The sequence below is a fragment of the Fringilla coelebs genome (genome assembly GCF_963513975.1).
Source record: "Fringilla coelebs genome assembly, chromosome: 24".
NCBI lineage: Eukaryota > Metazoa > Chordata > Aves > Passeriformes > Fringillidae > Fringilla > Fringilla coelebs.
In genome coordinates, this window is record NC_140050.1 from 8017783 (window position 1) to 8078701 (window position 60919).

Genomic DNA, 60919 nt, shown 5'->3' on the forward strand with positions numbered 1-60919 from the left:
AAAAAACACAGGAAAATTAAGAAAGCCAAACCAATGCACAGTTCAACAATATTAAAAAGAAATTCAATCATCCTCCAACACAGAATAAGGAGAGCAATTTACCTCAGGTCTGATTTAGATCATCAGTTTGGTCATTTATATCATAAATTCGTATTCAGTCATCCCAGTCTGTGGGCTTCTTTGATCATTAGTTTTCCTCAGCGGTAAACAATCTAAATAATCTTGTGGGTTGCCAGATGCATTTTTTTTAATCAATTTTCATTTCATAAGTCTGATCTGGAATTTTAATCAAAAAATATAATTGGAGTATATAGCTGTGCATATCTGTCAGCCAGGGTTTTAGAGATAGCAAGGGAAAGTTTTTAAGAACCTTAAACTCAAGTCTTAGGAACTGGCTTAGAGCAGAATGGTATCACTAGAAAGTATAAGAAAACTAATCCAGAAAAACAAAAAACTAGGCAAAATAAAAATTATCCATGGCATAAGTTCAATAGCTATATAATTGTATTACAAATATATAATGATGTTAGATACCTTATGCCAAATTTCACTGTTACACGCTGAGCAAAAGTTTCACCAAGTCCCTGGAAATGACACACGAGTACAAAGGGCAGGTAATAACCTACAATATGTTGTTTCAGTGAGGGGTCTTAACGCAAATTCTGCGGAACAACGGGATTAATTCCCAATTCTCTCCAATAATTAGCACATCGCGGGTTTGTAAACATTCTCATTTATTGACCCCGATGCATGTTGGGGCTTGTAGTCGGGGCACCGGCTGCCGGTGGCTGTAAACCTGCTCGTGAATAGCTGGCGGCGCCGAATCACTGCGCGGAGCCAATGAGGGGGCGGGATATTGGGGAGTCGCGGGCTCCACGAGCCGGCCGCGCACCGCCCGCCCTGGCCCGGCCCAGAGAAGTCTCGGCCGCCTCGCGCTCGGCGGACGCTATTCCGCCCCGTGCCGTCCGTCCTGCGCCGTTCGGCTCTTGTCCCGTCCCGGATGGCCGCGATCTCTCGGGCACCCGCGGGCCGAGGGCAGGTGAGGCACGGGCGCCTTGTCTCAGTCTGTACCTAGGCAGCCTCGGCGCGGGCCAGTGTTTGCGTCTTGTGTGGGGAGGGATCTCTACAAGCCCCTTCCTATTACTCCCTACAGGAGGGTGCAGCCAGGTAGTGACCAGCTCCGCTCCTGGGAACCAGCGACAGGACCAGGGGCCACAGTCCCACAGACAGGACCACAGTCTTAAGCTGTGACAGGGGTGTTTTAGGTTGGACATCAGAAAGGATTTCTTCACAAAAAGGGTCGTTGGACATGAAAGGGCTGCTCGTGGAGTCACCATCCCTGGAGATGTTTAAGGAAAGTCTGGAAGTGGCACTCAGTGCTTTGGTCTGGTTAACAACTTGGGGATCAGGATCAGTCACAAGATGGACTCGATGTTGTCAGGTCTTTCCTAAGGTCAGTTACTCTGTGATTCTTGGCAGGGCCACAGCCATGTATCCTTCAAGACCAGCGCCCGTGGTGACCTAACGTTGGTGGACGCAGAGCTGGAGAACGCTGGAAGAACTCCGTCCCACCACGGCAGGTTCCTGAAGGTGTGCGATGGAAACGCTGGTGGGATGCAGCGGTGCCCGAGGCCAGGAAGCACCGTGCGGGCATGGAGCAGCCGTGCAGCCCTGAGCACTTCGGGCAGCGCTGCCCATACGCGGCTAAGCTCAGTCCTGAATAAAGTGGCACAACTAGAAAGCAAAATCATGGGTCAAAAAAAGCACCTGGAATTGCAGAACACTGACTCGAGCCTGAAGCCTTTGGCTGAGGAGTGCACCTCATCTGCCTCTGGGCATGAAGGTAGTGCCAGGGGCAGGAGGTACTGGAAGAATTATGGTACCACCAGTGGGAATGGGACCCGCAGGGATGCCTGTTCTGGGGAAGAGGAAAGCATGCAAAGCCCTAAAAGGAGTGTTATGGTTAAACAACAGCTTGATCTGGATAGTGATGAAGAGGAAATGAGAGAATTGATGGAGAGCTCTTTGGGGTTTTCCAGTGGAAGTGGGAATCAGAAGGTTCTGGTAAGTGATGCTCAGTAAGATAGAAAGGTAAATACAGACTTTGCTGGATTATATATTTTTATTAATGCTTTCATAATTGTTTTAATTGGTTGATTGCTTTTTATTTAGATAAAACTAGCAAGTAAATTTTAAATTTGCATTTGTGTCTTGCTCATGATAGGATTCAGGTTCACACCTTAACATTTTAAAATTACTCTATTTTACGCACAATGATTTGTTCTCCCTTTAGCAATCTACACGTAACAATGAAGTAACACATAAATCTCTTTTTTGTGTTCTTCAAAAGAGTAAGACTCCAGTTCCATCAGGAAAGGGTCCTCCACCTCGTAAAGAAGTTTCATCAGCAGAGTTATCTAAAGCATCTTCTCACAACAAAGACTCAGAGAAAAGTGTGTTTAGTAGAGTTAATTCACCAGCACCTTCACTCACCAGCAGAAACCTGTCAGGACATACCACAAGATCTCAACTGCTGTCATCTTTCATGAAAGACAGCACTGTAAAGCGTGCTCTGCCTAAAGCAGGCTACACCAAGCAAATCCAAGAATCCCTTGATAGTGACAGAAGTGAAATAAAGTCTTTAGATGAATTATTTTCTGAAGGAGCTGATGCAGAAGATCCATCCAGCTGCAGTTTAAAATGTAAGTTTTCTAAAATAATTTCTCAGTAGACTCAGTATCAATTGTACTGATAACCTCCTGATAAATTCTCTTAATAAACATGGTCAAATAGTCACTTTGAAAGGATTCACTGGTGAAATTTTACACAAACCGAGGCCTGATCAAAATAATTGTCTTGATCTGTTTATTTTTTCTAGTGTAATAGGTTTGTATTTTTCTTAGCTTTTGACTTAATGGGTTCATATTAATGATGCTGTCTTGGGTGACATTATGATGTTAAAACAATTAGAACATTTAAAGTAGTTCTCCTGTATCAGTGGCAATGTACCAATGGTTCAGAGTAAGAACAGCTGGAAATGAGGGGCAGCAAAAATCTCTTGAACTCAGGAATGTCAACTGATCAAAGGAAGAAATTTGAGGAGTTTCTGTGAAGTTAAAGAATTAGTGACTGATTGCTATTACTTTTTAGTACTGAACTAGGAAGGTAGTACTGATTTTTCCTCCCCACTTTACTCACTTACAGGAAAGGTGTACTGTAATTTTCATGCAAATTCTCATGCATAGGTGTCATTTGTTTCCAGACTTTGGACTGAATATCATGAGCCTTGATGATTTGGCACCAGATACTACCAGTAAGGCAACAGAATTAAAGCAGAAAGTAAGTAGAAATTCCCCACTAGCACATATTCCCAGTCTGCCTTTGGTGGAGTGTGGAGGTTCTAAAATAAATACTTTTACAGGGAAAAGACATTCAGTTTACTCAAGAATCAAACAAATATGTAAAAAAAGATACATTGCTGGTGGAAGAGGACCAGGCCGCTCTAAAAACGACCAGTGCAATAACCGTGAGTGATTCTTCTGAAGAGGAAGTTGAAAAATATGTCTCTGAAGCTGAAATCTCTGAACATTTAAGTGGAGTTTCCTCAGATTTCCCTCCACACAAACACGATTATCTTAATCAGAATGAGAGTACTCTTAATTCAGAATATTCTGAAGACTTTGAAAGGTCTCTGTCTGCAACAGACAGGGAATCTGTAGAGGGACATTCTGAGAGCTGCAGGTGTTCTGGAGCACACTCATCTTCAGGGTCATCCCCGTTAGTCACCCCAGGGCAGCACAGCCGGGGACACCAAGTGACCGTCACAGAAACTGCAGTGCAGACAGCAGAGCCTCCCTTCACCTACTGCTGGGCAAAGGGTGAGTTCAGCACTTACTGCCCTACTCAGGCAAGTTTTACACTTTCATATATGCCAGCCCAGTTAGCCTTGAGGGACTTCTTTGTGGATGTGACAGCCTGGTCAGAGAGCGAGAAAGCTAGATGAGTTTTCCCAGAATTGGCCTGGGAGACTTTAGGGAGCTGGAGATAAAGAATGATAACCAGTTATTAAAAACAACCTACAGGTGTTGTTTTTCCTATTGTCTGTTTTCTTGTTATTCTCAAAGATTGTTTATGAAAGGGCATATTCTTAATTAGCCAATCAGAACTAAATGACCAATCAAGTCCACCTGTATTGGAACAGTGAATAAAGATGAGCAGTCTGAAATAAATGAGCACTATATACCACTGAAGCTTTTGATGACTTTATATAATTTCTTACTAAACAGTAACACTTCTTCACTTCAGTGACAGCTTCCCCTCACTAGTGCTAAATAAAAAAATTTCTAAAGCCCAACACTTTATTCTGCTGTCTACAGAAAAGACTGGGATTGAATATCATAATTTTGTTTAAAAATACTCCCCATAGGACCTGAGGCTGGACGAGCAAGTGTTAGTGACAGAGCTCACAATAGCACAAGTAATACTCTCAAATGAAATTCAATATTCTGGTACCTTTACTATTTAAATAATAGCATTATTAGTGCTGGTATTAGTAGTGTTACTAAAGTGGTTGCTCATTCATAAAATTCTTTTGCATTGTAGTTCTCTCTTGGGAAAGCATTATTAGCCCCACGACAGGATCAGATATGAAAGCATTGAGTACAAAAGTCTTTTTTTTTCACTCTGTCTAGGATTAGAAAAGGCGCCTTCTGCAATGGTGTTATGAGCCTAAGAGTAAAGAAAACTGTGGAAATTGTATAACTATGTAAACATTTTTGGCTGATAGAATTCTCCTGTTGGGCTGTACTGTGGTTTTAGGGCAGCTGCTGTCCCAAGAAACTGTGGAAGAACCAAGCAGTAGCACTAAACCTTTCCCCTCTCCCCACCCAGTAATTCTGATGCTATCCTATGCACAGCAAACCCCGCTGCAGTGCTCGGCCCACCTGTTGGAACCACCTACCTCGATCCAGTGCCAATTGCCAGTCACGTGATCAGCATGGATGCAGTAGAAGGTACCAAAACCACATTTATTCTTCTTTTTCACTGTTTTCTGCACCTGAGCCCGGCTTGGTTTGCTCAGCCCTTGCTGCCAGCTGTGCCTCACCGCAGTGCACCCTGTCCCTTTCTCACAGCCCTGACTGCGTACAGCCCCTCTGTTCTTGTCTTACACGCCATGTGCAAGCAGCACCTGATGCTGACCCAGCAGTTTGTTGAGAACGTTCATCACCTTCACACAGCCCTCGTAGAGTCATTAGAGCATGAGAAGTTCCACTATCATACCCTGGAAGAGGCTAAAGAGGTATTTATAACAAACCAGAGACCGAGTGTGTATTCCTTTCCAAACGCTTGCGGTATTTACAGCAAACCTAGTTTCTCTGCATACAAGTAATTAATAATTATTATTAATAATTAATAATAGTAATAATTTAAAAGGAAAAAAAATAGACTGACGTCCTGCTGGAGGCCATAGTTTTTAAAGATTAAGGTTTCTGCTGTAGCATTTAGCTGTCCTCAAATGAGCAGGGATCATTCAGATGCTGCAACAGAAGGGTCACTTTCTGTTGCTAGTACAGAAACATGCAGGTATCTTTTAATGAAGATTAGTTGCTTTCTAGCATTTAATAAATAATAATATACATAATGAAGACATTAGCTGATTAACTTTTTTTTTTTTGCAGTACATCAAGAATCACAAATCCCCACCTCTAACAGTTGAGCAAGTGCTTGAAGAAATTCGGAAAGAGCCCAGGAGAAATTAACTGCTTGGACAGTTATTGAACTTCAGTGACATTTATATTCACAGCTTTAAGGCTGAAACAAGAAACCCTTCCAAGTTGCACAGATTAAAGGTTATAAACTGTATTGGAAGAATTCATACAAACTGCTACCTTAGTATAAATTAGTTAGTACAAGTTGCTAATTATTATATATAATTTACTTTTCTATACCTGAATGTTTTACTTGTGTACACAATACAGGGATACACACAGGAACCTTCAGCTAGAGTATGTCAGCAAAAGAGACATCAAGATAACACTGCTGTCTAATGGGACTGTGATAAGTCATCACAGGGCATACATTTATCCAGGGCATTGTGAGATCTGTGATCTCATCTATGATGGTGGTAGAAGTGAAAGTCTATACTATGGAAGATTTTGTACAGGACTGGCTTGCAAGTAAGGGACATAGCAGGGAGGATTAGCTGACAGAGAGCACGTATACAGGCCTGACAGTCATCAGTCAGTGTCCAATGGTAAAGCTGGGTCATCATGACCTTGCTGCAACATGAAGAGGTAGGAGGATAGTACCTTGCCTGAGTAGTGAGATCAGTTTCAATAGTTTACAATAAAAACCTAGAAGATTGTAGAAGTAGGTGTAACTGGATGATAAGTAAACTAACCAATCCTGAGCTCACCTTTTGCAATATGTATGAAGCTTATTAAGAAATGTATTTAACCTGCTGTATTCGCCTAATAAATCGAGACAAAGATGATCAAATGATGTCCGGTCTCCCTTCGTCCCGACACTATACTACAGCCCCTGAGAAATACAACCACAGCAGAAAATTACCATATCCTGACTTCAGTGCCATTATGCAAATGGCATTTCTGTATAATCAGCCTTGTCAGATTACAACAAACCCAAACACACGCTTGGGTGTGTTTATTAAGATAAATTCAAAACAAGGAAGCCTTACAGTCAAGCTTCAGGAAATCTCAGCTGCATTTTTATTTTAAAAAAAATTGTTTATTGGAAGGCAAAACGACAACATTCACAAGTTGGTAACATACAGGTGTTGTATGCTGATTCACAGACAGGTACAGTTCCACAACTACAGTAGATCTAGAACAAACTGATATTCCACCATATTAACTGAATGGTTTTAAGAGGGTTTTTGCTCTACAAACAAACAACTGGAAAAGGGAACTGCCACACAGACCTGGGGAGTGGAAATGCAGTGTAAGGGCCTAACAGCTCTAGCTGGTGGTCTCTGGAAACAATTACAAAAGGTTTGTTTCTTTTTTCATTTAGATTACAGCAAGTTTCCAAGAACATCTCATTCATAGAAATGTGTAGAGCAGAGAAAATTGATTCTCTTCTATTGAACTAATTAGCTTTTATTAAAGGGTATATACAAAAATATAAAAAGCTCAAAGACTGTGTTCCATTACAAAGCATCACCCATCCCTCAGAGTGCTGGGAAAGCTACCAGAGAACTGACCCTTGAGTCCTGCCCCGAGTGGCGGCTGCAGCAGCTGCTGGGCGGGGCCTGGAGGTGAGTGGAAGGTTCTGAAAGCTTGCACAGTGCTCAGAGGTCACCTGCACTGAGACTAGCTGCTTCATTCCCCATTTAGACATTAGGATACACTGCTCGTCATCAGTCTGACTTGATCCCAAGGCAGCACCCCTCCACTTCAAATAGAATTAACCTTTTGAGAGAAATAAACATACATTATTGAACATACAACCACATCACATAATGTCTGTTTTCCACAGGAATGAATGAGGCACAGTCCTGCACCAGGAACAGCTTGAGTGGGGTTTAAATCTAGTATAAAATAGGGAACTAATTAGAAAGTTTTGCAAGATAAATGGAAATTTTTAAACTTGCTGGATTAATCAGAGTACACATCCACTTACCTGTTGTTTTCCTGTATCACTTACATTAGAAAAAATTAAGAGCTACTGCTATTTTGATTTGGGTTTACAAAAATCACTTTCAAGTCCATAGAGGTTTCTAAATGGCTGAGAAACTTTCACTTACATTCATCCCTGGCCTTCATGCGCGCGATAAATGAGTAACTTTTATTTCTTCTGTAGTTTTCATAAGGGTCGTCCAATGCAACTCCCACTCCTTTGTACTGATCCCATTTGTCTCGGATATCACCTCCTTTAATTGGATCTTGAATGCCTTGCTCCTTGGCTCCCAATCCACCAGATCCACTCCATCCTGCAGCAAGAACACAACATTGCAATCTTTTCACTGTTTTTTTAATGACTACAATTGTGAAGACAAACACGGTTGTTTTGGAAACAACCAAAGACGGCATCAGTTTGATAAAGCAGGATGGGAACAGACAACCTGAAACAACACATGAACTGTCCCATTTATTTCACAAGCATTAATATGCAGAGATTCTAGGAGCTGACAGCAGCAGTATCCCTAAAAACTGTTAGAAGGATAAGAAGAAAGGCAGTGCAAGTCCAATCTGTCCAGTCAACCCTGCTGACCTGCACTGCAGGGAGATGAAATACTTCGGGTAGGGTCAGTTCTATCTGATGCCAAACTCACATCCCTGTCTTCTCTATCTTTCTCAGAAAGGCAACTATCATTGCTCCATATACTTACATCTCCGATATTATTGTGCTGACCTTGGAATGCCAAGAGATAATTCCTTATGAACATGCATTAATTAATTACATCTAAGACTTTGGTGTCTAATTTTGTTTCCTTACTTGTCTAAGATTCTAGAACAGCATCTTACCCATTTTCACAAGCATTTGATGGCCCTTATTTTCTTCTCCAAGTCTTGATTCTGGTATAGAAGGCCCAGAACTGGACCCCAAACCAGCAGAAGAACTAAGAAAATACAAACAACAAATTTAGAACTAGTGATACTATTCTGACACAAAACATGGTCAGTTCTATTCTGTTTCTATTCTGTTAAGCATTAACAACCAACAGAATTCTATCCACTCTACTAAGCTATTATTTACTACAGCCATCAGATTATGCAGTTATTGAGGTGCCAGAAACACATCACCTGCTTCTCAGCACAAGGGAAATCAAAGACTGTGCTCTTCCCAATGGAGCATAAAGAGAATTACTCCTGCTCCCAAGGAAGACATACACAGACTTCACAGTTTTGCAGTTTTCACTTCTGCATGCAGTTTTGGTAAAATAAAAAGCCACCACAATACAGTAATATTCTCTCTACAAGCCCACATAGCAGATAAATTTTTTCTAGATCTGCTCTCCATCATTTTTTCTGCTCTTTGATGAAATGCTCATTATCCTCTGGTAAGGAGGCAGTGCCCCTGCAGGTGCTCTGTTCAAACAGCCCAGGTAAAAGGAGACAGGACCAAAGCAGAGCTTACGGAGGAGTGGGGCTGCGAGAACGGGACCGGCGCCGCCTCCCCGGGGAGTATGATTTGGACCGAGACCGTGACCGAGACCGTGATCGGCTGTGTGAGGAGCGGGATCTGCTCCTGCTTCTGAAAAGGAGAGCAAACAAGTTACCAGAGCAACCCCAGTGGATCCTTTGGTCAGCCTCCAGGGTTGGGGTTTTCCCAGCCCCAGTTCCCAAGGTTCAGCCCCTGTGCCCTACCTGGACTGTGAGCGAGAATAGGATCGCGATCGAGAGCAAGAGCGAGAGCGTGATCTTGAGTAGGAGCCAGATGATTTGGAAGATCGTGAGTGAGACCGAGAAGATGAACGACCTCGGCTTTTGGACCGACTGCGAGATCGAGAGGGCCCACTGCACAAATGACCAGAGAAACTCCAGTAAGATTCCATGGAGAAGCCCAGAAACACAAATCTACTCCTGATCAAATTCAAATTACACACAAGCACTACTTCTGCAGTGAAAGCGAAAGCTTGTGTGAAAAACTCTTTCACAGAATCACAAAGCAATTTGGGTTGGAAGAGATCTTAAAGCTCATCCAGTTCCAACCCCTGCCATTGGGCAGGGACACCCTCCTCAAGACCAGGTTGCTGCAAGCCCTGTTTAACCTGGCCTTGGGCACTTCCAGGGATGGAACACCCACAGCTCGTCAGGGCAACCTGCGCCGTGTCCATTTTCTGCAGATTAGACAGAAATTCCAGCACATTGAAACTCACTATTCCATCAGCATGTTGCTGAACAGTCTTTCCCTCTGCATTTAGCCCAAGCACCTTCCAGATGAACAGCACAGAGCAGAAGGTGGCACACAGGAACTCTCACCTATTTCTCTTCTCTTGACCTTTCCTCCGCCTTGCTCTCATTTTAGCTCTGAAGAATTCGTACAGTCCGTTCTGCTCCCATCCTTCACTGCAACAAATCAACCACACAGAACCTACAGGTGTAAATTCCACTTCAGTTGTGACCATAAGGATTTTCACAGGATTTTGTACAGAAAAAAGGGTCTGGAAAAAACTGTATCACAAATCTCAGTATAAGATCAAACAGCAAGTGCAGCTGCAATATAACAAAGAGCATTAGGAGAACCAAGACACAGGCAAAAGAGAGGGAGGCACTTTGTGATTTGAGGGACCTTCTTAGAGCGTTTTCCTTACCATTTTATTGGCTACACCTACTCTTACCTGTTTCTAGGCCTGTCATGAGATGGTGGACTATAAAATGCCTCAACTGCAGCCAGAAGTCTCTCACTGGGGGGCATTGGAGGTGGAAGACGTATATCTTTAGGATCTAAAGGTTTATACTCGTGATCTTCAAGCTGCCGGAAACAAAACAAATTACATTTGTGTCATGTGTCAGGGTGGCCACCTGAAGAGTTAAATACAGATTTAGATGTGTAGAGATCTCAAATTTCAATACTGGATAAAAAATAATCTGGAAATAAGGATTCTGCAGACAAACCAATGCTTCCTCGTGATATCACTATTGTGAGTTCTCTTAGAAAAGCCTGCACTGCACAGGTTGAAGTATTAAGTGGGTCACCAGGTAGATGAAATGCAGATCTCATCCACCTTTGTGCTAATGTGTCTAGATGGAAGCCTGGCACAAAGTGGTGTATGAGAATAACACAAAGAGATGAAAGAGGATGATACAGGTGTGTTTCCTGTATCATTCTTGTATACATAACATTGATACTGTAAAACATCTTCAAGAGAATTCTGATTATGAAGAACTAGTACAGTGGCCCCATCAGATCTCTGGCCATCTGGAAATCACTGGGGATTTCCATTTCCTACAAAAAGGGGTCAGACTTTCAAGTATAAATTACTCGTTCACACTGTGAGTTCAACCAGCTTCCTCTAGCACACAACACATGAAAATCCTCACCATTTCCACTATCTGGTCCCCCAAACTACTCCTGCTCTTATACCCTAGGCAACTGGTTGTGGGATGAAAGGATTTGAAATCATACACATTGATATGGAACTGTCTCCAATAACAACAACAAGTTTTGGATCTTTTAATCCCACCAGTCTTGGTTTGAATCAGTCCCATAGCAAGCACTTACTTTGACAAGTGGAGCCATCAGGCCAGCAGGAAGATCGAAGTACGGAACATTTGGCACCAGGCTGGGATCATCATGGTTCATGTGAGGGGGCCCTTGGCGCCGCATGTGAGGGGGCTGCCCGTTAAATCCATGTGGGGGAGGCCCAAAATCAGGGTGCTGTGGCCCTCCCCAGGGAGGATGCTCGCTGATACCAGGATGAGGTAATCTGTGACCAGGATGATGATGAGGAGGTCCAATTTCTGCAGAGTGGGAGGGTTAAAATGTTTTATTTCACTATCAAAGAAAGAAGGCAATCAGAGATGTACTTCAATTACTGCATTTATCCTAAAACCCAATCTCAGCAGATCCAGCAAAGCACCAGAACTGAAGGACCAGAGGCTGGCTACAGGTTGACACTCAAGAACACCCTGCAGTGCATTTACCTCCCTGGCCACAGCAATCACTCTCTAGACAACAGGATAGTTCAGCCCCAAGCCACTGCTTCCTTTGGGACATACTGTGGCCAAATCCATTGGTTTTCAACCATTTTTGGACTTGGAAAATTGAGAAACTTTTAGGATTAACGTAGCAACTCCTACACAGAAACATAATCTATTTTCTAAATGACTTGTCACACAGAACCAGTGCTATCTTTGGCCTTCACACTGACAACGATCATTCCAAGTAACAGTAACTCCTGCAGGTGAAATGGAAACTACCTCTGGCCAGGCAAGCTGCACCAGGTTACACTCCCACACATTCTCGTGTTCCAACAAGAGAACAAACCCAATGAGGAGGAAGAACTGGAGGTAAGGATTGTTTCCACATACTACCAAGCCTCACACAACATTAAATGCAGAAAACTAGAGAGCCTGGCAGTCAAAATAAAAAGTAAGAACAAATGAGTGTATGCACAGGAACAAATCCTTTCAGCCTTCCTCTTAACTTCCTCCATCTACACAGGTCACAGCTCTCATCAGCCCTCACCTATGGCCTGATGTGTAGGTGATTAAATTTACAAGAGAATGCTGCCTCTCACCTTTGAACTTACTACTTTTCAAGCAAAGTAGTCGTAAAAGAGGTGCCTGAAGAGATGCTGACTTGAATCTGGACTACAATTTCTTATTCCTTAGAGAAGACTCAAAAAGGAAGGAAGCATCCAACTCTGTATGTGTTTCCTACTGAGTTCTTATCAGTAGCTTCCCAAACTCCTAAACTAAGCACTTCTTAGGAAAATCACAACAGTCCACCAAGGATAAACTATCATCCCAAATTTTGTAATGGCAATCAGCATTACAACATAAGAAAACCTGGCCTGGTACACACTTTACCTTGAGGAAAATCCCCCTGGGGGTAATCAAAACGATGAGGATAAGGAGGCCTTTCAAAGGGATGGCGAGGTGGAAAATCATCCTGCATGAAGCGAGGTGGAAAGCGGTTGAAATTATGCGGATGCGGGGGCTGGTTGAATTGGGGATGTTGCTGATGTGGAGGAAATGGGCCTCTGAAGTGAGGTGGCCGCTGCATTCGAAATGGAGGTTCCCTCTGACCCCCACCCCATGGAGGCTGTTCATGCTGGTTGTTCCATGGTGCTTCAAACTGGTTGTTCCATGAAGGATCAGGCTGGTTGTTCCAAGGTGTCTCTCGCTGGTTGTTCCAGCCTTGATCTCTCTGTTCATTCCACATTCCTTCATGGTTATTATTCCAGGGAGGACAGTGAGGTGGTCCCTGGAGGTGAAGTACAGAAGCCTGGTCATGAGGTTACAAGAATGAAGAACACAACAATATACCTTCTTAAGGAAATACAACCCATGCACAGATGAAAGAACATTTCAAATATGAGTCTGAATGACTGCAACTTCAGAAAAAAGATGGGCAAAGAGCAGACTGTTACTGAACCAAACAGCTCCTGTTCATAGGAATAGCATGATGGTCAACAAACCGAAACAGGATTAACATTTTGCCTTTAACTGCACTCAGAATGACAAAGCTTGGCATTGAAGTCTGGATTTATAACTTTCACAGCTTCTAACTTTCTAGCTTTTCACTGCACTTCCACAACCAAGGTGGTCATTCCCAACCTCCACAACCAAGACAGTCATTCTAAACCTCCACATCGGTTTTTAGAACTGTTTCTTACCTGTTGCTGACCCCACGGCGCAACAGGGTGAGGTTGGTCAAACCAGGGTGGTTTATTTGGGGGAATCTGATCATGAGATCCAGGCCCACGTGGTCCACCTGAGGCAGGATCCTGCACTCCAGACCCAGCTGTGTCATACTCTGTAGAACCAGCCAGAGGCAGCTGAGATTTACCATCATCTGGAACAATTCAGAGACTATCGTCAGCATCACAGTCACTTGCAGTTAATAAAGTATCAGCACACCAGGCTCCAGATCAATTCCTTCTGCAGAAATCTAATTACTGGGAGACAGGATTTCTGATCGATTTGACACTCATCTCTTTGGTTCTTTTTATACTCAAGCATCTGCTGCACCTGCTGCAAGGTTTTGAACAGATTCAAGCTTTTGCCTGAACCAAAAACCAAACCAGCAGTGCATTGTGCCTCATTATTAAAAAAGGAGCAGAAAACCAAAAAAAGTCCTAACATTGTCACCCAGTGATTTTTGCACAGGTCTCGGGTCAGCTCAGTACCTGCTTGTGTGACTGGAACGGATGGTGGAGCTGAGGCTGGGGCTGCTGTGGGGGCTTGAGGTGGGGGTGTTGATTTCACCTCGTTCTCTAGTGGGGGTATTTGGATCTGCTGCTGCTGCTGCTGCGTTAAACTATTCACAAACTCCTCGTGTTGAGTTTTCAGGTTCTGAATCTGCTGTTGGAAAGCCACTTGCACAGGCTGGACAACCGTTGCATATTCAGTAATCAAATTTGCCTGATAAAAGAAATTAAGAACAACAAGTGAACACTGAACCTATAATATCTACCTTATCCACTTGTTCCGAAGTCCCTGCATTGCCCTACATCCTCTCTCCCAAAAAACGCCTGAGGATGCAGGATAATGGTGGCAGAACCACCCAGTGTCATTACAAAGCTTTGTGGAGATTTCCAAATATTCTCTGCAGCCTGAAACCCACCATCTTTAGTACTGCCTTTCCAATACAGCTCAAATCGACAGCATTCATTATTAATAATAAAAAGGAAAAGTTCCTGCTGCCACTACAATTTTTATATTCAATGTATCCAATTTAAAGCCATGTTTTGCTTGTTTCCTTTTAACCAAACACTCCCTGCTATACAAGACACTGTCAAATATGTACAGGACTGTATCAGTCTGTATCCTGTATGCAGGGCCATTATAAGCAGCTGGATTATTGAATGTTTGAAATAACAAGGTTATATTTTACATTATTTTTTGTAATCCCTGGTAAGCAACTTCAAGGGAGTGGAGGGGAGACAAAAATTAACATTATAGTTGGAAAAGGAAAATAATTTTCAAATTGTTTGCATAAATAAGAAAATTGACATTTTTGTGGCTAACCTGGTACTGGCCAAGTCCAAGAGCTGGGCTTTGTAACTGCTGAATAATGGACTCATCAAAGTACCCATTTTTCTCCCATAGCTGAAGAAGCTGCATGAATAAGAGTAAAAGGATTTTAGAAATTATGAACAATCTAAGAAAAACTGAGCCACAGCATTTTTGTGTCTTTAGCTTTTCATAGGACCTAGAATTTTTCTGCTTATTTTTGAATGACTAAAGATCCAGATGCATTCATCACTGTGATAACTCTTAAATAAAGCCTAAGGACTTTGAAGTACTATTTTAAATGTGTACTAGAGCACCTCCTACAGTAGACTTTATGAAGACAATCAGACTAGAAAAATCTCAGTCACCTTCTTGCACCTGCCTATTTGCAAATTTACCAACCTAATTTGTGAATAGCACCAACCTAACAAAGCAGAAGTCACAGTTAAACCAAAACCAGATACTTACTCTGGCAATTTTCTGTTGCTTATCCTCCTCCACTGCTAGAAAACTGGTACAATAAATAGGAACAACCACCTTCTGTAAAGCAGCCAGAAGATCTCGTGCTTGCTTCCTCTGGCTTCAAGAAAGGAATGGGAAGAGTTATCTTTTTCACTATAATACTAAGTGCATTGGAATATACAATTCATCTCAACTTCTGCTATACTAAAAGTAGTGGAATCATGAAATAGAGAGTTCTCTCCCTAACAACTTTATTGTAAAATCTTGTCCGGAGGAAAAATACACAAAGTAGGTAAAATGGTTTTACCTAAATTTGATTACTAAAGCACTAGATCAAATCTATGGACATCTAAGGACAGCTGCTAAAAACAATTAATACGTTAAAAGTGACTAGTCAAACCAACACTGTATCTAGGAGAGAAACTTCATCAAATTAATCAAAACAGCAAACTGAAACCCAGAACTGAATTCTTACCAGTGATGCAAAACATCATTTATTAAGTAGATGAGGTGCAGGCGCAGCTCAAAGTGAGCTCCTTCCGCAGTTATCCGGTTCCGCAGGTGCCCAGCCATCAACTCACAGTGCGCAGGAGACTTGGCATTACTAAACATCCAGTTCTTGCCAGCCTTAGAAAAGCAAATTTTAAAGTATTTTAAGTCAGTCTAATGTGTTCCCACAATATAGGCTTCCTATAGTTCTGAAATAACTGCAGGAAGGGGAGTTTTCAGGTAACAGCTTTTGTCTTACCTGCCACACAACATAGATATAAAGCTATTGTTAATGTAGAGAGAATCTCAAAATTCAAATGAACCCACAGTGCCACCAAATCCCTGTGCAGATTCAGATCACTTACAGAGATTGCATCTTTTGTGCAAGTGTCAATTATTGGCTGCAACAAGTTGTCAAATTCATTCATATCTAACTGGGTTTCCTCCAAAACTTTTTGCATTTGTTGCTCGATTGCAAGGGCTACTGCTGATGTGACTTGTTCCTGATTAAAAAAAAAAAAACAAAAAAAAAGAAGGAGAAAAAAAAAAAAGAGAAAGAATTACACTATAGCCAAAATTCTTTTAAAGAATGAAGCTGCTGTATCCTTATCCCCCTGGGCTGAAGTGGCAATCTCAAGGACCAAAATCTTTTACAAGCACTGTGATTTCATGAAAATGTTTCAATTCTTTGGTTCTGAAAAGACTCTTCATATTTTTCTGGAGAAGTAGAAGTTTACTTCTACTTCTAAAATCTATCATGTAATAAAAAATAATTGCAAGAAGCTCTCAAACATAAGGAACATAACCAAGGCACAAGGAGCTCTTCAGTTTGATTTTCAGTAGCTCTAACAGTTGAACATCTCCTAGACAAATCAGCTAGTTGATAGCACACAGTTCCCCTCCAATCTAAGTTGGAATACTACAAACTGGAACATCTTGCAGTTCCCAGCAATCTGCAGCATCAAACCAAGGTTAAAGCAGTCACAATTTATTCCACTCTAAAACTAACGAGATTTTTCAAAGAGCAAATAGAAGGTTTTAATCACAGATCACTCATCCCATAATAATATAACCCATATGCAATTATAACCCAACCTACACATCAGATACATCCATTCTAGGGGAATGATGGCATTTGCCACACAACAAAAGGAAAGCAACATCCCTTCTCCTCACCTCCAGCTCTGCTCAGCAGCAAACCATCCTTTTCCCCTTCACTCCCAACTCCTACAGCCACTGACAGGCCAGGATACACCAGATGAGTGCTCATCTCAAACCAACCTGTCTCATAGCGAGGAGATGCTGCTCCTGCTGCTGCAGGTTCCACTGACTCTGCTGGATGAGCTCCTCCACAGATGGGGTGCCCTGAGGGGTTGGGATGGGTGCAGCCGGTGGGAGCGATGGCTGTGGCAGGGGCTGGAGCTGTGCGGAAGCCTCGATATCTTGGCTTTGCTTGCACAACACTATCAGACAGAGTAAACTTTGAAAGTAAACCTCCCAGAGAAACCTGCTACCACCAGCCCACGGGTGAAAATGGCACCAGTTCCAAACAGACCCTCACTCTGAGGGGGTGAGAGGGGTCTCCAGAGCTGCTTGGACAACGCTCTGACACTTGGTGGGATTCTTGGGGTGTCCTGTGCAGGGACAGGAGTTGGACTCGATGATCCTGACGGGTCCCTTCCAATTCAGCATATTCTATGATTCTACGGTTAACGCAAAATCACAGGTGGATGGTGCCAAAGAGGAGAGTCAGCAACTCCCTGTGCACTTCCAGAGGGACAACGCCAGGACAAGCCGAGTGAGTTCCGGCTCTCCAGGTGCCGAGCTCCGTCTCACCACGCTGCCCGTCCCTGCGACTCCCCCTGCCCGCCTCCAAACCCACAACCGGGGCCGTGAGGAGCCGTGGGCAGCGCTGAGCGAACTACCGGGAACCCCGAGCGCGGAAAGAGGCTGCAAACCGGTCCCGGCGGAGCAGGACGAGACCAGAAGAGACAAAAATGTCTCCGCCGGCCGACCCCGAGACCCCGCAGCCGGCGAGGGGGAGCCCCGAGCCGGCCCTGCCCGAGCCGCAGGCCCCACTCACGCTGCTGCTGCTCCAGGGCCAGCTTGTACTTGTAGTAGCCGTAGAAGTCGCCCCCGAAGAGGAAGGAGAATTTGGGGTTCTCCTTCTGCTTCTCCATCGTCATTTTCTCGAACTCGGGCCCGTTCCGCGCCACAAACTGCGCCAGCTTGTCGATGACATTCCGCAGCTCCTGGTCTGTAGGGAAGCAGCGCCGTCATCCCCCGCTCCCCTCCCATTCCCGCGGTCGCCCCCCGTTCCCCCCGAAGCCCCCGATCGCCCCTCACCTTCGGGCGGCAGCGGCATCTCCATGGCCGCGGGTCCCCGGCCCACTGGGCCGCGCCTCACTGCCCGCCGAACAGCCGCGACACCCGCGCGGCCGCGCTTTACGGCCCCGTAGCTGTGGAGACGGTGCGCGGCGGCGATGACGCGGGGTCGTCTGTCGCGGTCGGAGCGGCGTTATGGGAGGGAATGACAACAGTTAAATAACAAGGAAGCCGCTAAATTTTGGGGTTTGTCCCGTTTTTAGTCCTTTGAGGTAGGCATTAAAGGTACTTGAGATGGTATTTTATGTTCAGGCTTAAGTGTTTTGGTTTTTTTTTTAATTTATGTAAGAGGCTTGCAAGTAGTGAGTACTGTAGTATTCTACTAATGAGTTATAAAATAGCTAATTATTTTTCTCTACAAGGTCTTTCAAGGTTAAACTATCTAATTAAGAAATGCCACTTAAATTGTTTTCATTTTTAACTCAATAACTAATCACTCAAACTCCTCAGTTTTCTGTCTAATTACTAAATACTACTGAAACTCATGAAGGATTAGTTTCTGCCTTAAAGCATGTGTGTCAAGGCACAAGGCATCTTTTCACATTGCACTTGTGAAATGAAATATAATCTCATTTTCAGAATGAATAATGCAAAACAGTCTCCCATCAATTTTAGTAGCTCACCTGAGAGCCCTGAGACTATATTCTGTATATAGTGTCCCAGGTTTATTTCACTGATTTTAATTGCACTTGGAACCCTTTTGAGAGATCAAAACTTAATGTTCCAATGGAACACAAAAAGAAAAAAATTAACTGTACTAAATGTTGAGGTGTTGTAGAACTCTGGTTCTGTCATCTTTTAAAATAATCAATAATACAAGCAAGCACTGGACCTGAGTCAGGTCAGTTACTTTAACAGTAACATTCTGCTTGTGCTGTTACTCAGAAGTTGAACACTGCATTTAACCCGAGGCCGTAGAAAAAGCTTCCAAAATTGATTGATAGCACTGAGATTACAGGTGTTTAGTATGGAAGATTTTGTACAGGACTGGCTTGCAAGTAAGGGACATAGCAGGGAGGATTAGCTGACAGAGAGCATGTATACAGGCCTGACAGTCATCAGTCAGTGTCCAATGGTAAAGCTGGGTCATCGTGACCTTGCTGCAACATGAAGAGGTGGGAGGATAGTACCTTGCCAGAATAGTGAGATCAGTTTCAACAGTTTACAATAAAAACCTAGAAGATTGTAGAAGTAGGTGTAACTGGATGATAAGTAAACTAACCAATCCTGAGCTCAGCTTTTGCAATATGTATGAAGCTTATTAAGAAATGTATTTAACCTGGTGTATTTGCTTAATAAATCGAGACAAAGATGATCAAATGATGTCCGGTCTCCCTTCGTCCCGACAGTTTAGTTTAATTAGAAGTGTGTAACATCACAGGGTAGACAACTTAGAGATCAGAGTTTTAGAATACAGTTATATATAGAGAGAGAGAGAGCAAAATAAAAAAGAGACTGAGGGACAGGCGGTGCCTTGAGGGGCAAAGTGGGGGGTGCCTGAGGGTGACAGGTGAACCAGCCTTCACACCACCCCTAAGCTCACCCTAAAAACCACCCCTAGATGGGTGGAGAGTGCACCGTGGAGGTCAGGGGGCCAAGGGACAATGTCGAGGGGCTTGGGGTGACACACAGACATTGCGGGCTGAGGGGCAAAGAGGGGGGGGTTTGACAGTTGGAGAGCTCACACTTAGGGTTAGGGGTGCAAAGGACACAGGGTACCAGGTAGGGTTAGGGTACAGGTGCAGCAGCCCTCACCCCAGCCCTAAGCTCACCCTGAACAGCACCCCTAGGACCCCAGTTTGCCCCAGAGCAGCACAAGGCAGCGACCCTAATGCTGGGACAGCCCCAGAACACCCCCGGCAGCTGCAGGCTGTTGCCCCAATTAAAAGGTAGGGATGATGTTTGGACACTGGAGAGTTACAGGTAGGGGGTGAGCAGTTTTTTAAAGGTTTTTTTTCAGGGCTTTTAAAAGATATTTTAGGGTTTTTTTTGTGGGAGGAGTTTTTTAGGAATTCTCTGGGAATGCTTAAGATACATTTAGGGCTTTTTCAGGGCTTTAAAAAGTATTTTTTAGGGCATTTTAAGGGCTGTCTTATTACTAATTAGAATTGTTAGGGTTTTTTTTCTGGGTATTCCTGGGCATTTTTGGACTATTGAAACATTTTTAGGGCTTTTGGAGGACTGTTGAGGTTATGTGGAGGACTTTTTTAGGACTAGGGTATTTCTAGGGTTTTTGAGGGAATTTCTTAGGGATTTTTTTTGGGTCTTATCAGGGCATTTTAAAGATTTTAGGGGTATTCTTAGAGCTCTTTTAGGACTATTTAGGGATTTTTTTAAAGGTGTCATGTGTTACCTAGTGTGTCTTTGGAAGCCCTTGGATCAGATATCTCTGCCTTTTCCTCTCGAGGCCCTCACCACAAGCATCAGCCATCATCTCTAGCTTCTCAAATGCTCGCACTTCTCGGCACAATGCCGATATCATCTGTTCTTTTACCGTTGGGCTTGGCCGTGTCCGAGTCACATCTCAGCAGCATCGAGTCAGGTGTTTTTTGAGGCCTTGTTTCCACGCCTATCACCATCCATCCTTTCCAGCTGTGAGTTGTAACATTCAGGGTCTTATAAGATGGTACGATATGGAAAGCATTTTAAAGGTAGCATTGTCTCACAGGCATCTTGATCATCGTGACCAACACATCTTATACAGGTCCCTCTTGTCCAGTCTTTCCTTCTGCTCCTTAGACTAGCCTGCTCCATCCACTGTCACTTTAGCATCGGTCATCCCTTTTGCATCCTCTTGGTCCTTGCCATTGTTAATCTTGCCAGGAACTCTTCTCTCATCCTTATGTTACACTGTTTGTAACATAATGTGTTGTGTTTAATGTTCCCTTGTTTGTCACGTCCTGTCCTGTGTCACGGGTGTCTGCACATGTTTGCCTTTTTTGGAGGCTCCCGGGAACCACGTTCCCGAGGAGCGGTGGGAATGCGTGCCGGTGGTTAGCAGAGCGGCTGAGGTGTGAGCGAGGGTGGGTTTGTGTGTAAGCTGAAGGAAGTGTCTTTTTCTGTATGTGTGTGTGTTGTAGGGTTGTAACCTTGTTTGACTTTTGCCTTTCAGGTTTTTCAACTCATTTTAAAATTAAGAATAAAAAATCCCCAGCCTTTTTTTTTTTTTTTTCCCCCTGGCTGGGTTTTTTTTTCCTCGGTCCTGGCCGGTCTGCGAGGCGACGTTCATTGCAAAAGTTTGGGCGCGGACCGTCCAGGGACCGGGGTTTTCGTCAGGCAGGAGGACTTTTTGGAGGCTCCAGGGAACCACGTTCCCGAGGTCCAATGATTACTGGTGTCTAATTTAGCAGTTGTAATGAGAGCAACAGTGAGTTTGTGTGTAATCTGAGGGGACTGTTAAAGGCTGAGCGTTGTTTTCTGTGTGCCTTTGTTGTTCTGGGTTTTCTGTAACAATACATCATCATGTAATGAAAATATAAAAAAGGCTATTACATTGTGTAAATATGGGTTCTGTGTGGTATTGTTCTGTATTCTTCTGTATTTGCATTAGCTGCTGCATTTCCCTGTATTGCTGTCTACGTAAATTAGACCTTTTCCAGTGTGTGTATGGATTATATCTGTACTTGCATTTGTAGACACCATTTCCATGTGTTTTGCTGAAGTGTAAATAACAACATTTATTTAATTAAGTTCAATCAACCCTAATAAAGATAACCCCAACCCTCCCCCTACCCTGACCCTGGACCTCGTCTATCTTTGGTGTGTTTGTGTCACTTTCTTGCCCCGTTCCCCCCTTTTGCTCCTCCCTCTAGTCTTCTATTTCTAACTTAATTACCATCTGTGTCTAACCCTTTGTTCCTGTTCCCCACTCATTCTAACTCTGTGTCTCTGCTTGTGTCTTTCCTTCTTTCTGTTTGTCGCTGTCACTATTTGTCTCTGACTGTATTTATCTCTATCTTGTCTATACCTTGGACCTTTTTTCTTTTTCTCTGTAAAGGTAAGTCCTCTTTCTTCTTCTCCTATATGTGTTCCCCTCTTTTTGGATTGTCTGTTCTCTTCTTAATCTGTCTTTCACTCTAACCCTAATTACTTTATTTTCCCTCTAGCTCCTGTCTTTCTTCAGTCTCTCACTCTTTATTTCTTTTCCCCCTAGCTCCTCTCCCTTTTCAGTTTCACTCTCCTTTTCTTTTCTCTCTAACCTTTATCTTCCTTCAGTTCTTAAACTCACCTTTTCTTTTCACACCCCTCTCCTCCTTCAGTTTCTTTTCTGTCTCTGTCTTTTCTCTCTCTCTGTCCTGTCTCCTTTTTTTCTGTCTTCTATCCCTTCTCTCTCTGCCTTTCCCCCTCTCTCTGTCTTCTCTGTCTTCCCTCTTTTTGTTCTCTCTCTTCCTTCTCTGTCTTCTCTCTCTCCTGACTCTGTCTCTTTCCCCCTCACTCTCAGTCTCCTTTCCCCTCACTCTCTCTTTTCCCCTCCCAGTCTGTCTCTTCTCTTTTCACTCTCTGTCTCTTTTCTCTTTTCTCTTCACTCTTTGTCTCTTTTCTCTTTTCTCTTCACTCTCTGTCTCTTTTTCTCTTCACTCTGTCTCTTTTTCTCTTCACTCTCTCTTTTTCTCTTCACTCTCTGTCTCTCTTCTTTGTCTGTCTTTTCTGTCTTCTCTCTCTGTCCTCCCTCTCTTCTCTTTGTCTTCTTCTCACCCCTTTCCTTTCTCTATATTCTCTCTATCTCTCTATTTCTAACTTTCCTTTCTAGCTTTAGAATAAAAAAAGCAGCAGTTGGAATTTTCAGGCTCCGGGGGAGTAAAAAGAAAAAAAACAACAAAAAACCAGCACCCCATTTACTCCCCGAGAGCCTGAAAATTTTGACTGTATAGTTTTTCTTCTTTTTATATATAGTATAGAGGGTCCCCCTACCCAGCCCCTCCCACCCACACCCCATCCCACCTGGTGCTCATCAAGCACCATCACCAGCCCCCACCCCACCCCCTAACCCAGCTCCCCACACCCCTCCACCACCCCACCCTATCCCCTAACCTAGCTCCCCCTACCCGGTGCCCATCAGCTGCCACCACCAGCGCCCCCTGCTGTCCCACACACCACATTGCATGCACAGTACCCCGTGCACCGGACTCAAAGCGCCCCCTGCTGTCCTGCGTGCCGCATTGCACTCACAGAGCCACTCAATGACGTCAGAATAACGACACGTCCCAGGAAAGACCCCCAACACGAAGTCGTCCAGCCAGCTGCCAGACTGAAACACCGACAAAAAAACCCACGCCCTAAAAACAACATCCTGTGCCGCTGTTGGGTGCGGTTGCACTGGAATAGCACCACGTCAAACCGGAAGGCGCAGGAAGCAAGAAAAAAGCACCAGAAACAGAGGGAAAAAAACCCGACCCGGGCGCCGCCATTTTAAACCGGAAGCACGTGGTTTTTTGCCGGAACCGCCATTTTAAAACCGGAAGCACGTGTTTTTGCCGGGCGCCGCCATTTTTGAACCGAAAGCACGTGTTTTTTGGCGGGCGCCGCCATTTTAAACCGGAAGCACGTGTTTTTTGGCGGGCGCCGCCATTTTAAACCGGAAGCACGTGTTTTTTGGCGGGCGCCGCCATTTTAAACCGGAAGCACGTGTTTTTTTGGCGGGCGCCGCCATTTTAAACCGGAAGCACGTGTTTTTTTGGCGGGCGCCGCCATTTTAAACCGGAAGCACGTGTTTTTTGGCGGGCGCCGCCATTTTGGAACCGGAAGCACGTGTTTTTTTCGCGGGCGACGCCATTTTAAAACGGAAGCACGTGTTTTTTCGCGGGCGCCGCCATTTTGGAACCGGAAGCACGTGTTTTTTCGCGGGCGCCGCCATTTTAAACCGGAAGCACGTGTTTTTTGGCGGGCGCCGCCATTTTAAACCGGAAGCACGTGTTTTTTCGCGGGCGACGCCATTTTAAACCGGAAGCACGTGTTTTTTCGCGGGCGCCGCCATTTTTGAACCGGAAGCACGTGCATTTTGGCGGGCGCCGCCATTTTAAACCGGAAGCACGTGTTTTTTGGCGGGCGCCGCCATTTTAAACCGGAAGCACGTGTTTTTTTGCCGGCGCCGCCATTTTGGAACCAGAAGCACGTGTATTTTGGCGGGTGCCGCCATTTTAAACCGGAAGCACGTGTTTTTTCGCGGCCGCCGCCATTTTAAACCGGAAGCACGTGTTTTGTCGCGGGCGCCGCCATTTTTGAACCAGAAGCACGTGTTTTTTGATAGGTGCCGCCATTTTAAACCGGAAGCACATGTTTTTTAGCGGGCGCCGCCATTTTAAACCGGAAGCACGTGTTTTCTGGTGGGCGCCGCCATGTTAAACCGGAAGCACGTGTTTTTTGCGGGCGCTGCCATTTTAAATCGGAAGCACGTGGTTTTTTGCCGGCGCCGCCATTTTGAACCGGAAGCACGTGTTTATTGGCGGGCGCCGCCATTATAAACCGGAAGCACGTGTTTTTTCACGGGTGCCGCCATTTTGGAACCGGAAGCACGTGTTTTTATATGGGCGCCGCCATTTTGAACCGGAAGCACGTGTGTTTTTTTATGGGCGCCGCCATTTTGAACCGGAAGCACATGTTTTTTATGGGCGCCGCCATTTTGAACCGGAAGCATGTGTTTTTAGGGTTATTGTTAGGGTTAGGGTTATGGGGTAGGGTTCTGAAAACTAAAAAGCCCAGAGCTCCAGGAACACTGCAGCTGCAAAAGGCATCCCAAGGGCATCGCAAAACTGCCACAACATGGCCTCTTCAATGCCTTTAATTGTGGCACCTGCCTTAACCCTAGGCTGATTTGCTGCCCGGCCTAGGGTTAGGGTTAGGGTTCTGAAAACTAAAAAGCCCAGAGCTCCAGGAACACTGCAGCTGCAAAAGGCATCCCAAGGGCATCGCAAAACTGCCACAACATGGCCTCTGCGATGCCTTTAATTGTGGCACCTGCCTTAACCCTAGGCTGATTTGCTGCCTGGCCTAGGGTTAGGGGGTAGGGTTCTGAAAACTAAAAAGCCCAGAGCTCCAGGAACACTGCAGCTGCAAAAGGCATCCCAAGGGCATCGCAAAACTGCCACAACATGGCCTCTGCGATGCCTTTAATTGTGGCACCTGCCTTAACCCTAGGCTGATTTGCTGCCCGGCCTAGGGTTCGGGTTAGGTTTAGGGGGTAGGGTTCTGAAAACTAAAAAGCCCAGAGCTCCAGGAACACTGCAGCTGCAAAAGGCATCCCAAGGGCATCGCAAAACTGCCACAACATGGCCTCTGCGATGCCTTTAATTGTGGCACCTGCCTTAACCCTAGGCTGATTTGCTGCCCGGCCTAGGGTTAGGGTGGAGGGTGACACTGAGGGGCTGAGAGGGGGCATGAGGGGCAAAGGAGAGGGATTAAGGGTGACACACAGGAACTGAGGGGGGGCTGAGGGGCATGGCGGGGGCTTGAGGGTGACAGACAGGAGCTGAGGGGTGGCTTGAGGGGCAGAGGGAGGGCTAAAGGTGACACACAGGAGCTGAGGGGACATTTGAGGGGCAAAGTGGGGGCTCGAGGGTGACACACAGGGGCTGAGGGGCAGCTGAGAGGGGGCTTGAGGGGTAAAGGAGAGGGGCTAAGGGTGACACACAGGAGCTGAGAGGGGGATTGAGGGGCAAAGGGGGGGCTTGAGGGACAAAGGGGGGGCTCGAGGGTGACACACAGGAGCTGAGGGGCAAAAGGGGGGCTTGAGGGGCAAAGGAGAGGGATTCAGGGTGACACACAGGAGCTGAGAGGGGGCTTGAGGGGCAAAGGGGGGGCTCGAGGGTGACACACAGGAGCTGAGGGGCAAAAGGGGGGCTTGAGGGGCAAAGGAGAGGGATTCAGGGTGACACACAAGAGCTGAGAGGGGGCTTGAGGGGCAAAGGGGGGGCTTGGGGGTGACAGAGGCTGAGGGCTGGGGGGCAAAGGAGAGGGAATAAGGGTGACACAGAGGGGCTGAGAGGGGGCTTGAGGGGCAAATGGGGAGTGGCTAAGGGTGACATACCGGAGTCGAGGGGCAGCTAAGAGGGGGCTTGAGGGTGACAGACAGGAGCTGAGAGGGGGCTTGAGGGGCATGGGGCAGCTGGACGGTGACACCGAGGGGCTGAGAGGGGGCTGAAAGGCAAAGGAGAGGGAATAAGGGTGACACACAAGAGCTGAGAGGGGGCTGAGGGGCAAAGGGGGGGCTTGAGGGTGACACACAGGAGCTGAGGGGGGGCTGAGGGGCAAACGGGGGGCTTGAGAGTGGCAGAGGCTGGGAGCTGAGGGAGGAGCAGGGAGAAGGGACAGTGAGTGACACACAGAGATGCTGAGGGTGGCAGGGGCAGCTGGAGGGTGACACCAAGGGGCTGAGAGGGGGCTTGAGGGGTATGGGGGGGCTTGAGGGTGACACACAGGAGCTGAGAGCAGCTGAGAGGGGGCTGAGGGGCAAAGGAGAGGGGCTAAGGGTGACATACAGGAGCTGAGAGGGGGCTGAGGGGCAAAGGGGCAAAGGAGAGGGATTCAGGATGACTCACAGAAGCCAAGAGGGGCCCTGAAGGCCAGCATTTTAAGCATTTAAATGTGCATTTCAGGGCATTTCATTCTGTACCTTAGGACCAGATAACTCAGAGAAGGGTGAGCCTGGCATCTCCTTCACCCTTATACTGCCAAGGAGGCTTTTATTTATTTATTATTTTTGTTCACAATATGGATAAACCTAATTAGCAGTCCCATGGAGGCTTACACTATTTCACATCATTAACATTCTTCTCCTTCTCAGTAGTCATCAAGGCTATCTAGGCGACACCTGTAGGAATAATTATGTAAGTTAGCAGCAAATTACTTGATTCACCTAGCTGTGCTTCCTAAGCACAAAGTTTCATTTCTTACCGGTTTCCTGAAGTTTTATTTCTTACCAGTTTTCTTCCCCAAGTAGTTGTGGCAAAAAAGAAAGTGCTGTTATTTCTCTGAAGAGGTTTTTTTTTTTCTCTATCAAGCCCTTTATCCCCTGGAATCCAAGTCAGAGGAGCCAAACCAGCTGCAGCTGCTCTGAGGGCTTTTATACCCGGTGGGATTTGCCCCCTCCCTTTTCCTGGGTGTGGTGGGAATGAGGGGTGGGCACAATCAGGGGTATATTAACCCCAGCCTTGGCTAGGGGCTTCATTCTGTCTCTGGGCTGTGCTGGGGTAAGTGCTCTCCTTTTGTTTCTGAGATGAGGCTTTTTCTGCTTGTTTTCTGTAGGTGCTTTTGGGCATCTAAAGTCATAGAGGCTTTGAAGATCCTGGAAGAAAGCAGCATTGAACACAGGGAGTATTTAAGTTCATTGTTTTGGGTTGTGTGTTCAGGGGTGGTAAAGTGCTTTTGCAATTCCTGGTTTTGTTCTTATTTTGTTGTTTTTTATTTATTTTTTTCAGGAGGAGTGCAGCTTCCAGAAACTCCAGGCTGGGTCAAGTACAGCACGTTTTTCAGCAGATTTGTCGTGTCCCACAAGGCATCTGCCCAGTGCCAAAGATGGTGTTTGAGATTGAGGCCTCAGGTGAGTTGAGGATTGTGACGAGGAGAGGGAGGGTGAGCAGGTGTCTGGTTAGGAGTTATTGGGGGGGGTTGAAGGCAGCAGGGTGAGAAAGGGTGTCTGTTTGAGGGGCCCCCAAAGTGTTTTTACATGTGTAGTGGAGATATTCCCAGGTCTTAGAGCACACAAACTCCTCCACTGCACTCAGATGAATGCCATCTAATTTTCCTTTCTCTAACCCAGGTGCCACTCAGGATAACAGGCACAGCCTTGGAATCAGGATGCAGCTGGAGACTCAAGACCCAGGCGCACTCAGGTGAGGGTAAGTAGCTGACTTGCTGGGATCTGGCCCACATAACCCTGAACTCATACATTGTTCTTGGTTTTCTTTATTGTAGCTGAGCGAGAGGCTAAGAGGCCATCACGGGGCCCTCTGAGGCAGGCTCATTTCAGGTCCAATTCACATCACCAGTCATCCAAAAGATAAGTTGGGGGCCACGGCCTGGAGGTGGGAGGATGGGAGAGTAGTGGGTTGGAAATTCCTGGGACAGATTTAAAAATTAGTAGAGGGTGAAGAGATGTCCTCTAAGAGGCCCCTTAGGACAGCTAAAGGGAGAGGCTCTACTTTTCATTGCAGCTGTAGGGTATGCGGTGCAGAACAGCTCCAGTCTGTGTTGTGTTGTCTGGTGTCCTGTGTTACCTCGTGTGTTTTTGGGGTACCTTGGATCAGATATCTCTGCCTTTTCCTCTTGAGGCCCTCACCATGAGTATCAGCCATCATCTCTGGCTTCTCAAATGCTCGCACTTCTCGGCACAACGCCAATATAATTTGTTCTTTTACCTGTGGGCTCGGCCACATCCGAGTCACATCTCAGCAGCATCGAGTCAGGTGTGTTTTGAGGCTTTGTTTCCAGGCCTATCACTATCCATCCTTTCCAGCTGTGAGCTGTACATTCAGGGCCTTATAAGATGGTATGATATGGAGAGCATTTTAAATGTAGCATTGTCTCACAGGCATCTTGGTCATCGTGACCAATAGTTCTTAGGTCACTCTGTTCCAGTCTTTTCTTCTGCTCCTTAGTGGAGCTTCCTCCATCCACTGTCATCTTAGCATTGGTCATGTCCTTTTGCATCCTCTTGGTCCTTGCCATTATTAATCCTGCCAGGAACTCTTCCCTTATCCTTGTATCCCTCTGTTTGTAGCATAATGTGTTGTGTTTACTGTCTCCATGTTTGTCATGTCCTGTGTCACGGGTGTCTGCACATATTTGTGCCGGAGCTGCTCTGCCCTGCTGCATAGCTTGGTGGAATAGGAGTCCCAGAGACTTGATATTTGTAGTGTGGGGTTTAGTTGGACTCTAGATGGGATTTGTAGATAGACACAAGATGTTTGCAGCTGTGAAGTTATCCTGCAGCACTTTGACTTCTGTCCTCACTTTCTTTCAGATGCAGAAGGATAAAATCTAGGGCAGCGTGCCCCATCCTGGGTGAGGAGGTTCCCCCGAGCAGGTCAGTCAGTGTTTGTCTCTGCAGGGGGAGTGTAAATGGTGACTGTGTTACAGCACTGTTCTTTTTCTCTCTTTTTAGGAGGCAAATCTGGATATCAGCAGTCAAGGTGAGCAGTGGAGAGAAGCAGTTGTTATTGCTCAGGTCTCTGTTTCTGGTGCAGCTCTAAGCATCCATTCTCATTTGTGCCCTTTAGGCAATCCACTCTGCCAGGCCCCCAGCACCGATCGGGTTTGCTGCTCCTGTGAGCCCTGTGGATGTGTTACAGGACTTGGTGATGAAGCCTCAGCCTTTTCAATTTACAGGTGCCACCCAGGTAGCCTTTGGCAATTTCCTTAGAGTTGTAGTGAGTCGGGGAGGTAGGGAGAAGGGGTGAGGCTCAACTCAGGTTTCAGCAGTGCCGCATCACCTTGTCTCCCCTTAACCCAGGTGCACCCTGCCACAATGGTGTCGGCCTCTGAGCAAGCCTGAAGCCTGGGGCCCGAGGAGCTGGGCATTCTCAGGAGAATGGTGAGTAGCAGAATTGTGTTTTGGCCGCTGTGCTGCTGAGGTTGTGCATTGATGTTTGGCTTCCTTTCTCTTGGCAGACTCAGAGACAACAGAGTGCTGTCAGCAGCAGCTTCCTTGACGGCGTGCACCTGAGAGGGATTAGCATCTCCAGATGCCTGAGAGATAAGTCAAGGGCTAGAGGGGATGAAAAGGCACCTCTGGGATGGGGCTGGCTGCAAGGGGTTTTGAGTCAGCTGTGGAGATGAGGATACCCAATAAGTGTCCTCGTAGGCCACATAAAGGGAAAGTGTCAGTTTTGATCAGACTGCCAAGGTGCCCAGGGCAGAGCAGTCCCGCTGTGTGTCGTGTCACTTGTCTATCATGCATTCTGTGTTGTTTGGGTATGTCATGTCTTTTACCTTAGGCCTTTGAGGGGCCTATCAGAAACCATTCCTAGCATCTATGATCTGTGTTCTTTATCCTGGCACCAATGCTGTAGGACTGTTGATTCAGGAGCTCAGACAGGCATCAGAATCTCTTCTCTCTTCAGAAGCATCCAGTCCCATGTCTTCTGAGGTTCTTGTTCTGAGCTGTATGGGAGCTGCGCTCTGCAAGGATCCATTATGGCAGGTTAGGACTTGTTAGAATGTGAGGTCAGGTAGAGGTTTCTGGCTGTAGGATTCTCAGGCATCCATCTTTGCAGTTCTTGGAATAAATCATTCAGTTAGCATCTTCTTCCTCCAGGGTTCTCTGAGCCTCATCAGCCCACCATCAGTCTCATCTCAGTTATCTCATTTTGCATTCTCTCAGTCCTTGCAGTCATTTTCATTGCCTCGTGCTTTCTGACCCTGTTGTGTGCCCATTGTTTGTCATGTCACGTCCTGTCCTGTGTCACGGGTGTCTGCACAGGTTTGTGCTGGAGCTGCTCTGCCCTGCTGCATAGTGTGGTGGTATAGGAGATGTGCCTGGGACTTGAAATTGGTAATGTGGGGTGTAGTGGGACTCTAGATAGGATTTGTAGATGGACACAAGATGTCTGGGGCTCTTCAGTTATCCTGCAACACTTTGACTATTGTGCTCCCTTTTTTTTCAGATTCATCTGGATTAAATCTGTGCCAGAGTGCCCCATCCCAGGTGAAGGGGTTGCCCCTGAGCAGGTCAGTCCACGTTTGTCTCTGCAGCAGAAGTGTAAATGGTGACTGTGTTACAGCACTGTTCTTTGTCTTTCTTTTTAGGAAGTAACTCTGGATACCAGCGGTCAAGGTGAGTAGTGTATAGAAGCAGTTGTTGTTGCTCAGGTCTCACTTTCTGGTGCAGCTCTAAGCATCCATTCTCATTTGTGCCCTTTAGGCAATCCACTCTGCCAGGCCCCCGTCACTAACTGGCTGATGGATTGTGTTTGCTGTTCCTGTGAGCCCTCTGGATGCATTAGAGGACTCTGTGACGAAGCCTCTGCATTTTTTATTCGAAGGTGTCACCAAGGTAGACTTTGGCAACTGCTGAGGAGTTGTGGTGAGTTGGGGAGGTAGGGAGGAGGAGCAGCGAGGCTCCCCTCAGGTGTCAGCAGTGCCACATCACCTTGTCTCTCCTTAACCCAGGTGCACCCTGCCACAATGGTGTTGGCCTCCGAACAAGCCTGGGGCCTGAGGAGCCGGGCATTCTCAGGAGAATGGTGAGTAGCAGAATTGTGTTTTGGCCGCTGTGCTGCTGAGGTTGTGCATTGATGTTTGGTTTCCTTTCTCTTGGCAGACTGAGAGACAACAGCCTGGTGACAGCAGGAGCTTCCCAGATGGCCAGGTGGCCTTTTTGTGCACCTGACACAGACTGGCATGCCCAGATGTCTGAGAGATAAGTAGAGGGCTAAGACCCGCAGAGGGGATGATCATGAGTTACCAGGAGGGGTTTTTGATTTGGCTTTGGAGATGGGGGCATCCATGAAGTGGCCCCTTAGACCACATAAAAGGAAATTCTCACATTTGATGACAGAGCTGAGGTGCGCAGGGCAGAGCAGTCTCAGTGTGTGTCATGTCACTTGTGTATCGTGCATTCTGTGTTGTTTGGGTATGTCATGTCTTTTACCTTAGGCCTTTGAGAGGCTTATCAGAAACCATTCTTGGCATCTGTGATTTGTGTTCTTTATCCTGGCATCAATGCCATAGAACTCTTGACTCGGGAGCTCAGACAGGCATCAGAATCTCTTCTCTCTTTGGAAGCATCCAGTCCCATGTCTTCTCAGGTCTTGTTCTGAGCTGTATGGACAGCTGTGCCCCACAAGGATACACAATGTCAGATTAGGACTTGTTAGAATGTGAGATGAAGTAGAGGCTTCTGGCTGTAGGATTCTCAGGCATCCATCTTTGCAGTTCTTGGAATAAATCATTCAGTTAGCATCTTCTTCCTCCAGGGTTCTCTGAGCCTCATCAGCCCACCATCAGTCTCATCTCAGTTATCTCATTTTGCATTCTCTCAGTCCTTGCAGTCATTTTCATTGCCTCGTGCTTTCTGACCCTGTTGTGTGCCCATTGTTTGTCATGTCACGTCCTGTCCTGTGTCACGGGTGTCTGCACAGGTTTGTGCTGGAGCTGCTCTGCCCTGCTGCATAGTGTGGTGGTATAGGAGATGTCCCTGGGACTTGAAATTGGTAATGTGGGGTGTAGTGGGACTCTAGATAGGATTTGTAGATGGACACAAGGTGTCTGGGGCTCTTCAGTTATCCTGCAACACTTTGACTATTGTGCTCCCTTTTTTTTCAGATTCATCTGGATTAAATCTGTGCCAGAGTGCCCCATCCCAGGTGAAGGGGTTGCCCCTGAGCAGGTCAGTCCATGTTTGTCTCTGCAGCAGAAGTGTAAATGGTGACTGTGTTACAGCACTGTTCTTTGTCTTTCTTTTTAGGAAGTAACTCTGGATACCAGCAGTAAAGGTGAGCTGGGCAAGGTGAGTAGTGTATAGAAGTAGTTGTTGTTGCTCAGGTCTCACTTTCTGGTACAACTCTAAGCATCCATTCTCATTTGTGCCCTTTAGTCAGTCCCGTCAGATTGTGCCAGGCCTTGTCACCAATCGGCTGATGGACCAGGTTTGCTGCTCCTGTGAGCCCTCTGGATGTGTTATGGAACTTGGTGATGAAGGCTCTGCCATTTCTGTTCAAAGGTGTCACCCAGGCAGACTTTGGCAATGGCCGAGGAGTTGTGGTGAGTCGGGGAGTTCGGGAGGAGGTGCGAGGCTCCCCTCAGGTGTCAGCAGTGCCACGTCACCTTGTCTCCTCTTAACCCAGGTGCATCCTGTGACAATGGCGTCACCCTCCGAGGAAGCCTGAAGTCTGCGGCCCGAGGAGCCGGGCATTCTTAGGAGACTGGCAAGTAGCAGAACTGTGTTTTGGTCGCTGTGCTGCTGAGGTTGTGCATTGATGTTTGGTTTCCTTTCTCTTGGCAGACTGAGAGACAACAGCCTGGTGTCAGCAAGGATTTCCCAGATGGCCAGGTGGCCTTTTTGTGCACCTGACACAGACTGGCATGCCCAGATGTCTGAGAGATAAGTAGAGGGCTAAGACCCACAGAGGGGATGAAAGTGGGGTGCTGGGGTAGGACCCACCGGGAGGGGTTTTTGATTTGGCTTTGGAGATGGGGGCATCCATGAAGTGGCTCCTTAGGCCACATGAAAGGAAAGTCTCACTTTTGATGACAGAGCTGAGGTACACAGGGCAGAGCAGTCCCAATGTGTGTCATGTCACCTGTCTGTCGTGCTGTGTTGTTTGGGTATCCCATGTCTTTTACCTTAGGTCTTTGAGGGGCTTATCAGAATCCCTGGCATCATTCTTAGCATCTGTGATCCCTGCCTTCCTTGGTCTGGTATCAATGCTGTAGAACTCTTGACTCGTGAGCGCAGGCTGGCATCAGAATCTGTTCTCTCTTTAGAAGCATCCAGTCCCATGTCTTCTCAGGTCTTGTTCTGAGCTGTATGGACAGCTGTGTCCCACAAAGATCCACAATGTCAGATTAGGACTTGTTAGAATGTGAGATCAAGTAGAGGCTTCTGGCTGTAGGATTCTCAGGCATCCATCTTTGATTTATTCCAAGAACTGCATTCAGTTAGCATCTTCTTCCTCTAGGATTCTCTGAGCCTCATCAGCTCTACATCTCTCCTCGCTCGGTCATCTCAGTTTGCTTTCTCTCAGTCCTTCTGGTCATTTTCCTTGCCCAGAGATTTCTGTTCCTGTTGTGTCCCCGTTGTTTGTCACGTCTTGTCCTGTGTCACTGGTGTCTGCACAGGTTTGTGCTGGAGCTGCTCTGCCCTGCTGCTTAGCCTGGTGCAAAAGGAGAAGTCCTGGGGACTTGAAATTTGTCATGTGGGGTGCAGTTGGACTGTATATGGGATTTGTAGATGGACACAAGATGTCTGGAGCTTTTAAGTTATCCTGCAGTTCTTTGACTGTTGTCCTAACTTTATTTTCAGATTCATCTGGATTAAATCTGTGCCAGAGTGCCCCATCCTGGGTGAGCGGCATCCCCCGAGCAGGTCAGTCACCATTTGTCTCTGCAGGGGGAGTGTAAGTGGTGACTGTTGCAGCACGGTTCTTTGTCTTTCTTTTTAGGAAGTCACGGCAGAGAGCAGCAGTGAAGTTGAGGTAGGCAAGGTGAGCATTGAATAGTGTGCTGAAGCAGTTGTAATTGCTCAAGTCTCATTTTCTGGTGCAAGTCTAAGCATCTATTCTTGTTTGTGTCCTTTAGGCAATCCACTTGGAGTCTGCCAAGCCCCGTCACCAACTGGCCGATGCACGGGGTTTGCTGCTCCTGTGAGCCCTCTGGATGCATTAGAGGACTTGGTGATGAAGCCTCAGCCTTTTCTATTTGCAGGTGTCACCAAGGTAAATTTCGGCAACTGCTGAGGAGACGTGGTGAGTCGGGGAGGTAGGGAGGAGGAGGAGGAGCGAGGCTCCCCTCAGGTGTCAGCACTGCCACGTCACCTTGTCTCTCCTTAACCCAGGTGCACCCTGCCACAATGGTGTTGGCCTCCGAGCAAGCCTGAAGCCTGGGGCCTGAGGAGCCGGGCATTCTCAGGAGAATGGTGAGTAGCAGAATTGTGTTTTGGCCGCTGTGCTGCTGAAGTTGTGCATTGATGTTTGGTTTCCTTTCTCTTGGCAGACTGAGAGACAACAGCCTGGTGACAGAAGGAGCTTCCCAGATGGCCAGGTGGCCTTTTTGTGCACCTGACACAGACTGGCATGCCCAGATGTCTGAGAGATAAGTAGAGGGCTAAGACCCGCAGAGGGGATGATCATGAGTTACCAGGAGGGGTTTTTGATTTGGCTTTGGAGATGGGGGCATCCATGAAGTGGCCCCTTAGACCACATAAAAGGAAATTCTCACATTTGATGACAGAGCTGAGGTGCGCAGGGCAGAGCAGTCTCAGTGTGTGTCGTGTCACTTGTCTGTCGTGCATTCTGTGTTGTTTGGGTATGTCGTGTCTTTTACCTTAGCCCTTTGAGAGGCTTATCAGAAACCATTCTTGGCATCTGTGATCTGTGCTCTTTATGTTCTTTTTCCTGGCACCAATGCCATAGAACTCTTGACTCGGGAGCTCTGACAGGCATCAGAATCTCTTCTCTCTTTGGAAGCATCCAGTCCCATGTCTTCTCAGGTCTTGTTCTGAGCTGTATGGACAGCTGTGCCTCACAAGGATCCCAATGTCAGATTAGGACTTGTTAGAATGTGAGATGAAGTAGAGGCTTCTGACTGTAGGATTCTCAGGCATCCATCTTTGATTTATTCCAAGAACTGCATTCAGTTAGCATCTTCTTCCTCCAGGGTTCTCTGAGCCTCATCAGCTCACCTTCGGTCTCATCTCAGTTATCTCATTTTGCCTTCTCTCAGTCCTTGCATTTTCATTGCCTCGTGCTTTCTGACCCTGTTGTGTGCCCATTGTTTGTCATGTCACGTCCTGTCCTGTGTCACGGGTGTCTGCACAGGTTTGTGCTGGAGCTGCTCTGCCCTGCTGCATAGTGTGGTGGTATAGGAGATGTCCCTGGGACTTGAAATTGGTAATGTGGGGTGTAGTGGGACTCTAGATAGGATTTGTAGATGGACACAAGATGTCTGGGGCTCTTAAATTATCCTGCAGCACTTTGACTTCTTTCCTCACTTTCTTTCAGGTGAGGAAGCATAAAATCTAGGGCTGAGTGCCCCATCCTGGGTGAGGGGCATCCCCTGAGCAGGTCAGTCAGTGTTTGTCTCTGCAGGAGGAGTGGAAATGCTGACTCTGTCACAGCACTGTTCTTGGTCTTTCTTTTTAGGAAGTCAAGGCAGATATCAGCAGTCAAGGTGAGGTAGGCACAGTGAGCATTGAATAGTGTGTTGAAGCAGTGGTTATTGCTCAAGTCTCACTTTCTGAAGCAACTCTAAACATCTATTCCTGTTTGTGTGCTTTAGGCAATCCGCTTAGCAAATGTCAGGCCATGTCACCAACTGCCCGATGGACCAGGTTTGCCGCTCCTCTGACCCATGCGGATGTATCAGAGAACTTGGTGCTGAGGCCTCAGCTTGGACTTAGCAACCTCGGTGGACTGTTCCTTAAGAGACAAACCTCAGCGTATTCCCACGGGGATTAAAAGTCCTGTTACAGCAAGTGGACAATTAGTGGTGGCTTTATAGATTGGATGCTCGTCTGCCAGCATGGTGGGATTTAATATTCTTGTTGGACTTATTGATGCTGATTATACAAGAAAAATACAAATAATGGCACAAACGTTGTTCCCTTTGTTAATTCGGGCTGGATAGCGAATTACTCCCTTGCCTCAGTTAACCAGAGGAACTTTATCACTAGACAAGCAGCAACGGGGTGAGAGTAGTTTTGGCTCCACAAGAACAATGGCTTTGTTAACAGTGGACTTAAAGCATTGTCCTAAAAAACATATTGACGTTCAGTATCAAGGTCACACCAACACCCTGATTGCGCTCTTGGACGCCGGCACAGACGTCAGCATCATAGGGACACAGAAATGGCCACCTTAGTAGCCCACCCATGAAGGAAATGCTACAGTGACAGGAGTAGCAAGACTCACGCTTGCACGGACATCCCCTCTGCTGAAAATTCTTATAGAGGAAAGACTGTCACCTGTGTGGTTTCTGTAATACCACTCCCTGAGGGTGTCCACGCCTTGCTAAGCTGTGACCTGTGAGCACAATTAAGACATCTTTATAAAGACTGCCATTGCATGGACTTTCTTAATAGAAAACAGAAGACTGGGTGTGGGTTGAGCAATTGCCTTTAAAAAGAGGAACAAAACTATTTTAGCTTTGTACTGATAAATGATGCTTGTAGTTTCTAGTGATTTCTAGTATTTTGGTGGCTACTTAAAATATTTGCAAATAGAGGTTTATATAATTTGTACTAACATCTGGTATTTTATAGGTGACTATAGAAAACATCTTTAGTAATTTTCGTATGACATAAAAAAAAGAGAGAAAGTTAAAAGACTATTTTGCAGATGAATACTATAAAGCCTATATATGATATCTGTGTCTGCATATGAGGCAACAGTGGCAGATAGCTCAATAACAAGTGGAATTGCAACAAATGACTTTTTTACAAATGTACCTTTCCATCAAGAGTTTAAAAACAAACAAAAAGCACTAAAGCAAAAATCACTGTCAGTCTGAAGCTTCTGCACACACATTTTTGCTTTACACCAAGTAGTTTGCTAAGTGAAGCCTACCATTAAATGTACTAATTTCATTTAGAAATATTTCTTTCTCTATGATACAAACACCATAATGCAACTGTCTAGTGCAGTTATATTACAAAGAAGGTGTCAATCTCATCAAATGACCCTATTCAATTGCCAGCAGGTTACTTTTTAATATATGGAGACCGTGCCTAGCCTAGTATCCCATCTATGCTGCCAGGGGGCCCATGTACAATTGGACAGCTGTCTCTGCTTACACCAAACACTTCCATGATATTGAATATGAGCCGCTGCCATTATACAGTAAAAGAATGGCCCATGCATTTACTGCTGACTGTAAAGATGATGTAAAGTTTTGGTCCCCAGAGGCCATTATTACAGCATCCTTTCTAGCTCCAGGGGTGTCAGCTGCAGGTGCCCATGACACCCTAAATAAGTTGGGATGCTGGCTCGCGAAAGAAACCAATGCTACTTCTATGGCGCTTTCTAGCCTTTTGCTTGATGTTAATTCTATTCGCCATGCAACGCTTCAAAATAGAGCTGCAATTGATTTTCTTTTGCTTGCACAAAGCCATAGTTCTGAAGAATTTGAAGGTATGTGTTGTATGAACCTTTCTGACCATTCTCAGTCTATCCACGCCCAGCTCTCTGAGTTGCGGAGGCTGACTGAGAACTTGCAGGTAGAATCAGGCCTTGGTCTTGATAGTTGGCTTAAATCCTTAGGCCTGGGGTCCTGGCTACGTGCTATTGCTAAAGCTGGTATTATAGTAAGCATTATAGCTTTGTTAGTAGTGTTAATTTTGCCTTGTTTTTGTATATGCTTGCAAAATATTGTTGATATCTGCTGCATTTAATCAAACCTTGCTAGTCCAAAAAGAAAACGGGGGAAATGTAGAAGGATTTTGTGCAGGACTGGCTTGCGAGCAAGGGACATAGCAGGGAGGATTAGCTGACAGAGAGCACGTATACAGGCCTGACAGTCATCAGTCGGTGTCCAATGGTAAAGCTGGGTCATAGTGACCTTACTGCAACATGAAGAGGTAGGAGGATAATACCTTGCCAGAATAGTGAGATCAGTTTCAATAGTTTACAATAAAAACCTAGAAGATTGTAGAAGTAGATGTAACTGGATGATAAGTAAGCTAACCAATCCTGAGCTCAGCTTTTGCAATATGTATGAAGCTTATTAAGAAATGTATTTAACCTGCTGCATTCGTCTAATAAAGATGATCAAATGATGTCTGGTCTCCCTTCGTCCCAACACCCACTCATCGCCCCCTGCCGTCCTTCAAACTGCATTGCATTCACAGCGCCCCCTGCCATCCTTCAAAGAGCATTGCACTCACAGCGCCCCCTGCCCTCCTTCAAACCGCATTGCACTCGCAGCGCCCCCTGCTGTCCTTCAAACCGCATTGCACTCACAGCGCCCCTGCTTTCCTTCAAACCGCATTGCACTCACAGCGCCCCCTGCTGTGTTGCGTGGGGCGCTGCAGGCGCTCACTAATGATGTAACCGATGCGTCGTGCCTCAGAAAAGACCCCACGACATAGTCGTCCTGCCAGCTGCCCTACTGAAACGCCGATATAAAAACTGCTCCCTAAAAAAAAACTTCCCACGACACCGCTGGTCACTGACGAAGCAGAGTAGCAGCACGTCTACCCGGGATGCGCAGAAAGCACAAAAAAGCACCAGAAACTGAGGAAAAACATCTGTCCCGAAAACCGCCATTTTGTCCGGCATCAGGCAACTCCATGGGCACCGCCATCTTGCCGCGGACCACGTGACTCCCTGGGTGTCGCCATCTTGCCGCATACCACGTGACCAGAGGACACAGCCATATAGTCCTGTGTCACATGACCTACTGGGCGCCGCCAAATTGGATGACAGGTAAGTTTATTCTTCAGTGTTTATCTGCAGGCTTAGGGTATTTTTCAGCATTTATCTGCAGCGATAGGGTTAGGGGTTAGGGTTTAGGGTAAGGGATAAGGTTAAAGGGTTAGGGAGAGGGGTTAGGGTTAGGGGTTAGGGTTAGGGTTCAGCAAACTAAAAGGCCCAGAGCTGCGGGCACACTGCAGCTGCAAAGGGCATCCCAGGGGCATGGCAAAACTGCCACAAGCTGGCCTCCTCGAGGGCTTTCTCCTTGGCACCTGCCCTAACCCTAGGCTGATTGGCTGCCCTGCCTAGGGTTACGCCTAGGGTTAGGGTTAGGGTTACGCCTGGGGTCCGGCTTCCGCAAACTAAAAGGCCCAGAGCTGCGGGCACACTGCAGCTGCAAAGGGCATCCCAGGGGCATGGCAAAACTGCCACAAGCTGGCCTCCTCGAGGGCTTTCTCCTTGGCACCTGCCCTAACCCTAGGCTGATTGGCTGCCCTGCCTAGGGTTAGGGTTAGGGTTCCGCAAACTAAAAGGTCCCAAGCTGCGGGCACACTGCAGCTGCAAAGGGCATCCCAGGGGCATCGCAAAACTGCCACAAGCTGGCCTCCTCGAGGGCTTTCTCCTTGGCACCTGCCCTAACCCTAGGCTGATTGGCTGCCCTGCCTAGGGTTAGCGTTAGGGTTAGGCCTAGGGTTAGGGTTCCGCAAACTAAAAGGCCCAGAGCTGCGGGCACACTGCAGCTGCAAAGGGCATCCCAGGGGCATCGCAAAACTGCCACAAGCTGGCCTCCTCGAGGGCTTTCTCCTTGGCACCTGCCCTAACCCTAGGCTGATTGGCTGCCCTGCCTAGGGTTAGGGTTAGGGTTAGGCCTAGGGTTAGGGTTCCGCAAACTAAAAGGCCCAGAGCTGCGGGCACACTGCAGCTGCAAAGGGCATCCCAGGGGCATCGCAAAACTGCCACAAGCTGGCCTCCTCGAGGGCTTTCTCCTTGGCACCTGCCCTAACCCTAGGCTGATTGGCTGCCCTGCCTAGGGTTAGGGTTAGGCCTAGGGTTAGGGTTCCGCAAACTAAAAGGCCCAGAGCTGCGGGCACACTGCAGCTGCAAAGGGCATCCCAGGGGCATGGCAAAACTGCCACAACCTGGCCTCCTTGAGGGCTTTCTCCTTGGCACCTGCCCTAACCCTAGGCTGATTGGCTGCCCTGCCTAGGGTTAGGGTTAGGGTTACGCCTAGGGTTAGGGTTCCGCAAACTAAAAGGCCCAGAGCTGCGGGCACACTGCAGCTGCAAAGGGCATCCCAGGGGCATGGCAAAACTGCCACAAGCTGGCCTCCTCGAGGGCTTTCTCCTTGGCACCTGCCCTAACCCTAGGCTGATTGGCTGCCCTGCCTAGGGTTAGGGTTAGGGTTAGGCCTAGGGTTAGGGTTCCGCAAACTAAAAGGCCCAGAGCTGCGGGCACACTGCAGCTGCAAAGGGCATCCCAGGGGCATCGCAAAACTGCCACAAGCTGGCCTCCTCGAGGGCTTTCTCCTTGGCACCTGCCCTAACCCTAGGCTGATTGGCTGCCCTGCCTAGGGTTAGGGTTAGGGTTAGGGTTAGGCCTAGGGTTAGGGTTCCGCAAACTAAAAGGCCCAGAGCTGCGGGCACACTGCAGCTGCAAAGGGCATCCCAGGGGCATCGCAAAACTGCCACAAGCTGGCCTCCTCGAGGGCTTTCTCCTTGGCACCTGCCCTAACCCTAGGCTGATTGGCTGCCCTGCCTAGGGTTAGGGTTAGGGTTAGGGTTAGGCCTAGGGTTAGGGTTCCGCAAACTAAAAGGCCCAGAGCTGCGGGCACACTGCAGCTGCAAAGGGCATCCCAGGGGCATCGCAAAACTGCCACAAGCTGGCCTCCTCGAGGGCTTTCTCCTTGGCACCTGCCCTAACCCTAGGCTGATTGGCTGCCCTGCCTAGGGTTAGGGTTAGGGTTACGCCTAGGGTTAGGGTTCCGCAAACTAAAAGGCCCAGAGCTGCGGGCACACTGCAGCTGCAAAGGGCATCCCAGGGGCATGGCAAAACTGCCACAACCTGGCCTCCTCGAGGGCTTTCTCCTTGGCACCTGCCCTAACCCTAGGCTGATTGGCTGCCCTGCCTAGGGTTAGGGTTAGGGTTACGCCTAGGGTTAGGGTACCGCAAACTAAAAGGCCCAGAGCTGCGGGCACACTGCAGCTGCAAATGGCATCCCAGGGGCATCGCAAAACTGCCACAACCTGGCCTCCTCGAGGGCTTTCTCCTTGGCACCTGCCCTAACCCTAGGCTGATTGGCTGCCCTGCCTAGGGTTAGGGTTAGGGTTAGGGTTACGCCTAGGGTTAGGGTTCCGCAAACTAAAAGGCCCAGAGCTGCGGGCACACTGCAGCTGCAAAGGGCATCCCAGGGGCATCGCAAAACTGCCACAAGCTGGCCTCCTCGAGGGCTTTCTCCTTGGCACCTGCCCTAACCCTAGGCTGATTGGCTGCCCTGCCTAGGGTTAGGGTTAGGGTTAGGCCTAGGGTTAGGGTTCCGCAAACTAAAAGGCCCAGAGCTGCGGGCACACTGCAGCTGCAAAGGGCATCCCAGGGGCATCGCAAAACTGCCACAAGCTGGCCTCCTCGAGGGCTTTCTCCTTGGCACCTGCCCTAACCCTAGGCTGATTGGCTGCCCTGCCTAGGGTTAGGGTTAGGGTTAGGGTTACGCCTAGGGTTAGGGTTCTGCAAACTAAAAGGCCCAGAGCTGCGGGCACACTGCAGCTGCAAAGGGCATCCCAGGGGCATGGCAAAACTGCCACAACCTGGCCTCCTCGAGGGCTTTCTCCTTGGCACCTGCCCTAACCCTAGGCTGATTGGCTGCCCTGCCTAGGGTTAGGGTTAGGCCTAGGGTTAGGGTTCCGCAAACTAAAAGGCCCAGAGCTGCGGGCACACTGCAGCTGCAAAGGGCATCCCAGGGGCATCGCAAAACTGCCACAACCTGGCCTCCTCGAGGGCTTTCTCCTTGGCACCTGCCCTAACCCTAGGCTGATTGGCTGCCCTGCCTAGGGTTAGGGTTAGGCCTAGGGTTAGGGTTCCGCAAACTAAAAGGCCCAGAGCTGCGGGCACACTGCAGCTGCAAAGGGCATCCCAGGGGCATCGCAAAACTGCCACAACCTGGCCTCCTCGAGGGCTTTCTCCTTGGCACCTGCCCTAACCCTAGGCTGATTGGCTGCCCTGCCTAGGGTTAGGGTTAGGGTTAGGCCTAGGGTTAGGGTTCCGCAAACTAAAAGGCCCAGAGCTGCGGGCACACTGCAGCTGCAAAGGGCATCCCAGGGGCATCGCAAAACTGCCACAAGCTGGCCTCCTCGAGGGCTTTCTCCTTGGCACCTGCCCTAACCCTAGGCTGATTGGCTGCCCTGCCCTGCCTAGGGTTAGGGTTAGGCCTAGGGTTAGGGTTCCGCAAACTAAAAGGCCCAGAGCTGCGGGCACACTGCAGCTACAAAGGGCATCCCAGGGGCATGGCAAAACTGCCACAAGCTGGCCTCCTCGAGGGCTTTCTCCTTGGCACCTGCCCTAACCCTAGGCTGATTGGCTGCCCTGCCTAGGGTTAGGGTTAGGGTTAGGCCTAGGGTTAGGGTTCCGCAAACTAAAAGGCCCAGAGCTGCGGGCACACTGCAGCTGCAAAGGGCATCCCAGGGGCATCGCAAAACTGCCACAAGCTGGCCTCCTCGAGGGCTTTCTCCTTGGCACCTGCCCTAACCCTAGGCTGATTGGCTGCCCTGCCTAGGGTTAGGGTTAGGGTTAGGGTTAGGCCTAGGGTTAGGGTTCCGCAAACTAAAAGGCCCAGAGCTGCGGGCACACTGCAGCTGCAAAGGGCATCCCAGGGGCATCGCAAAACTGCCACAACCTGGCCTCCTCGAGGGCTTTCTCCTTGGCACCTGCCCTAACCCTAGGCTGATTGGCTGCCCTGCCTAGGGTTAGGGTTAGGCCTAGGGTTAGGGTTCCGCAAACTAAAAGGCCCAGAACTGCGGGCACACTGCAGCTGCAAAGGGCATCCCAGGGGCATCGCAAAACTGCCACAAGCTGGCCTCCTCGAGGGCTTTCTCCTTGGGACCTGCCCTAACCCTAGGCTGATTGGCTGCCCTGCCTAGGGTTAGGGTTAGGGTTAGGCCTAGGGTTAGGGTTCCGCAAACGAAAAGGCCCAGAGCTGCGGGCACATTGCAGCTGCAAAGGGCATCCCAGGGGCATCGCAAAACTGCCACAGCTGGCCTCCTCGAGGGCTTTCTCCTTGGCACCTGCCCTAACCCTAGGCTGATTGGCTGCCCTGCCTAGGGTTAGGGTTAGGCCTAGGGTTAGGGTTCCGCAAACTAAAAGGCCCAGAGCTGCGGGCACACTGCAGCTGCAAAGGGCATCCCAGGGGCATGGCAAAACTGCCACAACCTGGCCTCCTCGAGGGCTTTCTCCTTGGCACCTGCCCTAACCCTAGCCTGATTGGCTGCCCTGCCTAGGGTTAGGGTTAGGGTTAGGCCTAGGGTTAGGGTTCCGCAAACTAAAAGGCCCAGAGCTGCGGGCACACTGCAGCTCCAAAGGGCATCCCAGGGGCATGGCAAAACTGCCACAAGCTGGCCTCCTCGAGGGCTTTCTCCTTGGCACCTGCCCTAACCCTAGGCTGATTGGCTGCCCTGCCTAGGGTTAGGGTTAGGGTTACGCCTAGGGTTAGGGTTCCGCAAACTAAAAGGCCCAGAGCTGCGGGCACACTGCAGCTGCAAAGGGCATCCCAGGGGCATGGCAAAACTGCCACAAGCTGGCCTCCTCGAGGGCTTTCTCCTTGGCACCTGCCCTAACCCTAGGCTGATTGGCTGCCCTGCCTAGGGTTAGGGTTAGGGTTAGGCCTAGCGTTAGGGTTCCGCAAACTAAAAGGCCCAGAGCTGCGGGCACACTGCAGCTGCAAAGGGCATCCCAGGGGCATCGCAAAACTGCCACAAGCTGGCCTCCTCGAGGGCTTTCTCCTTGGCACCTGCCCTAACCCTAGGCTGATTGGCTGCCCTGCCTAGGGTTAGGGTTAGGGTTAGGCCTAGGGTTAGGGTTCCGCAAACTAAAAGGCCCAGAGCTGCGGGCACACTGCAGCTGCAAAGGGCATCCCAGGGGCATCGCAAAACTGCCACAACCTGGCCTCCTCGAGGGCTTTCTCCTTGGCACCTGCCCTAACCCTAGGCTGATTGGCTGCCCTGCCTAGGGTTAGGGTTAGGGTTAGGGTTAGGCCTAGGGTTAGGGTTCCGCAAACTAAAAGGCCCAGAGCTGCGGGCACACTGCAGCTGCAAAGGGCATCCCAGGGGCATCGCAAAACTGCCACAACCTGGCCTCCTCGAGGGCTTTCTCCTTGGCACCTGCCCTAACCCTAGGCTGATTGGCTGCCCTGCCTAGGGTTAGGGTTAGGCCTAGGGTTAGGGTTCCGCAAACTAAAAGGCCCAGAGCTGCGGGCACACTGCAGCTGCAAAGGGCATCCCAGGGGCATCGCAAAACTGCCACAAGCTGGCCTCCTCGAGGGCTTTCTCCTTGGCACCTGCCCTAACCCTAGGCTGATTGGCTGCCCTGCCTAGGGTTAGGGTTAGGGTTAGGCCTAGGGTTAGGGTTCCGCAAACGAAAAGGCCCAGAGCTGCGGGCACATTGCAGCTGCAAAGGGCATCCCAGGGGCATCGCAAAACTGCCACAAGCTGGCCTCCTCGAGGGCTTTCTCCTTGGCACCTGCCCTAACCCTAGGCTGATTGGCTGCCCTGCCTAGGGTTAGGGTTAGGGTTAGGCCTAGGGTTAGGGTTCCGCAAACTAAAAGGCCCAGAGCTGCGGGCACACTGCAGCTGCAAAGGGCATCCCAGGGGCATGGCAAAACTGCCACAAGCTGGCCTCCTCGAGGGCTTTCTCCTTGGCACCTGCCCTAACCCTAGGCTGATTGGCTGCCCTGCCTAGGGTTAGGGTTAGGGTTAGGCCTAGGGTTAGGGTTCCGCAAACTAAAAGGCCCAGAGCTGCGGGCACACTGCAGCTGCAAAGGGCATCCCAGGGGCATCGCAAAACTGCCACAAGCTGGCCTCCTCGAGGGCTTTCTCCTTGGCACCTGCCCTAACCCTAGGCTGATTGGCTGCCCTGCCTAGGGTTAGGGTTAGGGTTAGGGTTAGGCCTAGGGTTAGGGTTCCGCAAACTAAAAGGCCCAGAGCTGCGGGCACACTGCAGCTGCAAAGGGCATCCCAGGGGCATCGCAAAACTGCCACAAGCTGGCCTCCTCGAGGGCTTTCTCCTTGGCACCTGCCCTAACCCTAGGCTGATTGGCTGCCCTGCCTAGGGTTAGGGTTAGGGTTAGGGTTAGGCCTAGGGTTAGGGTTCCGCAAACTAAAAGGCCCAGAGCTGCGGGCACACTGCAGCTGCAAAGGGCATCCCAGGGGCATCGCAAAACTGCCACAAGCTGGCCTCCTCGAGGGCTTTCTCCTTGGCACCTGCCCTAACCCTAGGCTGATTGGCTGCCCTGCCTAGGGTTAGGGTTAGGGTTACGCCTAGGGTTAGGGTTCCGCAAGCTAAAAGGCCCAGAGCTGCGGGCACACTGCAGCTGCAAAGGGCATCCCAGGGGCATGGCAAAACTGCCACAACCTGGCCTCCTCGAGGGCTTTCTCCTTGGCACCTGCCCTAACCCTAGGCTGATTGGCTGCCCTGCCTAGGGTTAGGGTTAGGGTTACGCCTAGGGTTAGGGTACCGCAAACTAAAAGGCCCAGAGCTGCGGGCACACTGCAGCTGCAAATGGCATCCCAGGGGCATCGCAAAACTGCCACAACCTGGCCTCCTCGAGGGCTTTCTCCTTGGCACCTGCCCTAACCCTAGGCTGATTGGCTGCCCTGCCTAGGGTTAGGGTTAGGGTTAGGGTTACGCCTAGGGTTAGGGTTCCGCAAACTAAAAGGCCCAGAGCTGCGGGCACACTGCAGCTGCAAAGGGCATCCCAGGGGCATCGCAAAACTGCCACAAGCTGGCCTCCTCGAGGGCTTTCTCCTTGGCACCTGCCCTAACCCTAGGCTGATTGGCTGCCCTGCCTAGGGTTAGGGTTAGGGTTAGGCCTAGGGTTAGGGTTCCGCAAACTAAAAGGCCCAGAGCTGCGGGCACACTGCAGCTGCAAAGGGCATCCCAGGGGCATCGCAAAACTGCCACAAGCTGGCCTCCTCGAGGGCTTTCTCCTTGGCACCTGCCCTAACCCTAGGCTGATTGGCTGCCCTGCCTAGGGTTAGGGTTAGGGTTAGGGTTACGCCTAGGGTTAGGGTTCTGCAAACTAAAAGGCCCAGAGCTGCGGGCACACTGCAGCTGCAAAGGGCATCCCAGGGGCATGGCAAAACTGCCACAACCTGGCCTCCTCGAGGGCTTTCTCCTTGGCACCTGCCCTAACCCTAGGCTGATTGGCTGCCCTGCCTAGGGTTAGGGTTAGGCCTAGGGTTAGGGTTCCGCAAACTAAAAGGCCCAGAGCTGCGGGCACACTGCAGCTGCAAAGGGCATCCCAGGGGCATCGCAAAACTGCCACAACCTGGCCTCCTCGAGGGCTTTCTCCTTGGCACCTGCCCTAACCCTAGGCTGATTGGCTGCCCTGCCTAGGGTTAGGGTTAGGCCTAGGGTTAGGGTTCCGCAAACTAAAAGGCCCAGAGCTGCGGGCACACTGCAGCTGCAAAGGGCATCCCAGGGGCATCGCAAAACTGCCACAACCTGGCCTCCTCGAGGGCTTTCTCCTTGGCACCTGCCCTAACCCTAGGCTGATTGGCTGCCCTGCCTAGGGTTAGGGTTAGGGTTAGGCCTAGGGTTAGGGTTCCGCAAACTAAAAGGCCCAGAGCTGCGGGCACACTGCAGCTGCAAAGGGCATCCCAGGGGCATCGCAAAACTGCCACAAGCTGGCCTCCTCGAGGGCTTTCTCCTTGGCACCTGCCCTAACCCTAGGCTGATTGGCTGCCCTGCCCTGCCTAGGGTTAGGGTTAGGCCTAGGGTTAGGGTTCCGCAAACTAAAAGGCCCAGAGCTGCGGGCACACTGCAGCTACAAAGGGCATCCCAGGGGCATGGCAAAACTGCCACAAGCTGGCCTCCTCGAGGGCTTTCTCCTTGGCACCTGCCCTAACCCTAGGCTGATTGGCTGCCCTGCCTAGGGTTAGGGTTAGGGTTAGGCCTAGGGTTAGGGTTCCGCAAACTAAAAGGCCCAGAGCTGCGGGCACACTGCAGCTGCAAAGGGCATCCCAGGGGCATCGCAAAACTGCCACAAGCTGGCCTCCTCGAGGGCTTTCTCCTTGGCACCTGCCCTAACCCTAGGCTGATTGGCTGCCCTGCCTAGGGTTAGGGTTAGGGTTAGGGTTAGGCCTAGGGTTAGGGTTCCGCAAACTAAAAGGCCCAGAGCTGCGGGCACACTGCAGCTGCAAAGGGCATCCCAGGGGCATCGCAAAACTGCCACAACCTGGCCTCCTCGAGGGCTTTCTCCTTGGCACCTGCCCTAACCCTAGGCTGATTGGCTGCCCTGCCTAGGGTTAGGGTTAGGCCTAGGGTTAGGGTTCCGCAAACTAAAAGGCCCAGAACTGCGGGCACACTGCAGCTGCAAAGGGCATCCCAGGGGCATCGCAAAACTGCCACAAGCTGGCCTCCTCGAGGGCTTTCTCCTTGGGACCTGCCCTAACCCTAGGCTGATTGGCTGCCCTGCCTAGGGTTAGGGTTAGGGTTAGGCCTAGGGTTAGGGTTCCGCAAACGAAAAGGCCCAGAGCTGCGGGCACATTGCAGCTGCAAAGGGCATCCCAGGGGCATCGCAAAACTGCCACAGCTGGCCTCCTCGAGGGCTTTCTCCTTGGCACCTGCCCTAACCCTAGGCTGATTGGCTGCCCTGCCTAGGGTTAGGGTTAGGCCTAGGGTTAGGGTTCCGCAAACTAAAAGGCCCAGAGCTGCGGGCACACTGCAGCTGCAAAGGGCATCCCAGGGGCATGGCAAAACTGCCACAACCTGGCCTCCTCGAGGGCTTTCTCCTTGGCACCTGCCCTAACCCTAGCCTGATTGGCTGCCCTGCCTAGGGTTAGGGTTAGGGTTAGGCCTAGGGTTAGGGTTCCGCAAACTAAAAGGCCCAGAGCTGCGGGCACACTGCAGCTCCAAAGGGCATCCCAGGGGCATGGCAAAACTGCCACAAGCTGGCCTCCTCGAGGGCTTTCTCCTTGGCACCTGCCCTAACCCTAGGCTGATTGGCTGCCCTGCCTAGGGTTAGGGTTAGGGTTAGGCCTAGGGTTAGGGTTCCGCAAACTAAAAGGCCCAGAGCTGCGGGCACACTGCAGCTGCAAAGGGCATCCCAGGGGCATGGCAAAACTGCCACAAGCTGGCCTCCTCGAGGGCTTTCTCCTTGGCACCTGCCCTAACCCTAGGCTGATTGGCTGCCCTGCCTAGGGTTAGGGTTAGGGTTAGGCCTAGGGTTAGGGTTCCGCAAACTAAAAGGCCCAGAGCTGCGGGCACACTGCAGCTGCAAAGGGCATCCCAGGGGCATCGCAAAACTGCCACAAGCTGGCCTCCTCGAGGGCTTTCTCCTTGGCACCTGCCCTAACCCTAGGCTGATTGGCTGCCCTGCCTAGGGTTAGGGTTAGGGTTAGGCCTAGGGTTAGGGTTCCGCAAACTAAAAGGCCCAGAGCTGCGGGCACACTGCAGCTGCAAAGGGCATCCCAGGGGCATCGCAAAACTGCCACAACCTGGCCTCCTCGAGGGCTTTCTCCTTGGCACCTGCCCTAACCCTAGGCTGATTGGCTGCCCTGCCTAGGGTTAGGGTTAGGGTTAGGGTTAGGCCTAGGGTTAGGGTTCCCTGCGGGCACACTGCAGCTGCAAAGGGCATCCCAGGGGCATCGCAAAACTGCCACAACCTGGCCTCCTCGAGGGCTTTCTCCTTGGCACCTGCCCTAACCCTAGGCTGATTGGCTGCCCTGCCTAGGGTTAGGGTTAGGGTTAGGGTTAGGCCTAGGGTTAGGGTTCCGCAAACTAAAAGGCCCAGAGCTGCGGGCACACTGCAGCTGCAAAGGGCATCCCAGGGGCATCGTAAAACTGCCACAAGCTGGCCTCCTCGAGGGCTTTCTCCTTGGCACCTGCCCTAAACCTAGGCTGATTGGCTGCCCTGCCTAGGGTTAGGGTTAGGGTTAGGCCTAGGGTTAGGGTTAGGGTTAGGCCTAGGGTTAGGGTTCCGCAAACTAAAAGGCCCAGAGCTGCGGGCACACTGCAGCTGCAAAGGGCATCCCAGGGGCATCGCAAAACTGCCACAAGCTGGCCTCCTCGAGGGCTTTCTCCTTGGCACCTGCCCTAACCCTAGGCTGATTGGCTGCCCTGCCTAGGGTTAGGGTTAGGGTTAGGCCTAGGGTTAGGGTTCCGCAAACTAAAAGGCCCAGAGCTGCGGGCACACTGCAGCTGCAAAGGGCATCCCAGGGGCATCGCAAAACTGCCACAAGCTGGCCTCCTCGAGGGCTTTCTCCTTGGCACCTGCCCTAACCCTAGGCTGATTGGCTGCCCTGCCTAGGGTTAGGGTTACGCCTAGGGTTAGGGTTCCGCAAACTAAAAGGCCCAGAGCTGCGGGCACACTGCAGCTGCAAAGGGCATCCCAGGGGCATCGCAAAACTGCCACAAGCTGGCCTCCTCGAGGGCTTTCTCCTTGGCACCTGCCCTAACCCTAGGCTGATTGGCTGCCCTGCCTAGGGTTAGGGTTAGGGTTAGGCCTAGGGTTAGGGTTCCGCAAACTAAAAGGCCCAGAGCTGCGGGCACACTGCAGCTGCAAAGGGCATCCCAGGGGCATCGCAAAACTGCCACAAGCTGGCCTCCTCGAGGCCTTTCTCCTTGGCACCTGCCCTAACCCTAGGCTGATTGGCTGCCCTGCCTAGGGTTAGGGTTAGGCCTAGGGTTAGGGTTCCGCAAACTAAAAGGCCCAGAGCTGCGGGCACACTGCAGCTGCAAAGGGCATCCCAGGGGCATCGCAAAACTGCCACAAGCTGGCCTCCTCGAGGGCTTTCTCCTTGGCTCCTGCCCTAACCCTAGGCTGATTGTCTGCCCTGCCTAGGGTTAGGGTTAGGGTTAGGGTTAGGCCTAGGGTTAGGGTTCCGCAAACTAAAAGGCCCAGAGCTGCGGGCACACTGCAGCTGCAAAGGGCATCCCAGGGGCATCGCAAAACTACCACAAGCTGGCCTCCTTGAGGGCTTTCTCCTTGGCACCTGCCCTAACCCTACGCTGATTGGCTGCCCTGCCTAGGGTTAGGGTTAGGGTTAGGCCTAGGGTTAGGGTTCCGCAAACTAAAAGGCCCAGAGCTGCGGGCACACTGCAGCTGCAAAGGGCATCCCAGGGGCATCGCAAAACTGCCACAAGCTGGCCTCCTCGAGGGCTTTCTCCTTGGCACCTGCCCTAACCCTAGGCTGATTGGCTGCCCTGCCTAGGGTTAGGGTTACGCCTAGGGTTAGGGTTCCGCAAACTAAAAGGCCCAGAGCTGCGGGCACACTGCAGCTGCAAAGGGCATCCCAGGGGCATCGCAAAACTGCCACAAGCTGACCTCCTCGAGGGCTTTCTCCTTGGCACCTGCCCTAACCCTAGGCTGATTGGCTGCCCTGCCTAGGGTTAGGGTTAGGGTTAGGCCTAGGGTTAGGGTTCCGCAAACTAAAAGGCCCAGAGCTGCGGGCACACTGCAGCTGCAAAGGGCATCCCAGGGGCATCGCAAAACTGCCACAAGCTGGCCTCCTCGAGGGCTTTCTCCTTGGCACCTGCCCTAACCCTAGGCTGATTGGCTGCCCTGCCTAGGGTTAGGGTTAGGCCTAGGGTTAGGGTTCCGCAAACTAAAAGGCCCAGAGCTGCGGGCACACTGCAGCTGCAAAGGGCATCCCAGGGGCATCGCAAAACTGCCACAAGCTGGCCTCCTCGAGGGCTTTCTCCTTGGCACCTGCCCTAACCCTAGGCTGATTGGCTGCCCTGCCTAGGGTTAGGGTTAGGGTTACGCCTAGGGTTAGGGTTCCGCAAACTAAAAGGCCCAGAGCTGCGGGCACACTGCAGCTGCAAAGGGCATCCCAGGGGCATCGCAAAACTGCCACAAGCTGGCCTCCTCGAGGGCTTTCTCCTTGGCACCTGCCCTAACCCTAGGCTGATTGGCTGCCCTGCCTAGGGTTAGGGTTAGGGTTACGCCTAGGGTTAGGGTTCCGCAAACTAAAAGGCCCAGAGCTGCGGGCACACTGCAGCTGCAAAGGGCATCCCAGGGGCATCGCAAAACTGCCACAACCTGGCCTCCTCGAGGCCTTTCTCCTTGGCACCTGCCCTAACCCTAGGCTGATTGGCTGCCCTGCCTAGGGTTAGGGTTACGCCTAGGGTTAGGGTTCCGCAATCTGAAAGGCCCAGAGCTGCGGGCACACTGCAGCTGCAAAGGGCATCCCAGGGGCATCGCAAAACTGCCACAAGCTGGCCTCCTCGAGGGCTTTCTCCTTGGCACCTGCCCTAACCCTAGGCTGATTGGCTGCCCTGCCTAGGGTTAGGGTTAGGGTTACGCCTAGGGTTAGGGTTCCGCAAACTAAAAGGCCCAGAGCTGCGGGCACACTGCAGCTGCAAAGGGCATCCCAGGGGCATCGCAAAACTGCCACAACCTGGCCTCCTCGAGGGCTTTCTCCTTGGCACCTGCCCTAACCCTAGGCTGATTGGCTGCCCTGCCTAGGGTTAGGGTTAGGCCTAGGGTTAGGGTTCCGCAATCTAAAAGGCCCAGAGCTGCGGGCACACTGCAGCTGCAGAGGGCATCGCAAAACTGCCACAAGCTGGCCTCCTCGAGGGCATTCTCCTTGGCACCTGCCCTAACCCTAGGCTGATTGGCTGCCCTGCCTAGGGTTAGGGTTAGGGTTACGCCTAGGGTTAGGGTTCCGCAAACTAAAAGGCCCAGAGCTGCGGGCACACTGCAGCTGCAAAGGGCATCCCAGGGGCATCGCAAAACTGCCACAAGCTGGCCTCCTTGAGGGCTTTCTCCTTGGCACCTGCCCTAACCCTAGGCTGATTGGCTGCCCTGCCTAGGGTTAGGGTTAGGGTTACGCCTAGGGTTAGGGTTCCGCAAACTAAAAGGCCCAGAGCTGCGGGCACACTGCAGCTGCAAAGGGCATCCCAGGGGCATCGCAAAACTGCCACAAGCTGGGCTCCTTGAGGGCTTTCTCCTTGGCACCTGCCCTAACCCTAGGCTGATTGGCTGCCCTGCCTAGGGTTAGGGTTAGGGTTAGGCCTAGGGTTAGGGTTCCGCAAACTAAAAGGCCCAGAGCTGCGGGCACACTGCAGCTGCAAAGGGCATCCCAGGGGCATCGCAAAACTGCCACAAGCTGGCCTCCTCGAGGGCTTTCTCCTTGGCACCTGCCCTAACCCTAGGCTGATTGGCTGCCCTGCCTAGGGTTAGGGTTAGGGTTAGGCCTAGGGTTAGGGTTCCGCAAACTAAAAGGCCCAGAGTTGCGGGCACACTGCAGCTGCAAAGGGCATCCCAGGGGCATCGCAAAACTGCCACAAGCTGGCCTCCTCGAGGGCTTTCTCCTTGGCACCTGCCCTAACCCTAGGCTGATTGGCTGCCCTGCCTAGGGTTAGGGTTAGGCCTAGGGTTAGGGTTCCGCAAACTAAAAGGCCCAGAGCTGCGGGCACACTGCAGCTGCAAAGGGCATCCCAGGGGCATCGCAAAACTGCCACAAGCTGGCCTCCTCGAGGGCTTTCTCCTTGGCACCTGCCCTAACCCTAGGCTGATTGGCTGCCCTGCCTAGGGTTAGGGTTAGGGTTAGGCCTAGGGTTAGGGTTCCGCAAACTAAAAGGCCCAGAGCTGCGGGCACACTGCAGCTGCAAAGGGCATCCCAGGGGCATCGCAAAACTGCCACAAGCTGGCCTCCTCGCGGGCTTTCTCCTTGGCACCTGCCCTAACCCTAGGCTGATTGGCTGCCCTGCCTAGGGTTAGGGTTAGGCCTAGGGTTAGGGTTCCGCAAACTAAAAGGCCCAGAGCTGCGGGCACACTGCAGCTGCAAAGGGCATCCCAGGGGCATCGCAAAACTGCCACAAGCTGGCCTCCTCGAGGGCTTTCTCCTTGGCACCTGCCCTAACCCTAGGCTGATTGGCTGCCCTGCCTAGGGTTAGGGTTAGGCCTAGGGTTAGGGTTCCGCAAACTAAAAGGTCCAGAGCTGCGGGCACACTGCAGCTGCAAAGGGCATCCCAGGGGCATAGCAAAACTGCCACAAGCTGGCCTCCTCGAGGGCTTTCTCCTTGGCACCTGCCCTAACCCTAGGCTGATTGGCTGCCCTGCCTAGGGTTAGGGTTACGCCTAGGGTTAGGGTTCCGCAAACTAAAAGGCCCAGAGCTGCGGGCACACTGCAGCTGCAAAGGGCATCCCAGGGGCATCGCAAAACTGCCACAAGCTGGCCTCCTCGAGGGCTTTCTCCTTGGCACCTGCCCTAACCCTAGGCTGATTGGCTGCTCTGCCTAGGGTTAGGGTTAGGGTTACGCCTAGGGTTAGGGTTCCGCAAACTAAAAGGCCCAGAGCTGCGGGCACACTGCAGCTGCAAAGGGCATCCCAGGGGCATCGCAAAACTGCCACAACCTGGCCTCCTCGAGGGCTTTCTCCTTGGCACCTGCCCTAACCCTAGGCTGATTGGCTGCCCTGCCTAGGGTTAGGGTTAGGGTTAGGCCTAGGGTTAGGGTTCCGCAAACTAAAAGGCCCAGAGCTGCGGGCACACTGCAGCTGCAAAGGGCATCCCAGGGGCATCGCAAAACTGCCACAAGCTGGCCTCCTCGAGGGCTTTCTCCTTGGCACCTGCCCTAACCCTAGGCTGATTGGCTGCCCTGCCTAGGGTTAGGGTTAGGCCTAGGGTTAGGGTTCCGCAAACTAAAAGGCCCAGAGCTGCGGGCACACTGCAGCTGCAAAGGGCATCCCAGGGGCATCGCAAAACTGCCACAAGCTGGCCTCCTCGAGGGCTTTCTCCTTGGCACCTGCCCTAACCCTAGGCTGATTGGCTGCCCTGCCTAGGGTTAGGGTTAGGGTTAGGCCTAGGGTTAGGGTTCCGCAAACTAAAAGGCCCAGAGCTGCGGGCACACTGCAGCTGCAAAGGGCATCCCAGGGGCATCGCAAAACTGCCACAAGCTGGCCTCCTCGAGGGCTTTCTCCTTGGCACCTGCCCTAACCCTAGGCTGATTGGCTGCCCTGCCTAGGGTTAGGGTTAGGGTTACGCCTAGGGTTAGGGTTCCGCAAACTAAAAGGCCCAGAGCTGCGGGCACACTGCAGCTGCAAAGGGCATCCCAGGGGCATCGCAAAACTGCCACAAGCTGGGCTCCTTGAGGGCTTTCTCCTTGGCACCTGCCCTAACCCTAGGCTGATTGGCTGCCCTGCCTAGGGTTAGGGTTACGCCTAGGGTTAGGGTTCCGCAAACTAAAAGGCCCAGAGCTGCGGGCACACTGCAGCTGCAAAGGGCATCCCAGGGGCATCGCAAAACTGCCACAAGCTGGCCTCCTCGAGGGCTTTCTCCTTGGCACCTGCCCTAACCCTAGGCTGATTGGCTGCCCTGCCTAGGGTTAGGGTTAGGGTTACGCCTAGGGTTAGGGTTCCGCAAACTAAAAGGCCCAGAGCTGCGGGCACACTGCAGCTGCAAAGGGCATCCCAGGGGCATCGCAAAACTGCCACAAGCTGGCCTCCTCGAGGGCTTTCTCCTTGGCACCTGCCCTAACCCTAGGCTGATTGGCTGCCCTGCCTAGGGTTAGGGTTAGGGTTAGGCCTAGGGTTAGGGTTCCGCAAACTAAAAGGCCCAGAGCTGCGGGCACACTGCAGCTGCAAAGGGCATCCCAGGGGCATCGCAAAACTGCCACAACCTGGCCTCCTCGAGGGCTTTCTCCTTGGCACCTGCCCTAACCCTAGGCTGATTGGCTGCCCTGCCTAGGTTTAGGGTTAGGCCTAGGGTTAGGGTTCCGCAAACTAAAAGGCCCAGAGCTGCGGGCACACTGCAGCTGCAAAGGGCATCCCAGGGGCATCGCAAAACTGCCACAACCTGGCCTCCTCGAGGGCTTTCTCCTTGGCACCTGCCCTAACCCTAGGCTGATTGGCTGCCCTGCCTAGGGTTAGGGTTAGGGTTAGGCCTAGGGTTAGGGTTCCGCAAACTAAAAGGCCCAGAGCTGCGGGCACACTGCAGCTGCAAAGGGCATCCCAGGGGCATCGCAAAACTGCCACAAGCTGGCCTCCTCGAGGGCTTTCTCCTTGGCACCTGCCCTAACCCTAGGCTGATTGGCTGCCCTGCCTAGGGTTAGGGTTAGGGTTAGGCCTAGGGTTAGGGTTCCGCAAACTAAAAGGCCCAGAGCTGCGGGCACACTGCAGCTGCAAAGGGCATCCCAGGGGCATCGCAAAACTGCCACAAGCTGGCCTCCTCGAGGGCTTTCTCCTTGGCACCTGCCCTAACCCTAGGCTGATTGGCTGCCCTGCCTAGGGTTAGGGTTAGGGTTAGGCCTAGGGTTAGGGTTCCGCAAACTAAAAAGCCCAGAGCTGCGGGCACACTGCAGCTGCAAAGGGCATCCCAGGGGCATCGCAAAACTGCCACAAGCTGGCCTCCTCGAGGGCTTTCTCCTTGGCACCTGCCCTAACCCTAGGCTGATTGGCTGCCCTGCCTAGGGTTAGGGTTACGCCTAGGGTTAGGGTTCCGCAATCTGAAAAGCCCAGAGCTGCGGGCACACTGCAGCTGCAAAGGGCATCCCAGGGGCATCGCAAAACTGCCACAAGCTGGCCTCCTCGAGGGCTTTCTCCTTGGCACCTGCCCTAACCCTAGGCTGATTGGCTGCCCTGCCTAGGGTTAGGGTTAGGGTTAGGCCTAGGGTTAGGGTTCCGCAAACTAAAAGGCCCAGAGCTGCGGGCACACTGCAGCTGCAAAGGGCATCCCAGGGGCATCGCAAAACTGCCACAAGCTGGCCTCCTCGAGGGCTTTCTCCTTGGCACCTGCCCTAACCCTAGGCTGATTGGCTGCCCTGCCTAGGGTTAGGGTTAGGCCTAGGGTTAGGGTTCCGCAATCTAAAAGGCCCAGAGCTGCGGGCACACTGCAGCTGCAAAGGGCATCCCAGGGGCATCGCAAAACTGCCACAAGCTGGCCTCCTCGAGGGCATTCTCCTTGGCACCTGCCCTAACCCTAGGCTGATTGGCTGCCCTGCCTAGGGTTAGGGTTAGGGTTACGCCTAGGGTTAGGGTTCCGCAAACTAAAAGGCCCAGAGCTGCGGGCACACTGCAGCTGCAAAGGGCATCCCAGGGGCATCGCAAAACTGCCACAAGCTGGCCTCCTCGAGGGCTTTCTCCTTGGCACCTGCCCTAACCCTAGGCTGATTGGCTGCCCTGCCTAGGGTTAGGGTTAGGCCTAGGGTTAGGGTTCCGCAAACTAAAAGGCCCAGAGCTGCGGGCACACTGCAGCTGCAAAGGGCATCCCAGGGGCATTGCAAAACTGCCACAAGCTGGCCTCCTCGAGGGCTTTCTCCTTGGCACCTGCCCTAACCCTAGGCTGATTGGCTGCCCTGCCTAGGGTTAGGGTTAGGGTTAGGCCTAGGGTTAGGGTTCCGCAAACTAAAAGGCCCAGAGCTGCGGGCACACTGCAGCTGCAAAGGGCATCCCAGGGGCATCGCAAAACTGCCACAACCTGGCCTCCTCGAGGGCTTTCTCCTTGGCACCTGCCCTAACCCTAGGCTGATTGGCTGCCCTGCCTAGGGTTAGGGTTAGGCCTAGGGTTAGGGTTCCGCAAACTAAAAGGCCCAGAGCTGCGGGCACACTGCAGCTGCAAAGGGCATCCCAGGGGCATAGCAAAACTGCCACAAGCTGGCCTCCTCGAGGGCTTTCTCCTTGGCACCTGCCCTAACCCTAGGCTGATTGGCTGCCCTGCCTAGGGTTAGGGTTAGGGTTACGCCTAGGGTTAGGGTTCCGCAAACTAAAAGGCCCAGAGCTGCGGGCACACTGCAGCTGCAAAGGGCATCCCAGGGGCATCGCAAAACTGCCACAAGCTGGCCTCCTCGAGGGCTTTCTCCTTGGCACCTGCCCTAACCCTAGGCTGATTGGCTGCCCTGCCTAGGGTTAGGGTTAGGGTTAGGCCTAGGGTTAGGGTTCCGCAAACTAAAAGGCCCAGAGCTGCGGGCACACTGCAGCTGCAAAGGGCATCCCAGGGGCATCGCAAAACTGCCACAAGCTGGCCTCCTCGAGGGCTTTCTCCTTGGCACCTGCCCTAACCCTAGGCTGATTGGCTGCCCTGCCTAGGGTTAGGGTTAGGGTTACGCCTAGGGTTAGGGTTCCGCAAACTAAAAGGCCCAGAGCTGTGGGCACACTGCAGCTGCAAAGGGCATCCCAGGGGCATCGCAAAACTGCCACAAGCTGGCCTCCTCAAGGGCTTTCTCCTTGGCACCTGCCCTAACCCTAGGCTGATTGGCTGCCCTGCCTAGGGTTAGGGTTAGGGTTAGGGTTAGGCCTAGGGTTAGGGTTCCGCAATCTAAAAGGCCCAGAGCTGCGGGCACACTGCAGCTGCAAAGGGCATCCCAGGGGCATCGCAAAACTGCCACAACCTGGCCTCCTCGAGGGCTTTCTCCTTGGCACCTGCCCTAACCCTAGGCTGATTGGCTGCCCTGCCTAGGGTTAGGGTTAGGGTTACGCCTAGGGTTAGGGTTCCGCAAACTAAAAGGCCCAGAGCTGCGGGCACACTGCAGCTGCAAAGGGCATCCCAGGGGCATCGCAAAACTGCCACAAGCTGGCCTCCTCGAGGGCTTTCTCCTTGGCACCTGCCCTAACCCTAGGCTGATTGGCTGCCCTGCCTAGGGTTAGGGTTAGGGTTAGGCCTAGGGTTAGGGTTCCGCAAACTAAAAGGCCCAGAGCTGCGGGCACACTGCAGCTGCAAAGGGCATCCCAGGGGCATCGCAAAACTGCCACAAGCTGGCCTCCTCGAGGGCTTTCTCCTTGGCACCTGCCCTAACCCTAGGCTGATTGGCTGCCCTGCCTAGGGTTAGGGTTAGGGTTAGGCCTAGGGTTAGGGTTCCGCAAACTAAAAGGCCCAGAGCTGCGGGCACACTGCAGCTGCAAAGGGCATCCCAGGGGCATCGCAAAACTGCCACAACCTGGCCTCCTCGAGGCCTTTCTCCTTGGCACCTGCCCTAACCCTAGGCTGATTGGCTGCCCTGCCTAGGGTTAGGGTTAGGGTTAGGCCTAGGGTTAGGGTTCCGCAAACTAAAAGGCCCAGAGCTGCGGGCACACTGCAGCTGCAAAGGGCATCCCAGGGGCATCGCAAAACTGCCACAAGCTGGCCTCCTCGCGGGCTTTCTCCTTGGCACCTGCCCTAACCCTAGGCTGATTGGCTGCCCTGCCTAGGGTTAGGGTTAGGCCTAGGGTTAGGGTTCCGCAAACTAAAAGGCCCAGAGCTGCGGGCACACTGCAGCTGCAAAGGGCATCCCAGGGGCATCGCAAAACTGCCACAAGCTGGCCTCCTCGCGGGCTTTCTCCTTGGCACCTGCCCTAACCCTAGGCTGATTGGCTGCCCTGCCTAGGGTTAGGGTTAGGCCTAGGGTTAGGGTTCCGCAAACTAAAAGGCCCAGAGCTGCGGGCACACTGCAGCTGCAAAGGGCATCCCAGGGGCATCGCAAAACTGCCACAAGCTGGCCTCCTCGAGGGCTTTCTCCTTGGCACCTGCCCTAACCCTAGGCTGATTGGCTGCCCTGCCTAGGGTTAGGGTTAGGGTTAGGCCTAGGGTTAGGGTTCCGCAAACTAAAAGGCCCAGAGCTGCGGGCACACTGCAGCTGCAAAGGGCATCCCAGGGGCATAGCAAAACTGCCACAAGCTGGCCTCCTCGAGGGCTTTCTCCTTGGCACCTGCCCTAACCCTAGGCTGATTGGCTGCCCTGCCTAGGGTTAGGGTTAGGCCTAGGGTTAGGGTTCCGCAAACTAAAAGGCCCAGAGCTGCGGGCACACTGCAGCTGCAAAGGGCATCCCAGGGGCATCGCAAAACTGCCACAAGCTGGCCTCCTCGAGGGCTTTCTCCTTGGCACCTGCCCTAACCCTAGGCTGATTGGCTGCCCTGCCTAGGGTTAGGGTTAGGGTTAGGCCTAGGGTTAGGGTTCCGCAAACTAAAAGGCCCAGAGCTGCGGGCACACTGCAGCTGCAAAGGGCATCCCAGGGGCATCGCAAAACTGCCACAAGCTGGCCTCCTCGAGGGCTTTCTCCTTGGCACCTGCCCTAACCCTAGGCTGATTGGCTGCCCTGCCTAGGGTTAGGGTTAGGGTTACGCCTAGGGTTAGGGTTCCGCAAACTAAAAGGCCCAGAGCTGCGGGCACACTGCAGCTGCAAAGGGCATCCCAGGGGCATCGCAAAACTGCCACAAGCTGGCCTCCTCGAGGGCTTTCTCCTTGGCACCTGCCCTAACCCTAGGCTGATTGGCTGCCCTGCCTAGGGTTAGGGTTAGGGTTACGCCTAGGGTTAGGGTTCCGCAAACTAAAAGGCCCAGAGCTGCGGGCACACTGCAGCTGCAAAGGGCATCCCAGGGGCATCGCAAAACTGCCACAACCTGGCCTCCTCGAGGGCTTTCTCCTTGGCACCTGCCCTAACCCTAGGCTGATTGGCTGCCCTGCCTAGGGTTAGGGTTAGGGTTACGCCTAGGGTTAGGGTTCCGCAAACTAAAAGGCCCAGAGCTGCGGGCACACTGCAGCTGCAAAGGGCATCCCAGGGGCATCGCAAAACTGCCACAACCTGGCCTCCTCGAGGGCTTTCTCCTTGGCACCTGCCCTAACCCTAGGCTGATTGGCTGCCCTGCCTAGGGTTAGGGTTAGGGTTACGCCTAGGGTTAGGGTTCCGCAAACTAAAAGGCCCAGAGCTGCGGGCACACTGCAGCTGCAAAGGGCATCCCAGGGGCATCGCAAAACTGCCACAACCTGGCCTCCTCGAGGGCTTTCTCCTTGGCACCTGCCCTAACCCTAGGCTGATTGGCTGCCCTGCCTAGGGTTAGGGTTAGGCCTAGGGTTAGGGTTCCGCAAACTAAAAGGCCCAGAGCTGCGGGCACACTGCAGCTGCAAAGGGCATCCCAGGGGCATCGCAAAACTGCCACAAGCTGGCCTCCTCGAGGGCTTTCTCCTTGGCACCTGCCCTAACCCTAGGCTGATTGGCTGCCCTGCCTAGGGTTAGGGTTAGGGTTAGGCCTAGGGTTAGGGTTCCGCAAACTAAAAGGCCCAGAGCTGCGGGCACACTGCAGCTGCAAAGGGCATCCCAGGGGCATCGCAAAACTGCCACAAGCTGGCCTCCTCGAGGGCTTTCTCCTTGGCACCTGCCCTAACCCTAGGCTGATTGGCTGCCCTGCCTAGGGTTAGGGTTAGGGTTAGGCCTAGGGTTAGGGTTCCGCAAACTAAAAGGCCCAGAGCTGCGGGCACACTGCAGCTGCAAAGGGCATCCCAGGGGCATCGCAAAACTGCCACAAGCTGGCCTCCTCGAGGGCTTTCTCCTTGGCACCTGCCCTAACCCTAGGCTGATTGGCTGCCCTGCCTAGGGTTAGGGTTAGGGTTAGGCCTAGGGTTAGGGTTCCGCAAACTAAAAGGCCCAGAGCTGCGGGCACACTGCAGCTGCAAAGGGCATCCCAGGGGCATCGCAAAACTGCCACAAGCTGGCCTCCTCGAGGGCTTTCTCCTTGGCACCTGCCCTAACCCTAGGCTGATTGGCTGCCCTGCCTAGGGTTAGGGTTAGGGTTAGGCCTAGGGTTAGGGTTCCGCAAACTAAAAGGCCCAGAGCTGCGGGCACACTGCAGCTGCAAAAGGCATCCCAAGGGCATCGCAAAACTGCCACAACATGGCCTCTGCGATGCCTTTAATTGTGGCACCTTACCTAACCCTAGGCTGATTTGCTGCCCGGCCTAGGGTTAGGGTTAGGGTTAGGGTT

The 60919-nt window shown here is 51.0% G+C and overlaps 2 protein-coding genes across 6 annotated transcripts; one reads left to right on the plus strand and one right to left on the minus strand.

The window, feature by feature from the left end:
* Window positions 1-910: 910 nt before the first annotated feature.
* Window positions 911-6475, plus strand: LOC311162598 (uncharacterized protein C19orf44). 4 transcript variants are annotated; one of them, XM_084221011.1, is made up of 8 exons: window positions 911-1039; window positions 1480-2064; window positions 2351-2702; window positions 3263-3339; window positions 3422-3878; window positions 4917-5012; window positions 5133-5299; window positions 5679-6475. In XM_084221011.1, exons 1-8 carry the CDS (start codon window positions 1001-1003, stop codon window positions 5757-5759), a joined length of 1854 nt encoding a protein of 617 aa, XP_084077137.1. In that variant the 5' UTR covers window positions 911-1000; the 3' UTR covers window positions 5760-6475. The 4 variants fall into 4 exon arrangements, with proteins under 4 accessions (XP_084077137.1, XP_084077140.1, XP_084077138.1 ...); XM_084221014.1 differs by lacking the exon at window positions 5133-5299 and having other exon boundaries at window positions 4891-5012; XM_084221012.1 differs by lacking the exon at window positions 5133-5299.
* A 248-nt stretch (window positions 6476-6723) lies between these two features.
* Window positions 6724-18018, minus strand: CHERP (calcium homeostasis endoplasmic reticulum protein; the record flags this gene model as incomplete). 2 transcript variants are annotated; one of them, XM_084221121.1, is made up of 18 exons in its annotated part: window positions 17943-18018; window positions 17680-17853; window positions 16878-17059; window positions 15962-16099; window positions 15583-15734; window positions 15114-15225; window positions 14661-14750; window positions 13820-14054; window positions 13307-13485; window positions 12498-12894; window positions 11188-11426; window positions 10304-10437; window positions 9945-10031; window positions 9330-9479; window positions 9100-9216; window positions 8487-8581; window positions 7766-7951; window positions 6724-7430 (listed from the first exon to the last, which is right to left on the minus strand). In XM_084221121.1, the coding sequence occupies exons 1-18, from the start codon at window positions 17965-17967 to the stop codon at window positions 7426-7428; spliced, it is 2697 nt and encodes an 898-aa protein (XP_084077247.1). In that variant the 5' UTR covers window positions 17968-18018. The 2 variants fall into 2 exon arrangements, with proteins under 2 accessions (XP_084077247.1, XP_084077246.1); XM_084221120.1 differs by lacking the exon at window positions 6724-7430 and having other exon boundaries at window positions 7758-7951.
* Between the last annotated feature and the right edge of the window lie 42901 nt (window positions 18019-60919).

Bases quoted from the DNA above. Each gene is read 5' to 3' on its own strand.
- LOC311162598 (XM_084221011.1), top strand. From the start codon at position 1,001: ATGGCCGCGATCTCTCGGGCACCCGCGGGCCGAGGGCAG. The intron at 2,065-2,350 runs GTAAGTGATGCT...GTTCTTCAAAAG, and splicing joins GTGGGAATCAGAAGGTTCTG to AGTAAGACTCCAGTTCCATC. The intron at 5,013-5,132 runs GTACCAAAACCA...CCTTTCTCACAG, and splicing joins CAGCATGGATGCAGTAGAAG to CCCTGACTGCGTACAGCCCC.